This window comes from Bidens hawaiensis, unplaced genomic scaffold, assembly GCF_021521415.1.
Source record: "Bidens hawaiensis isolate Kalapana, Puna unplaced genomic scaffold, B.hawaiensis_p1.1 tig00027752_1, whole genome shotgun sequence".
Classification (NCBI taxonomy): Eukaryota; Viridiplantae; Streptophyta; class Magnoliopsida; order Asterales; family Asteraceae; genus Bidens; species Bidens hawaiensis.
This window is the reverse complement of record NW_027494493.1, coordinates 79,601-151,689: the sequence shown is the minus strand read 5'-3', so window position 1 is coordinate 151,689 and position 72,089 is coordinate 79,601. Positions and strand designations below refer to the sequence as shown.

General features: G+C 36.2%; 3 protein-coding genes across 3 annotated transcripts; 1 reads left to right on the top strand and 2 right to left on the bottom strand.

The window, feature by feature from the left end:
* Positions 1–34,651: 34,651 nt before the first annotated feature.
* Positions 34,652–37,715, bottom strand: LOC143575804 (anaphase-promoting complex subunit 8-like). Its single transcript, XM_077060078.1, has 4 exons — positions 37,598–37,715; positions 37,190–37,505; positions 34,934–36,184; positions 34,652–34,720 (listed from the first exon to the last, which is right to left on the bottom strand). The coding sequence occupies exons 1-4, from the start codon at positions 37,684–37,686 to the stop codon at positions 34,652–34,654; spliced, it is 1,725 nt and encodes a 574-aa protein (XP_076916193.1). The 5' UTR covers positions 37,687–37,715.
* A 14,336-nt stretch (positions 37,716–52,051) lies between these two features.
* Positions 52,052–55,128, top strand: LOC143575802 (E2F transcription factor-like E2FE; the record flags this gene model as incomplete). Its single annotated transcript, XM_077060077.1, has 10 exons — positions 52,052–52,131; positions 52,718–52,785; positions 52,862–52,914; positions 52,998–53,075; positions 53,169–53,219; positions 53,644–53,829; positions 53,911–53,983; positions 54,073–54,134; positions 54,220–54,601; positions 54,685–55,128. Coding segments are annotated over 10 exons (1,122 nt in total), but the record flags the coding sequence as incomplete, so codon positions are not given.
* A 10,603-nt stretch (positions 55,129–65,731) lies between these two features.
* Positions 65,732–69,877, bottom strand: LOC143575794 (betaine aldehyde dehydrogenase, chloroplastic-like). Its single transcript, XM_077060070.1, has 15 exons — positions 69,629–69,877; positions 68,319–68,461; positions 68,138–68,218; positions 67,910–68,058; positions 67,732–67,824; positions 67,517–67,640; positions 67,284–67,349; positions 67,031–67,097; positions 66,850–66,926; positions 66,672–66,785; positions 66,496–66,573; positions 66,268–66,419; positions 66,130–66,190; positions 65,928–66,034; positions 65,732–65,834 (listed from the first exon to the last, which is right to left on the bottom strand). The coding sequence occupies exons 1-15, from the start codon at positions 69,735–69,737 to the stop codon at positions 65,747–65,749; spliced, it is 1,509 nt and encodes a 502-aa protein (XP_076916185.1). The 5' UTR covers positions 69,738–69,877; the 3' UTR covers positions 65,732–65,746.
* Between the last annotated feature and the right edge of the window lie 2,212 nt (positions 69,878–72,089).

Sequence of the window (72,089 nt, the reverse complement as noted above, 5' to 3'; positions counted from 1 at the left end):
TTACAGACTTGAAAAATTATATCATCTCCCAAAAGAAAATTTTAGATTCTATCGCCCCGATCAAGTCAAAGTCATCAGGTAAACGGCTATCCTGAAGATCCAATGGATCAGCTGGACCGACCACATACGAATATGCGTCCTTTTAACTAAGTATGAACGACTACTTTTTAACGAAAGAATAAAAACACATCATAAACCGCCCCAGTCACTTTCAGTCATCTGGTTAATGGCTATCCTCATAATCTACTGGTAGAAGTGAGGACCAAACACATCCGAAGATATGTCCTTCAAACTGAAGCAACCGACATAATTCTAAGCGATAGTGACGTTTTTTTTTAAGTAAAAACGGAAAGAAAAAAAAACGGTTACTCGGGATTGATCATCCCATTAAACTCAACGAGATTTTGAAAATGAGTTCGGTCAAATGCTTTAGTAAAAAGATCAGCGAAATTATCTAACGAATCAACCTTTTCGAGCACTATTAATTTCTTCTCAGCACTATCCCGTATAAAATGATGACGAATGTCAATGTGTTTAGTTTTGCTATGTTTTACGGGATTGTTAGTTACTAGATTGCAGCAGTGTTATCAATGCAAATAGGAGTTTGAGTAAAATTCAGACCGTAATCGCGCAATTGCTGTTGTATCCAAAGAACCTGGGAGCAGCAGTTTGATGCTGCCATGTACTATGCTTCACAGGTGGAAATGGCTACTGAGGTCTGCTTCTTGCACTGCCATGACACCAATCTTCCTCCCAGAAACTGACATCCACCGGTTGTTGACTTCCTGTTCTGATTGCAACCTCCATAGTCAGAATCTGTGTAAGCGATCAAATCCAAGTCTCCCCCTTTCGTGTACCACAGTCCCAGCTTAGGCTTGCCTTTGAGATACCGCAGTATTCTCTTCACTCCCTTCATGTGAGATTCCTTTGGGCTTGCCTGAAATCGAGCACAGAGACAAACTGCAAACATAATATCAGGTCTAGATGCAGTTAAATACATTAAAGAACCTATGATTGCTCGATATTGGGTGGGGTCCACGTCTTCATCACTGTCCGAATCAGCACCCAGTTTGTGATTGACGCAAACCGGAGTATCAAATGGAGTGCTGTCCTCCATCTTGAAGCGTTTGAGAACGTCTTGGACATATTTAGTTTGATGGATGAACATCCCATCTTTCTTCTGATCAACCTGCAATCCTAAAAAGAAAGTTAATTCACCCATTGCACTCATTTCAAACCTCTTTTTCATGACTTCTTCAAACTCCTGACACATGACGACTTTTGATGCAGCAAATATGATGTCGTCCACGTAGACTTGAACTAGTAGAAAATCTCGCCATTTTCTCTTGACAAACAGCGTGTTGTCGATCTTTCCTCTTTCGAACCCATTATCAAGTAAGTAATCAGATAAGGTTGCGTACCAGGCACGAGGGGCCTGATGTAGTCCATATAGTGCCTTACTCAGCTTGTACACATGATCAGGAAAGTCAGGGTCAGGAAAACCCGGAGGCTGCTCAACGTATACTACCTCATCGACTTTACCATTAAGAAAAGCACTTTTCACGTCTAATTGGAACACCTTCATTTCATTGTGTGCAGCAAATGCCAAAAATATTCGAATCGCTTCCAATCTTGCCACAGGAGCAAACACTTCATTGTAGTCGATTCCTTCTTGCTGATTGAACTCTTTCATTACCAGCCTCGCCTTGTTCCTTATGATTATCCCTTTCTCATCTCTCTTACATTTGAAAACCCATTTGGTGCCAATAGCATGCATATTCTTCGGTTTTGCAACTAATTTCCACACTTCCATCTTTTCGAACTGGGCTAACTATTCTTGTATGGCTTCAACCCACGAGCTGTCCTTTAGAGCCATTTGATAGTTCTTTGGTTCAATCTGGCTGATGAAGCAGGTGTATAAGCATTCATTAATGATACTCGTTTCTTTAATGCTTGCGTAAACACAAGTGTGCTCATTCAAGCTTCGTCTAGTTTGTACACCGTCAGACAGATCACCTATCACGTTCTCCAAAGGATGATTTTTGTGAACTCCAGTAGTTGGAACCGTACTGACTTCCAGATTGTTTTCCAAGTTCGAAGAGAGTTCATCAATGGGTGATTGTTGTTGAGAATGAAATGGGTTGTAAAATTCTTCCTCGGTAGTGGCAGCAGGAGTATCAACAGCTCTTGACGAGGAAAGTTGACATTCATCGTTTCTCGGATGTTGCACAATATTTTCTTCCTCATCATACAGAATCTGTGTAGCAATTTTCTCATCAACTTCTGCAAAATCCAAATAAGGCATATTAAAAGATTTGAACAGTTTATCGTAGTTGAAAGCCTCATCGGGTCCTGTGCTAGGCTTTGGGGGTTTGTAACTTGTAATATCAGTGTTACATACCACCTCAACCTTGCTGTTCGATAGATTAAAGACTCGTCTATTGGGTGTCCCAACAACATATCCGACTAAAATACATTCGTCGGCTTTCTCACCAAATTTTGAGTTCGTCTTTAATATCGTACATGGGGACCCGAATGGTTCGAGACCATTTAAGTTAGGCTTTCTACCATGAATAAGTTCATAACAAGTTTTATTCAATCTTTTAACAGTTAAAACACGATTAAGGATATAACAGGCTGTGGCAACAGCTTCAGGCCATAACACCACGGGAAGTTTAGCATCAGCCAGCATGGTTCTGGCTCCTTCAATTAGTGTCCTGTTCTTCCTCTCAGTCACTCCATTTTGTTGCGGAGTGTACGGGGCGCTGTACTGGTGGTCTATCCTTTTCTGTAAGCTGAACATCTCCATCTGGTAGTTCTTGAATTCTGTCCCATTATCACTCCTGATGTACTTAACCTTTCTCCCCACAATATTTTCAACCTTGGTAATCAGGTTAATTACTAGCTGAACCGTCTCATCTTTTGCCTTCAGAAAGTATACCCAAGAGTATCGAGAGTAATCATCAGTTATTACCAAGCAATATGATGTTCCACCTAGACTTTTTACATTCACATGACCGAAGAGATCCATGTGAAGTAGGTCTAGGGTACTGACTACTGAATTAACCTTCTTGGAGAGATGAGGTTTCTTGTGTTGCTTTCCCTTCTTGCACGATAAGCATTGGTCTTCAAAGTTAAAATTTTTCAAGGGAACACCAAGCACCAGCCCATTCTTGACAATGTAGTTCATTTTTCGAAGATGTATATGTCCCATTCTTCGATGCCATAACTCGGACTCAGATTCAGTTGCCTTTGACAGAAGACATGACTCTTCTGTTGCCATCTCGGTTGACCTCATATCCATTACATATGTGTTCTTTTCTCTTGGAGCTTTCATCACCACCCATGCCTCTGGTATCTTGAAACCAGGAGACAGAACAATTGCTTCATTTTTAGTAAAGTGCATTGTGTACTCTTTGTCACAAATCTGAGACACGCTCAACAAATTATGCTTCAACTCCTCAACAAAATTCACCTTCTCTAACTTCATTTTACCATTTGTCACAGTTCCAATAACAGTAATTCTGCCACCACTCTCTCCAGCAAAACTTACCCTACCTCCTTGAACAGGTTTCCATTCGTGTAACAAATTCTTGTTACCAGTCATGTGCCGGGAACAGCCACTATCCACAACCCACAGATTGTTTACAGTCCTGTTCAACTGTTCCTGCACAGTTAAAGAAAAGATTAAAATCTGAGGACCCAAGACCTATTGGTCTTGGGTCGACTAAATCTGATAAACGGCATCCCATACTTTGGTTGTCCAAAGTCAGTTTGAGAATGATTTCTGTAAGTCCTAAAAGGAAACCTTCTTGAGGATTGACTATGAGGCCTTCCAAACCTTAGTGAATTAACCGAATTATGATGGTAGGTTTGGTTGTTCACTGGGAAAAACTGAGATTGATATCTTTGAAATCTTGGTTTAGTCCAATGTCTGAACTTTGGTGAGTTAGCATTCTTACCATTATAGTAATTTCTATTCGTTTTATTCTCAGTTTTCTGAGGCCTCATACTTCTGAATCTCTTATTTAGAGGACAATCAGCAATCAGGTGTCCTATTTGATTGCATCTGAAACAACTCCTGTGTTCAACTTTCGTCTCAACAGTTGTTTCAGATGTTGAGGTTGCATTACTATTCGTTTGTCTAACATATGGTGGGACAAACGGGTTTAGGGGAGAGTTCTTTTCAGTTGGCTTATATTCCTCCCCACATTTTAGTAACACTACCTCTTCTTTTATCTCACTAGATTCGGATGTCTTGTCCGAATTTGATGAGACAGAGCTAGAAACAGAAATCTTAACATTCAAAACAGGCTTACTCGTTTCGTTTTTACTAACTTCAGGTTCTTTAATCGAAACTTTGACAGGAACTGTCTGACTAATCTCAACATCAACAGATTTCTGATTACTAGGATCATACTTACAGTTATGGTTATACGGTGGTGGAACTTCAGAAAATCCAATTCCCCCTTTGTTAACTGGGGAACGTTGAACACTTACGATGTGATCAAGCATTGATGAGGAATTTCTAAATTGTTCAATTTTTCTGTTTAATTCCACCACTTTTACCTGGTAATCAGCTATCTGTTTATCCCTTTCAGCAATTAGTTTGGTTTTTTCCTCTAACACTTCATAACTAAGATCAATTACTTGTATTTTATCAGCTAGACTGGCTTTAAGACTTCTGATATCTTTTTCACTAGGCTTTATTTTTACTGAGTAACTGTTTTCTCTAGTTTTAGTGTAGTGATGATCTTCTTTTAACGTTTTAAATTGAGCATCCAAACTAACAAACTGATCAGTTACAGTTTTCAATTGTTCAGATAGATTTTCACATTGCATACAATGAAGTTCAGAACTTACCACAGAGAGCTGATCGTTCACTTCTGCCATATAAGCTTGATTTTCTCCCGTCTCTCTCTCGTTTCCTCTAGTTTTGATGTTCACCAAGTTTGCCTGTTCGAATACTTCCTCAACCTGTAGATTCCAGTTGTATCCACCATTTTGTCTAGATACCATAGCCCTGTTCTCACTACCTCCCCCATTCTGTTGTGCAGGCCTGTTCTGACTACGTTCGACTCTCTCATTTGTACATTCCTTGGCAAAGTGACTATATTGTTGACAGTTGTAACATCTAACATTTGATTTGTCAAAACCTGGTCTTTCGCCAACGAACTTTCTACCCGTTTTCTTCATGAATCTTTTAACTCGTCTTACTATCATAGCCATCTGCCACTGTAGGTCCATCTCTTCTAGATCATCAGCATCAATTTGATCATTGTCTTCATCCAAAGTTGCGGGATCGACTATTTTACCCTTGATGTAATTCTCATAAGATGCAATGAAAGATGCAAAGAGAGCAAACTGCTGTTCAGCTGATTTAACACTCATGGGCATCTGTGAGTAATTGTAGGTTGAAACATTTGATGAAAAGTTACCAGTTGTGGCTTGAGGTTTTGAAGAATTACTTCCTGCAGCTACGAAACATACATCACCATCCATGTTGAGAGTCACATGACCATCATGAGTTGAATTTGAGTTTGAGTCTCCTTTTGAGTAATAAGCAGAGGATTCTGACTTTGAACTTGAACTTGAAGTAACTTTCGCACCATACATTCCCGGATCCTGAACCTGATCAGTTGGTGTCTCTTTTCGAACCATGTTAAGTTCAAAAGTTCGTAATTTATTGACTGCTGTTTCCAAATCAATATTGGCAAACTCTTTATCTTCTCTCATCAAAACCGTGTACATTTCCCATTTCGGTGGAAGAGCATCAAGAAGTTTTTCTACGATCTCTTCTTCTTTATAGTCAATTGAGTAATTTCTAAGTTCGGTCATCAGGTGATAATATCTTGTGATGATATCATCAAGTGATTCATTTTTTAAATATTTGAACACCGAGAATTGGGTTTTTAGTAGCTTAATTTTGGATGCCCGTATCCCCACATTACCTTCATATCGATTTTCTAGCGCTTCCCATAGCTCTCTAGCGGTTTTGTATTTCCTGAAGGTGTGAAGAATCTCTTGTGGAAGAGCCATGGTGATTGCCGCATGAGCTTTACTTTCTGCCTCATACATCTTCTTTTCTTCCTCTTCCATCTTATTGTACTTCTTAATCTGTTCACGACCCTCAAAAAAGGCCGTTGGTGGAATGTATCCATCTTGAATGCACACCCACATCTTAGCATCTTGATATTTAACATACTGTTCAAACCGATCTTTCCAAGCAACGAAGTCGGTACCCTTAAGCATTTTTGGAGCCTTGGTTGCTGAACCGGCTTCAACTTCCATTTTTACCGTTCCGTAATATTTATCGAAGTCATCGTTGAAAGAAACACGGCTTGAAAACACAAAGTTTTTTTTTTAATTTGAACAGTAACCAATAAGCGAAGTTATGCTTAACTTCGCTTGATTCCTTAACTTCGCTTAAGCTTAACTTCGCTTGCTATTCAATTTCGCTTGATGACAACTTCGCCTGAGATCAACTTCGCTTGGTTGATAACTTCGCTTAAACTTCTAACTTCGCCTAAACCCTACAAACAGTGACGGCAACTTCGCCTGATGAACACAAGGTTTTTGCAGGTTTTAATTTGACGTATTGCGAGGAATGCGAATGTGTAATGGGTTATATTTGATAGTGGGAGATGGGTAGGACACAAAAACTCGGTATTTCAACGTAAACATGTCCCGCGAATAGTCGAATGGAACGATTTCTACACTCGTGTGATAATCCCGAACCACACAATCACGAGCAAATGCTCTGATACCAATTGTAGGTTCCCAGCCGGATCTACACGAAAGTATCTCGTACTACGTAGGTGCGGAATCCCTACGTAAGACGATACGAGCGTAGGATGTAAACTATGTTAATACCGAACACGAACACACGTTACAATACTCAAAAGACACGTTGTATTGCAACCCTTCAACACGTGATCTTCAATCACAATTACACGTACTGGAATAACTACTCAATACAACCCGTAACATATGTATATATATGTTACGACAACTTCGCCTAACAGACTAGGCGAAGTTGTCAATAACTTCGCTTGTCCACAAGTTCGCTTATATCAGGCGAACTTGTGAGACAACCTATCTAAATCAAACCAAAAACAAACTAACACGATTACAAACACAAACATAACACTAGATACTGAACTACTGACATCATGTACCAACAATAATTCTAAAAAGATAGGTTATATATATATATATATATATATATATAGATATAAGATAAAGATGATAATAATAACAATTATTAATAATAATAATACTAATAATAATAGTTAAAGAATAAAGATCTTAGTATTAATTAAAATGTTGTTGATAAAAATGATAATAATAATAATAATAAATAATACCATACATGATGTTGGTTCGATTTCTAAACGAGTTCACAAAATAAATATAATAGTATTATTGTTAATAATTAATAATAACAATATGATTTTAATGGATAATAATAATGTGATCTTTTGATGATAATAAAAACAACTTTAATATATATTATAATAATTTTTATATTTATAATAATAATAAAAATATTAAAAATAAATAAATATAATAGTAAGTTATACATAATAATACTAATAATAATCTTTATATATTGATTTTAATACTAATAGTAACAATAAATTTGTTAAGTAAAAAAAGTTATATCAAAACCGGTCTAGGATGAGACGCGAACCCGAGACCTCTAGTTTATTAACTAACGTACAACCCGAAACGAAACCAAGATAACAATTGGTAATTAAACCCACAAGAACTTAATATATCTATTACCCGACTGCTCATCTTTTACCCCAAACCAAACCAACTCCATACCCCTCTCAACCCGTTTCAAGAATATAACCGATAACCAAAACTATTATTAACAATTTAGATCTGAAAAAAAAATGATAAGCGAAAACCAATAACACCAAAGCCCAAAATTTATTTACCTATTAGTCGTACATGAGGTCGTGGCTCTACACCGAGAAGGAATCTGGCCAAACTCGTTGGAGACTAAAAAACAACAGGTCGCCGGAGCCAATTCCGGCCGCCGGAGGCGCGCCGGAAAACGAAGACAGAGAGAGAGAGCAGCGAGAGAGAGACATAACACGCAGAGAGTGAGGAAGCCATAGAGAGCATATATATATATATATATATATATATATATATATATATATATATATATCGCCGAGAGAGATAGAGAGGTAGAGGCATGGTTTTCCGGTCGCCGGAAAAGCGACCGGAGAGGGAAAGAGAGAGCGGCTGTGTTGTGTGTGTGTGTTAGGGCTCGCCGGAGGTGGCCGGGATCTCGAATGACGGCGGTGGTGCCCGGAAAGAGAGAAGGAAGAAGATGGTGTGGGTGGGAGGTGGTGGCCGGAGGTGGAGGTGGCGTCGGAGGTGGGTGATGTCGGAGGTCGGTGGTGTCGTCGGTCGCCGGAAACAGCGCCGGAAATCGGGTAAGGAGGGAGGTGGCGGCTGGTTTGTTATAAAGATAGGGTTAGGGTTTGGTGATATATATGTGTATTACATATTTACAAAACAACCCCCTCAAGTTACAATCAAAGTTTAAAATGCGATTAAAGGTTTCCATAGCTTATAACAACTTTACAAAACTCAGTTTGAACCCTTTATGTTTTTTTCTTAACGACACTATAATATGACAAACATCGATTTATTTATGATCGAGGTCTATTATAATATTATATAACAAATAAATAAGGTTCTAAAATGTTGAGTTGGGTTTACATATTAAAAGTTTACAAAAACTAATATAATTCGAGATCTGAATTTGACGAATGTCACAGTATCCGCAACTTTTTGAAAATTTCGTCCCGAAATTAAAATAAAATTAAAGAAAAGTAATTATTAACGAATGTTGTCTTTAGTAAGATAATTGCAAGAAAATTTTTTTGACAAAAGAATAACGTCAAATTCTTGGATGACTCGAAAAACGCTACAAATGAAGCACTTATATATAGGATGTACCAGGGGCGTATCCACCATGCCCTTATCATGATTTCGCATTTTTATCGTTTTTCTGCCATCATCCTCGGGTCTGAGTTATCGCACACAATCGTACTTACCATGGCTTCCATACGTGGATTTCGATAATTAAGTGCGCACGCATAATTATTTAGATCGTCGTATGGTCCACATGGTTCGTCCTATTGTGTGGTTTATAAAGACATATTTATTTAGAAATCTTTTAATAATAAATGTGTAAATAATTTTATTGAAATTTTACTAATGTAGACAAGCCAATACTAGTGGTTAAAAGAAAAAAAATATTTTGGATTGACTTTTAAATAAGTAGAAAAATGGGAGGCATAAATGAAACAGTTAAAATCTTAAAGTATAACCAAGGTGAAAATAACTATTTTGGTTGAAATAAGTAAAGACGCTTAAATAAATAAAATCCATGGTAGACAATTACGAGACGAGGATTGAAGTCAAATGTCATCAATGTAAAAAGAATAAACAAATCCTTAAGCTCCATGGTTGTACGTCGGGACACTAAAATTTAGTATAAAATTCGATGAGTGAAAAATGAGAAAAATCCAATAAGTGAAACGATGATCCAAAGAGTGAAAATGAGAAACCCGAAAGGTGAGTACATGAGGTAGGGGTAAACTACGTCACAATTTCAATAATGCCGTGCAATGAGTTTCATACGTGTACAAACTTGAGGTTATAAGTAATTGAGATTACGATTGCGTGTAATCACGAGAATGAGGTGAGTGTCTTTGGGGTGACGCATACGTGCATCAATTTAAATAAAATAGTATTGATTAACAACCAAAACAATCAATAAAATGTGATAAAACGTGAATAAGGCCACTATTGTGAAACCATTTATATAATCGTCAATATAATAACGTTTTCTAATAGCGCCAAAACTTGTAGACAGTCACACATAGGCCGTTAATAGATTAGATGAACTGATATAAATAACATAGTCATGAAAATATCGTTTAAAAGATAAACGAGATTTTTGGCGAAGTAAAAGTTTTGAAAGTATTACACAAATTGTTATTGAATAGTTTGTATTCGGTCGCGAAAATAAAAACACAAAAATGAAATCTCATGTTCATAATATTGTCATCGAAGCATCTCATCAAATAAAAGAAATTCGCAAAAATTATGAGACTCGAATTTAATGTCGAAATATGTAAATCGCATAGCGTATAATAGGCTAAAACTGAAAATGAGGTCTTAAGTAAAGCCGTTTATTGTTTCTAAGAAAATGAATATAATAATATCAGTATATCGCGGTATCGCGTAGCTAGAGAAACTTTGTGATCATTATCAAGTGTAAATCTTGTAAGTCCAATTTGTTAAAGGAATTTGTGTACATAAAGCGGTTGTGATAAAAAAAATATTTATGAAGTAATGCTTGCGACAATAAGAAGTAATAATTTGCGTAAATCGTTATTGAGCAAAAATTTGTGTAACAATATAAAATATTTATAAACACGTCCCAAAAGATTTGCAAAGCCATGGTCATTGCGTTTATGTAATATGGTAAGAGTTGTAATTTATTACTAAATAAATCTCGCATTCAACATTCAAAATGAAACCTCGAATTTATAAAGTCATTATGAGATTTATCACTTTTGGTGACAATATTTATGATCCTTGAAATCACCCATATAATCGTTTAATAATCTTTGAAGCAAATCCTCAAAATCAAATTTTGTTGTCATGACAATACCATATATATATATTGTAAGTCCCCCCGGGGCGTCGCCGATCGATACGAGATCCGCACGAGGTCTAGGAGTGCGGAATCCTTCTAGACTCGTTTATTGGTGTAGAAGACGAAGAACACGATTACACATAAACACATACACGAACAAACACACGAATGGGATAAACACATCTGCAGATCATTTATATAATAATCAAAACACTTACATACCAAACATGAAAACAAATGACGGCCGACCCGAGGTGAGCTCTACCTCGGGTCGTCCCACACGACTCTCACTCTCGGTTTCTCTCTAGACAAATGAACTGTAACACAAAACTCTCTAACTTTCTGGATAACTAACCCTAAACACGACACACACATATATATATATATATAAACTTCGCGGGCTTGGGCCTGTAGGCGAAGTTGTTATAACTTCGCCTATGGCGAAGTTGCTCTAACTTCGTACTTCCACAACGCTGAACAGAATTGCATAGCGACGGTCACAAAACATGCACCAACAGACTCCCCTTTGACCGTTGCTCTCAATTCTAACAAACACAAAAGATCATCTATTACAAAACATGCACCAACAGACTCCCTTTTAACTGATGATCTTTTGTTTGTTCTTCAACCAGCCGTGTCTGAAACTGTCTTGTAGCTTCACAAATCTACCAATCACCCAGCATCTTCCATATCAGATCTCCCCTTCGGTGTAAGCTTCTCCGACTAAATAGATTGAGGTCTTTGAAATGCATGCATCCCCGTGCCTAATTAATCATCTCAACCAATCACGTGAGTCCTTCTGACTTCACCAACACGTGAAGTTCATCTAACTTCACCAACACGTGAAGTTGGGCTCTCTCCACAACTTCACCAACACGTCGGCATACGATAAGGTTTAATCTTCAACTACTCAACATCAAGTGATCAATTTCATCACAAAACCACCTTGACAGAATCTAACACACATGACCATTAATTAATCCGAAGCATCTTCAATCACCAGGGATAACAATCAAGAACATAAACACGTTAATTCCCGATTAAATCCAACTTGTTCCAGAATTTTCACTTTAATAAATAAGCATCACGTTTCAGGATCCAATTCTCGAACACCTTGAAAATAACATAAATAATATGCTCTGACCGCAATCCAGTAATGACGAAAACCTTCAGTTCAATTTGACTTTCTTCAGTTGGTCAACCTCGAACAACAACAATTTCATTGCCCACAAACACCCAAATATGTGTCAATATCCAGTATCAATCAATATCCCATTCACAACCTCAACTCCATATCCAGAGTTGACACGTATTTGTTCACACGTAAGACCAAGAGATAACAAGTTTCACTCGTTGACGGAACAACGTTTTCGGTCTCACAATAATCGTGTACACCTAGCCATACAGACGAAAAGTCAAAACACTTTTTTTTTTTTTTATCTTCGCCTGAAGTCAACTTCGCCTAAAAGTCAACTTCGCTCCTCCTTAACTTCGCATGTCCATAACTTCGCCTGGCAGATAACTTCGCCTGTGATAAGCGAACTTGTGAGGTAGGCGAAGTTGTGAATAACTTCGCTTAACCTTATATCTTCGCCTAAACCCTAAAATTTAAGCGACAACTTCGCCTGAACCCAATAACTTCGCCTGCGGCGCTGATCGGCCAGAAACGCATCAGAAACGTGCCAGAAACACCAAAACGCATATCTCGAATCATAGCATAAGAGCCTAAGGCTCTGATACCACTTGTAAGTCCCCACGGGGCGTCGCCGATCGATACGAGATCCGTACGAGGTCTAGGAGTGCGGAATCCTTCTAGACTCGTTTATTGGTGTAGAAGACGAAGAACACGATTACACATAAACACATACACGAACAAACACACGAATGAGATAAACACATCTGCAGAACATTTATATAATAATCAAAACACTTACATACCAAACATGAAAACAAATGACGGCCGACCCGAGGTGAGCTCTACCTCGGGTCGTCCCACACGACTCTCACTCTCGGTTTCTCTCTAGACAAATGAACTGTAACACAAAACTCTCTAACTTTCTGGATAACTAACCCTAAACACGACACACATATATATATATAAACTTCGCGGGCTTGGGCCTGTAGGCGAAGTTGTTATAACTTCGCCTATGGCGAAGTTATTCTAACTTCGCCTATGGCGAAGTTGTTACATAGGCGAAGTTGCTCTAACTTCGTACTTCCACAACGCTGAACAGAATTGCATAGCGACGGTCACAAAACATGCACCAACAGACTCCCCTTTGACCGTTGCTCTCAATTCTACCAAACACAAAAGATCATATATTACAAAACATGCACCAACAGACTCCCTTTTAACTGATGATCTTTTGTTTGTTCTTCAACCAGCCGTGTCTGAAACTGTCTTGTAGCTTCACAAATCTACCAATCACCCAGCATCTTCCATATCAGATCTCCCCTTCGGTCTAAGCTTCTCCGACTAAATAGATTGAGGTCTTTGAAATGCATGCATCCCCGTGCCTAATTAATCATCTCAACCAATCACGTGAGTCCTTCTGACTTCACCAACACGTGAAGTTCATCTAACTTCACCAACACGTGAAGTTGGGCTCTCTCCACAACTTCACCAACACGTCGGCATACGATAAGGTTTAATCTTCAACTACTCAACATCAAGTGATCAATTTCATCACAAAACCACCTTGACAGAATCTAACACACATGACCATTAATTAATCCGAAGCATCTTCAATCACCGGGGATAACAATCAAGAACATAAACACGTTAATTCCCGATTAAATCCAACTTGTTCCAGAATTTTCACTTTAATAAATAAGCATCACGTTTCAGGATCCAATTCTCGAACGCCTTGAAAATAACATAAATAATATGCTCTGACCGCAATCCAGTAATGACGAAAACCTTCAGTTCAATTTGACTTTCTTCAGTTGGTCAACCTCGAACAACAACAATTTCATTGCCCACAAACACCCAAATATGTGTCAATATCCAGTATCAATCAATATCCCATTCACAACCTCAACTCCATATCCAGAGTTGACACGTATTTGTTCACACGTAAGACCAAGAGATAACAAGTTTCACTCGTTGACGGAACAACGTCTTCGGTCTCACAATAATCGTGTACACCTAGCCATACAGATGAAAACTCCAAACACTTTTTTTTTTTTTTATCTTCACCTGAAGTCAACTTCGCCTAAAAGTCAACTTCGCTCCTCCTTAACTTCGCATGTCCATAACTTCGCCTGGCAGATAACTTCGCCTGTAATAAGCGAACTTGTGAGGTAGGCGAAGTTGTGAATAACTTCGCTTAACCTTATATCTTCGCCTAAACCCTAAAATTTAAGCGACAACTTCGCCTGAACCCAATAACTTCGCCTGCGGCGCTGATCGGCCAGAAACGCATCAGAAACGTGCCAGAAACACCAAAACGCATATCTCGAACCATAGCATAAGAGCCTAAGGCTCTGATACCACTTGTAAGTCCCCACGGGGCGTCGCCGATCGATACGAGATCCGTACGAGGTCTAGGAGTGCGGAATCCTTCTAGACTCGTTTATTGGTGTAGAAGACGAAGAACACGATTACACATAAACACATACACGAACAAACACACGAATGGGATAAACACATCTGCAGATCATTTATATAATAATCAAAACACTTACATACCAAACATGAAAACAAATGACGGCCGACCCGAGGTGAGCTCTACCTCGGGTCGTCCCACACGACTCTCACTCTCGGTTTCTCTCTAGACAAATGAACTGTAACACAAAACTCTCTAACTTTCTGGATAACTAACCCTAAACACGACACACACATATATATATAGATATATATATATATAAACTTCGCGGGCTTGGGCCTGTAGGCGAAGTTGTTATAACTTCGCCTATGGCGAAGTTATTCTAACTTCGCCTATGGCAGAAGTTGTTACAACTTCGCCTATGGCGAAGTTGTTACAACTTCGCCTATGGCGAAGTTGCTCTAACTTCGTACTTCCACAACGCTGAACAGAATTGCATAGCGACGGTCACAAAACATGCACCAACAGACTCCCCTTTGACCGTTGCTCTCAATTCTACCAAACACAAAAGATCATCTATTACAAAACATGCACCAACAGACTCCCTTTTAACTGATGATCTTTTGTTTGTTCTTCAACCAGCCGTGTCTGAAACTGTCTTGTAGCTTCACAAATCTACCAATCACCCAGCATCTTCCATATCAGATCTCCCCTTCGGTGTAAGCTTCTCCGACTAAATAGATTGAGGTCTTTGAAATGCATGCATCCCCGTGCCTAATTAATCATCTCAACCAATCACGTGAGTCCTTCTGACTTCACCAACACGTGAAGTTCATCTAACTTCACCAACACGTGAAGTTGGGCTCTCTCCACAACTTCACCAACACGTCGGCATACGATAAGGTTTAATCTTCAACTACTCAACATCAAGTGATCAATTTCATCACAAAACCACCTTGACAGAATCTAACACACATGACCATTAATTAATCCGAAGCATCTTCAATCACCAGGGATAACAATCAAGAACATAAACACGTTAATTCCCGATTAAATCCAACTTGTTCCAGAATTTTCACTTTAATAAATAAGAATCACGTTTCAGGATCCAATTCTCGAACGCCTTGAAAATAACATAAATGATATGCTCTGACCGCAATCCAGTAATGACGAAAACCTTCAGTTCAATTTGACTTTCTTCAGTTGGTCAACCTCGAACAACAACAATTTCATTGCCCACAAACACCCAAATATGTGTCAATATCCAGTATCAATCAATATCCCATTCACAACCTCAACTCCATATCCAGAGTTGACACGTATTTGTTCACACGTAAGACCAAGAGATAACAAGTTTCACTCGTTGACGGAACAACGTCTTCGGTCTCACAATAATCGTGTACACCTAGCCATACAGAAGAAAACTCCAAACACTTTTTTTTTTTATCTTCGCCTGAAGTCAACTTCGCCTAAAAGTCAACTTCGCTCCTCCTTAACTTCGCATGTCCATAACTTCGCTTGGCAGATAACTTCGCCTGTGATAAGCGAACTTGTGAGGTAGGCGAAGTTGTGAATAACTTCGCTTAACCTTATATCTTCGCCTAAACCCTAAAATTTAAGCGACAACTTCGCCTGAACCCAATAACTTCGCCTGCGGCGCTGATCGGCCAGAAACGCATCAGAAACGTGCCAGAAACACCAAAACGCATATCTCGAACCATAGCAAAAGAGCCTAAGGCTCTGATACCACTTGTAAGTCCCCCCGGGGCGTCGCCGATCGATACGAGATCCGTACGAGGTCTAGGAGTGCGGAATCCTTCTAGACTCGTTTATTGGTGTAGAAGACGAAGAACACGATTACACATAAACACATACACGAACAAACACACGAATGGGATAAACACATCTGCAGATCATTTATATAATAATCAAAACACTTACATACCAAACATGAAAACAAATGACGGCCGACCCGAGGTGAGCTCTACCTCGGGTCGTCCCACACGACTCTCACTCTCGGTTTCACTCTAGACAAGTGAACTGTAACACAAAACTCTCTAACTTTCTGGATAACTAACCCTAAACACGACACACACACACATATATATATATATATATATATATAAACTTCGCGGGCTTGGGCCTGTAGGCGAAGTTGTTCTAACTTCGCCTATGGCGAAGTTATTCTAACTTCGCCTATGGCAGAAGTTGTTACAACTTCGCCTATGGCGAAGTTGTTACAACTTCGCCTATGGCGAAGTTGCTCTAACTTCGTACTTCCACAACGCTGAACAGAATTGCATAGCGACGGTCACAAAACATGTACCAACAGGCTTAGTCAACGCTTCTAGAAGAAGTCAACAGCGATACGCGATCGCTGTTAACTTACGTCATCGCGATACGCGATGACATGGTCTCACACGTCTGGCACCAGTTTCGCCACGTGTCCACACGTGGCACACCGTCTGCCACGTGTCTCGACACGTGGCCACACGTGGCATGTCACCCGCCATGTGTTCACACGTGGCACACCGTCTGCCACGTGGCGACACGTGGCAGGCCTACGTTGTGACTGCGCAAGCCTACGTCGCGATACGCGACGGGTGCCCAGGAGGCCGTCGCGTACCGCGATGGGTTCCAAAATTTTGTCTATAAATAGCAGGTCCGGGATCTCATTTCATGCACACCGAAATCAATTTTTCTTTCTCTCTCTAACATCTCTCTAGAATATCCCAACCATATTAACGATCCACCTCGATAAGCGTGCCTCGATTCCCCGATTTTCATGCCAACGTTACCTCGAAGTTCGTGCCACCCTCCACCCACGTACAACCAAGAAGGCGTTTGTTATCATGACGATGAGCCTTGAGAAGCGTGCCAACGAGTGATAAAGATTGGTGGTTTCGTTTGGCGTACAAAAGGAAGTGTTGATCAAGGAGGCAAAAGAAATCAAGCAGCTTGGGAGTGCTGCTCGAATCCTTAGGGTTTCCAAAACTCCAACAAGGTTAGGCGTAATGTCAAATGAATATAATAAAATATTATATTAAAGGCTGAAGCCTTAAGTCGAGGTTTTACTCGATACCTCGATAAAAGAAAAGAAAACATAACAAAGAAAAGAATAAAGATAGAATATGAATATTATATATATGTGTGTAATATATATTCTTTGTTATAAAAATATTATTTAAGTAATAATGATTATTCTTAAATAATAAAAAGAAAAAGAATACGTTTCTTGGAGAAGAAGAAACGTCGGGTTTTATAAATAAACTAAAGGTTTATAAATTTACTTTTAAACTAAAGGTTTTCAAGTAAAAAGAGATTTATGAACTAAAGGTTCATCGAGGTAAAGTTTATAAAATAAGACTAAAGGTCTTAAGCCGGATTGTATATCCGACTAACAAATGGTTATACTCGTACTATAGGTGCGAGATAGAAAGGGAAAGACCCTCAGACAGTGTTGAAGCCGATCCCAAAGCGATAAGGTGAATACGCCCCACTTTTACAAACTTGTTTTCAAACAAATAAACGTGTTATGTGTAAAACTTTACATGAGATTGAGTATCTCTAAAAACATTGTAAATAAGAGTATAAGCCTAGCCCTCAGGCTGTAGTATACGTTTGTCTGGATCCTTACATATGTGGTTAAATACGATGGGCACATCGCACCACGCTTGGTCACGACCTCCAGCCACGATAAGCCGGACCTACGTACGTTCGAGTGAGACTGACCATGTGTATATTTATGGTACCTAAGTACGTCGAAACGCTGCGGTGTTTTGCTGGGTGACCTAGTGTAGAGTCTCGAATTTATAATGATATTTTTTTAACTTGATTATTCCTAAGCCAAGATGGGCCGAGACTTACGCGGCCTCGAGGGGTGATTAAGTAAAGAAAATATTTTAGCGTCAGCATATTCACCAGCATTCGTTGCTGACGTATTTTCTAATATTTTGCAGGTAACCAAGATTAGAGCTTGAAGGACGAAGGGCTCAAGAATCCGATGGCTCGGATATTTTTATTTGAATATTAAATGATGTTTTTGTTAAACTTATAAACAAGTAAATCTAAACGAGACTTTTTGTCTCGTCTTTTGTAATGTAAATAATTTAACTTTAAATCCACATGTTTTATAAAGTCTTTCGCTAATAACCCGAAACTCTGATTTAAATACAAATGTGGTACCAACTGTTGGTTCGCACTCCTAGGCCTAAGATGGGTGTGTGACATAAATCGAGAAATCACGAGTAAACGAATTTTGGTCTTTAAAGTAAAATTTCGATGAAGTTTTGCATGAGAGTTTCAAAAAGATTACAAGCTATAAGTTTGTGAATTTCTTGTAAAATCATGGCAAAACTATCACAAGAATTTAAAAATGCGGAAAATCATATGATGTAAATCTTTATTTGCGAAAATTTATAACGAACCAAAGATTACATGATGAAAGTTGTTATGAAAATAAATTTGGGTAGTGAAAATTTTACCACGTGTATTGTATAATGTGGTGTAAAAAATATCGTGAGAGTTTTAAATAATTAAAATTTTGAATTGATCGTCCAAACAACGGAATTGTTATAAGAATTAAAATTTTTTTATAAAATTTTTGTACAAGGACCTTAAAGACAATTTAAAGTTTATACAATAGGAAATTTACTTGAAAAGTTGAGGTGAAATTTATCATAAAACCTTCTTAATATGATTATATATATATATATTTTATATTTAACTTATATCGAAGAGATAATAATGAACAAAATTTATAATAAGAATCATCGTGAAATCAAAATGAGAAAATTGGTGTAAAACTTTACCATATAAAATCAAGATATAAAATAATTATTAACAATATAAAAATATAACATTTATAAATGAAGACTTGTGATAAGAATTTATAACAAAATAAAGGGAATTTGGTTTAAATTCTTGAAATGTAATAATAATGTTTTAAGATTTTAAGGCGGAAAAATCGTGCATGAACCACCATGACTTGATATTCCGACACTAAAAACCTTTATTACAAAAAAATACCATATTGGGGTCTAAACATTTGCACGTACCACCGCATCTTTTTCATGTCTTCGACTCAAATAACGATTGTAACAAAAATAATAAATCAGGATACAACGTCATGTCAAAACGCTAGTCCACGTACCACCGCAGTTCTATTGCTTTGACACCGAAAATTAAGATGGCGAGCGGAACGCTCGCATTCGACTACTTAAAGTGGTCATCTCATATGAGACAATTTTTAAGGTGATTTGAAACAACGGGATCCAAGTTAAGCTCGTGATCCATGAAACACAATAAAACTATTGTTTTTGTATTTTAAGGTAAGGATACCTTGGAGTACTATGAAAGTGTGTGTATGTGTATATTTATGATTTGATAAAACAAATAAGTATATAAATAAACAAGTGTACTGCCCAATCAAGTAGGGTAAACACGTATAGGCAACACGTATAAGGACCCTAAAGTAAAGACTATACTAGGTCGTCACGTCTAACCACCTAAGTCTTGTGGCTCTGATACCAATCTGTCACACCCCGACCAAAGGCGGCGGAACATGTCGGGGTGCAACCGATTGCCCAAATACACAAGACACTATTTAAAGTGGCAATATTTAATCAGCTCATTTATTTCATAAATCAATAATCAACACATCTCGTTCACACAAACAATTTGAATACAAGTAACAATTATATTATTCGTTTTACTAATATCCTAATGGTCTTGGTAACGTTTTCATCAAGTCCTCGAGTCAACAAAAGTCAAACCTGTAACATTTCATAAAATAAAGTTTGTCAACACAAAGGTTGGTGAGCAATTCATAAGTTTGAGTATATAAGTATATAGTAATAAAAGGCCACAAAACTTGTATACAAAACAATAAATAATAGCAACAATTTAGATAAGCAAAAGATAAATAAATCGGACCCTTTCTAAATGGTAACAACCAAGTATACTCGGATCATAGTGTCCATGAGGCTACCCGCCTCATGCTAAATAGTTATCGTTAATAAGAATACATTAACAACACCCTCCATAAGGGAATACCAAATGGATTCGGGATTTCGATTCGGATCGTGATACCGTCTATAAGGGGATACAAAATAGATCGGATTTTGTGAGGCCAACCTACCTTAGCATTCAAGTGTGGCTACCCGCCAAAGCAATAAACATTTAAGCATGTAAGCATATAACTCCAAATCGAGCATTTATTTAAGTAAAGTATACAATCACGTTTGTGAGTTTAAAGATTCAAGTAAATAAAACATTTAGTTTGATAAGTATGAAATGTCACCCCAAAACAGAAGATGGAAAACGAGGTATGAAAGTACTCACCTCGATTGACGAATCGGAAATAATGAACGATCGACATATAAAAAACTTGTGAACGAAACGAACGAATCCGACTTGAAAGCTAATTGAAAACGAATAAATAATATATGAATGAACTTGAACTTTAGTTGAAACTACATTTGAAACATTGGACAAGAATGTTCGGTTGTTAATCGGATTATCGGTTAATTTGTTAATGATTAGGGACTCGTACTTAATTGGTAATTAAAATAAAAATAATATTATTTTATTGGGGCTTTTAAATAACTAAACCAATATTAAATATAAACAAGACGGGTTTTAAATCAAGAGTTCAGTTTTTATAAAATGAATTGATAATAAAGTTTATAATAATATTATTAATGATAAATGATAGTAATGATAATAATAATTCTAAAAAGATAGGTTATATATATATAGATATAAGATAAAGATGATAATAATAACAATAATTATTAATAATAATAATACTAATAATAATAGTTAAAGAATAAAGATCTTAGTATTAATTAAAATGTTGTTGATAAAAATGATAATAATAATAATAATAATAATAAATAATACCATACATGATGTTGGTTCGATTTCTAAATGAGTTCACAAAATAAATATAATAGTATTATTGTTAATAATTAATAATAACAATATGATTTTAATGGATAATAATAATGTGATCTTTTGATGATAATAAAAACAACTTTAATATTTATTATAATAATTTTAATATTTATAATAATAATGATAATAATAATAATATTAATAATAAATAAATATAATAGTAAGTTATACATAATAATACTAATAATAATCTTTATATATTGATATTAATATTAATAGTAACAATAAATTTGTTAAGTATAAAAAGTTATATCAAAACCGGTCTAGGATGAGACGCGAACCCGAGACCTCTAGTTTATTAACTAACTTACAACCCAAAACGAAACCAAGATAACAATTGGTAATTAAACCCATAAGAACTTAATATATCTATTACCCGACTGCTCATCTTTTCCCCCAAACCAAACCAACTCCATACCCCTCTCAACCCGTTTCAAGAATATAACCGATAACCAAACTATTATTAACAATTTAGATCTGAAAAAAATGATAAGCGAAAACCAATATCACCAACGCCCAAAATTTATTTACCTATTAGTCGTACATGAGGTCGTGGCTCTACACCGAGAAGGAATCAAGCCAAACCCGTTGGAGACGAAGAAACAGCAGGTCGCCGGAGCCAATTCCAGCTGCCGGAGGCGCGCCGAAAAACGAAGACAGAGGGAGAGAGAGAGCGGCGAGAGAGAGATAACACGGAGAGAGTGAGGGAGCCGTAGAGAGCAGAGAGAGATATATATAGAGAGAGAGAGCCGAGAGAGATAGAGAGGTAGAGTGAGCCGAGAGAGATAGAGAAGTAGAGGCACGGTTTTCCGATCGCCGAAAAGCGACCGGAGAGGGAAAGAGAGAGCGGCTGTGTTGTGTGTGTGTGTGTGTGTTAGGGCTCGCCGGAGGTGGTCGGGATCTCGAATGACGGCGGTGGCGCCCGGAAAGAGAGAAGGAAGAAGATGGTGTGGGTGGGAGGTGGTGGCCGGAGGTGGCGTTGGAGGTGGGTGTTATCGGAGGTTGGCGGGGTCGTCGGTGGCCGGAAACGGCGCCGGAAATCGGGTAAGGAGGGAGGTGGCGGCTGGTTTATTATAAAGATAGGGTTAGGGTTTGGTGATATATATGTGTATTACATATTTACAAAACAACCCCCTCAAGTTACAATCAAAGTTTAAAATGCGATTAAAGGTTTCCATAGCTTATAACAACTTTACAAAACTAAGTTTGAACCCTTTATGTTTTTTTCTTAACGACACTATAATATGACAAACATCGATTTATTTATGATCGAGGTCTATTATAATATTATATAACAAATAAATAAGGTTCTAAAATGTTGAGTTGGGTTTACGTATTAAAAGTTTACAAAAACGAATATAATTCGAGATCTGAATTTGACGAATGTCACATAAGAGTTGTCGGTTTTCGCCGGAGGTGGAGTATCGTCGATGTGTTGAAGGACCTTGTATCCTTTAGCATGAAGGGTAAATAACTTAACCCATGATGAGTAGGTGACCGTTGTTCCATCGAGCGTGCGGATTTTGTTTTGTATATTTGTGACAGAGTAAACTGGATGTAGAGTTTTATTTTCGACCGTAGCCGATGAGGAAGTATTGTCACCAGCCATGGGAAAGAATAAAAACGAATGGAGAAGGTTGTTTTAAGGAACGGTTTAAAAACTATTTAGGTTTAGGCTGTGATATCATAAAAGCATTTGATATAATTCCATGAACTTCTCATTAAACAAACCCCCTTTATATAGGATGACTATTACATAACCGACAAGGAAACCCAACACAAATCCAATATTAAACTATCTAGAATTATAACTCAAATACAATTCTAATATAATAAATATATTAAATAATATTTGCTAATAAAAATCTCATTCTTTTTGTTATATAAAAAACACACACTAATTATACTTTGTTTTATGATAATTTTGTTGCAAACTAATTATTGTACAAAAACGGATTGAAATAAACGCTATGCATTTGTTATTTACGTAAATAACCCTCTAGTATGGACTAAGTGATCGCATTAATCGAGTGATCTACGTTAATTCCGTGTGTTCTTAACGCTTTAGTTACTTTTGTATTGATACATAAGTATCGTTTGGGTGTGATCATTTCATAACATAAATTGTATAATTTTTTTTCGAACGGTAACTTTCACAGTTAAGTTATTTCACTGAGCGAACATGTCGCGCCCCATCACCCCACTCAGGCCAACTATGTTGACATGATCGGGATCCACGCTGGCATCCGAGTTTGGCTTGGCGTTCCCGGTAAAACCCAGTTGGCTCACCCCGCCGGAAGGCACGACAGGTTTTAATACTCTGGTAAAATCCGGTCGGAATCAGGATTCGAACTCGGGACATCCGGGTCATCCATCATGTTCTGGCAACTGAAGCAAGCCCCAGCCCCTCTGGTTAACATAAATTGTATAATAAAATGGGATATATAAGCGTTCAATTTCATTCAAGAATAAAATTAGGGATGGATGTGCATGCATGTATCAACGATAAATGATGATGATGATGATGATGATGATGATGTGGTTCTCCTGACGTTTATATGTTCGTGATTTTAGCGTCATCAATATTTACGTTAATCAATATTTACGTTAGGATAAGTTGATTTACATAAGAATAAATGATGAATCATAACACAGACATATGAGGCAGAATATGTAAAGCAGAAGCTCATTCAAAAACTACCTATGAACGTTTAAGGATCTAAGAGCAAAACCTCTAAGCATGAGGGTTTCAGGGGGGCCCGCCCTTTTCACAGTGTTAAGGCTGAAGGCAACGCCTGATAAGGTCTAAGCAGGGCCTAATGGCCCATGGCTTATAGAAACTCTATTAGAAATGCTTTAAATTTACGTAATTAATGAAAAGTTGCCTAAAATGGTGACCAGTGAGAATCTATCGCCAGTGGACCGAAAGAATTCGAGCCACACTGAGCCAAGAATGCCCGGTTTGTAGATGAGCGAAGCTCGAGCTATACCTTTCAGCTCGGTTTAGATCCAAGCCGAGCTCTAGTTGGCTCGGTTGTGATTTAGAGACCCATTTTTTTTACTCGCTCATTTTTGAAATTCTTAGAGATTCTTAGGGACGACCCTCTCTATTAAGTTATCTGTTGTATTCACAGTCACCACGCACTCAACCTACATTATATTCAACATTCACTTTTTTATAACTTTTTTAATACAATTAATATTTAACCTTTTGTCTTGAAAAAGTTATGTTAGAAATTTAAACCATCCCAGATTTAATTTATAGGTCCGTATGGTCACGTAAACTATTTAAGTGTACATTCTAGAATGCTACAAATATTCAATATAAACGTGTACATATTTCTGCTTGCTTCAAAACGACAAAACCACTTTATTAGCGAGCCGAGTGGTGACCAAGTCTTTGCACTTTGTAATGACACTTAACACGCAAAGTTTTGTCTATATATATGTCACATATTTCAATCCAAAAACACAATACACAATATCTCATTTTTTTATTATATAAAAAACACACGTTTATATATATATATATATGGGTGACCTGGGAAAGCAACCGATCCGCACCCGAGGCAACTGTCGGAAGGCTTCTGGTGCCAGACCTTCTTTTGGCAAGCTTCCAGTGAACAGATGGAAGATTAAGAAAAAGATTCTCAAAGAACTGATATGTGGAGGAGGCAGGAAACAAGCAACCGGAGTCGGAGTTACCAAACCAGTGGCAGATCAAGAAGCAAGTTAACTGCTTAAAGAACTTGGGTTAACTAAATGATATCTTGTTAGCATGTATATATAAAAAATAAATTAATACTGGCCTGTGGGTACGTTACACTTTGTATTTTGATTTGTTGCAAACTAATTATTGTACATAAACGAATTGAAATAAAACTATAATTTGTGATTTATGTAAATAACCGTTCTTTTAGCCTTAATTAGTTACTTTCGTGTTGATGCATAAGTATGTATTGTTTGGGTGTGATTTCCTAACATGAAATTGTATAATAAAATGGGATTTATAAAATTATAAGCATTCAATTTCATATAAGAAAAAGGGTTGGATGTGCATGAATGCCTATAAATTGTAACATGTCACTACAAATAAGAAAAAGGGTTGGATGTCAACGGTAAATAAAGATAATCATGTCATTTCCATTTTAGTAGGATGATAAGGTGTAAAATAGGAGGTCTATCATTTAATCTCTATAAATTGTAACATGTCACTATAAATAAAAAGCCATTTAATGGCACACAAAAAGTGTCACAAGAAACCCAAAAAGTGTCACTAATTACCCTTGTTGGAATGAGTGACACACAAAAAAAGTGTCACTAGAAGCGCTAACATAAAGCCTTTTAGTGGCACTTTTTATGTTTGCCACTACAAACTTTTTGGGCTTTTAGTGACACTTTTTTCGTCTGCATAAAAACTAGACTTTTATTGACTTTTTTAGCCTGCCACTACAACCTTTAGACTTTTAGAGGCACTTTTAGTCGTCTGCCACTACCAACTTTTTGGCTTTTAGTGGCACTTTTTCCATATGCCACTAAAATATATGGGTTTTAGTAGTACTTATTTTCATCTGCAACCACTTTCAAAAGTTCGATCACATTCTAAACACAAAACTATCCATGCCAACCACATACCAAACATCTAATAACTCTCAAATCAAGTCAAAATGTCACACATACAAAATGAAAAGTAACAAATATTTGAATAAAAACTGAAAACTTCATCACGCTCATTAACCCCTTTTACCATCTTCAATCTTCATGTGAGGTACCTAACAAAAAAAATAAAGACTATTCAATATGTAACCAATATGGACACTAACTTGTGTGACCAACTTAATTATTAACCTAAAACCGATAATAACCTATTGAAATCAACTATATCGACACTTGCCTTGTTTAGGGATGAAACGAGCCGAGCTACTCAAGATTGTCTCGTTAAAAAGCTCGATCGAGCTGAGCATAAACGAGCCCGAGCTTCAGTTTTTGAGCTCGAGTCGGCTCGGGAGCCTCAAGTTCGAAATATCGTAAGTTAAACAAGCCAACCTCGAGCTCTTTTAAGTTAAACTGGGGCACTCGTAAGTTAGATGAGCCTAAATATCTAATTAAATAAAATCCAGCAAAAATATAACTTTTTTGGAGAAAGTTCAAACCTTTAGTGCCACATCCAATTGCCTCTCGACAAGTTCCTTTATTTCAAGCGTTCTTAGAATCGAAATTCATGTAAAGACTGAAGAACCACTGTGTAATATGTAGCAGTAGGGAAGAGTTCAAAGTTAATGCCTCCTAAGCTAATTAAATAAAGTTAAAAGCATCATATTGAAAGCAAACTTCATACTAAACCAAAGTTAAAAATAAAATTACTATTGCTTACATGTTATCAGGTGTCGAGCCTTGAACTCGAAACAATGCAATCACTCATAAACGAATAAACATACTTGTATATGTGAAAACCAAAACACCTTTAGCAAACGAGTTCCGAAACCAGTAACAAAAACCGCTAATCCACCACCCAGCCTGCCTCATGGCTGCCACAAAAAAAAAGCCATCTAATTAACATACTGACAACAAAACCAAAAAAATTTTAAGGTCTCGCAGAAAAACTAACCACCAACTATATCCTAGTCTTTAGAAAAAATAGAAATTAAGATACTAGTAGTTACAATGCAGAGAGTATTAACTAAAAATCATAAATAATTAAATTGATAAAACTAGAAGTCTACAACATGGGGTAACTTGGGCATGGCTTCATGACCAATTTGGAGATTTAATATTTCATCTTTTGTTGTTTGGCTGAATCTCTAACGGTTAGTATGTTATCTTACAAAAATGATTACCTATGGTAAAAATGATCACCTATGGTATGGATGGTGTGACCAGCTTGCATTGAGACTAACCATCAATATGCAAATCTCTTTCCTGACAATAGGCTAAAGATCATGGTAAAAGTTAGCCTACAATCAACAACACTAACGGTGTGAGATCTAAAACAATTTCCAGAATGTAATTTAATCTATCACATTGTTATACTTTTTAATTACATTATTTCAAGCTAGTTTTAGTGAAAAGAATCTTTTAAAATTCACTAATTTGATGATAAAACAATCTTGCATTTCAAATGAGGAGAATTAAGTGCCATGATTATTTCATTAGCCTTTAATATTTAACAACTTAAAATCACTGCATCTAAAAAGATAAGTAAACATTTTGTAAGTTTAATGCATATAAATTGGTGTTAGAAATATGCATGTTTGAGTGAAGTGTAATTACCTCCTCATTTTTGCAGGGTCTGACCGAAAGGCTTCGAATGCACACTTTTGACATAAGATTCATGCCATGTCAATAAACCTAGAAGTTAAATATTTAACAACTTCAAATCAAAATGCAACATAAGATGTATACAACTTATCAAAGACTATTTTGAAAATGGATTGAGTGAACTTAATTCATAATGAATACGATGATTCAAAAAAATTTTGTTGCTCATTTCCACCATAGTATCTAGTGCTAGGCTACCCTTCATTTTATTTGTTGGTTACCACTGATCTAACTGCTTGCATCACTGATCCAATCAGAATCAAATAATGAAACTTTGAATCCATTATCACTGTTTTCTGAATTTTGAAAATAAAAATCAATCTTACTACTACTTGATTATGAAGAAAAAAACAGAATAAGAATATTTGATTTCTAATATTAGTTAATATTCATACAAAGTTTATATAAGCATAATTTATCCATACTTAAATTTTGAAAGGAAACTTCAATTTAAACCTAAATTAGTTGTGTCCTCTCTATTCATCCCTTAATCTGTGCAATGAAATCCTTATTCACATTTTAAGTAATAGTATAAGTGATGACCTTCCATTGACGAGCCTTTTCAAGCTCAATAACATCTGCAATTTCTGGATACACGACCTTAAGTGGAGTATTCAACTGCTTCGGCCACTGCATTTCAAAATCCTCCACCGCTGAAAGCCAATTCACACACAAAATCAAGGAACGAGCACTAAAATAACCTAAACTATGAAATTCAACTCACAGTGATGCAAGGTAAAGACGGTTGTGAAACAAATCACGCCACAAGAATTCATACAAATTGACCGCCATTGAAGATACGTTGCAACAGCACTGAAGACGGGGAGAGGAGATTGATTTTGAATCGCTTGATGTAAGAGAACAAATTGCTTCAAATCACTAACGTTTCTTCAATCGATGGAGGACCTAGGGTTACATCTAAAATCATAAATTAGTGGCATTAAAACTAAGTGTCACTAAATATGTGTTATAAGCAAATATGACATACGTAAAGTGTCATTAAAAACATAAATTAGTGACATAAAAGCTAAATGTCATTAAAAATGTGTGCCACTAAATGTCATTTTTCTTGTAGTGTGTAGCTAAGAAAAAAAAGTATAATTGTAATTAAAAAGAACTTGTGACGGTGAGCCTAAGTGGCGGTGTCGCCTTAATGCTAGCTAGAGAGGTGCATGAGGCCATGGAGATGTAGGAACTTGTCCTAGGATGTGTATGCATACACTCAAATCACTCGTCAATGCATGCGCTTGCCTCTCAAAGAGCCTGTGCATAGTATGATTAAAATTTGGCTTTAATGAGTACATCCTTATGATACTATTATTTGTTATTTTTCTTGAGTTTTGTTTATCCTTACTAGGCATTCCTCTCATTCCGTAAATCCTTGTTCACATCAAATTCATAAATTATATCTATTGCTATTTTTAGTTGATCCTAAATTTTTATCTTTACTTAGACATGTGCCTCATTACATAAATGGTTGATAAAAATTAAAACTAACTATACCCAGTTTTAGGGGTTGTTTGTTTATCTCCGAATGGAACCGTTAAAAGGTGAACACGTGATTCGGTCAGAGTTCACACCATTGGGTTCTAAAAGAAAAACATCTAAATAGGTAAGATTGAGTCTAAGTCAGTCAGAATGTGATTGATGTTGAATGGAAAAGAGGTTGATGTATGATTCGATCAAATCTTACCGATTCAGATATGATTAAACCAAACATCTGCTGATCTGCTTAATTGTTTTGTCCGTATGGTCACGGTAGTGTCCATTCTAGAATATATGCTACCAAAATTCACTATATATAAACGTGTACATATTTTCTGCTCCCTTCTAAACGACAAAACCATCTTATTAATTAGTGACCTAAGTGGTGACTAAGTCTTTGCAGTTATACTTAACATTTGCCAACGACATCGTCAACTTATCAATTTATCAACACGTAATTAATTAACACTAAGTCACCAACTTCCTTCTATATGTACATATATGTCACATATTTTAATCCAAAAGCACATACAGATAGTTATACACAAAATCTCATTCTTTCTAATTATATCCAAAACACACATTTTCACACTCTCAAAGTAGGAGATGGGTGACTTGGGAAAGCAACCGATTCGCACAGGAGGCGAATGTCGAAAGGTTGTCGGACCTTTCGACAACCTTCCAGCAAACAGACAGAAGATTAAGAAAATAATTCTCAATGAACTCGTATTTGGAGATTGGAAACAAGCAACCGAAGGCGGAGACACCAAACTTCCACCTAGTAGGTGCAAGATCAAGAAGCAAGTGTTTAAAGAACTGTTTTCGATCACACTAGTGTTGAGTTTGAAGAATATCTTGTTAGCGTTTACAAAGAAATAAATTCTTGGTACGTTTGTACTTGTTTTTTGATTTGTTATTACTAACTGATTATTGTTCTTGACAAAAAGTTATCAATAAACATTATATTTTGTTTCGGTGTGATTCCTAACACGAAATTGTATAATTTTTTTTAACGATAATGTTACTCCTATTCTATTTTGAATATTTCCTAACATGAAATTGTAATTTTGTTTTTTTAAACGATAATGTTACTCCTATTCTATTTATTATGAAAACCAATAAATCTGAATTACACTCATACTAGGGACCTTTTCAATTAAGAGGCAATAGTGTCTCTATCAAGTGAGCTAGCTCTACATTGACATGAAATTGTATTATAATAATATTGGATTTATAGTGTTTAGTTTCATTCAAGAAAAAAGGATGGATTTCAGAATTTGCATGCATCATGCATGGATCAATAGTATATAAAATAATAATTACAAGAACTTGTGATATGAATCCTCTTAGCACTCACCTACTAATTAAACTTTTGAGTTCTCGATCCCTACACGAAACTCATTTGGAATGAATTGCAGAATCGAGAAAAGGATCACAGATTTAGGCATTTAGCGACCGAAAGGCTAAGAGAACAGTTTCCTCTAACAACCCTATGTTGGTGATTTTAGCATCCTCAATAACTCAATATTGACATTAGTATAATTGAATTTACTTAAGACTGCATGATAAATCATAAGGTTATTTGTTGCCTTCGTTAGTCAGTATTCTTCATTTTCTTATTAGCGTTATATCACCATCTCTTCATCATCACCGTCACCACTTTACTTGTATATATACTCATCATTTAATATTCACCTTTTTAAATTTTAAGGTTGTTTTAATACAATTAATATTTAAATGATCTTTTCAAACTAACTAATAAATAATGAAATTATAATACATTACACTTGGCCTAACAATATGCAGCAAGTGCTAACGTCGGACGCGTTGTATATCTTCTTGTGATAAAAGTCGTTGGTTATATAGTAATAAAGGCGTCTAATAACTGACAAGTTGACCTCCTGTCGTGCAGCTGAATTGATCAAGCCGTAAAAGAGTAAAACCGAGATTCCAATACTTTTAAAATGTTACATGACAATTGACGAATAATAAATTATTATATAGCTTTTGCAATTAATTAATTAAATTTTCAATTAATCAATCCAAAGTCCAAACACCTCCTACATGTGTAACATATCTCAATAATCCAAACCAGATAGAGTACCCAGTGAGTTACGTCGGGCTGATGGTATTGACACTCATATAGCTTATAATAAAGAAAAAAAAACATATTTGAAACTACATATAGTTGGTTGGTAAAGCATGTTGCGGCTACAAGTCAACATTAATTCGATCAATATTGGGTTATGACTCTGAAACAAAACCCATAACCTAAATTCGTTAATGATCAAATACAACAAATTAACATATTTAAAAAAGAAAAAAAATAACAATACAAAACAAAAAACACAAAATAACATGCGAGTTGCAGCGGCAAATTGACATGAATTTATGTGGAATCGACTATATTAGCACTATAAAAAACAAAATGTTCTAACTAAGAAAGCTGTTTAAAATAGAAAAATAAAAACACAATACAAATAAAAACTATTTATAAAACAAAAAAAACATAGACCAACCACGTGTCGTCAAGTAGACCAATCTAGTCACTCGTGGCACCAACTTTCATCTTTAATCCATAGTATAATTAAATTACATTGTATTCTTGAGTTTATTATTTAATGGTTTGGAAATGAAAAGATAAGAAAATTTTTCTTTTTTAATTCTTGAGTTTTTTCATTAAAAAAAATGAAAAGAAAACTTAGACCTTTTTTTCTTAAAAATTTTCCTGCCAAATATGCATAATTGTGAATGAAAGTTCATAGCCCATTACAATATTATTAATTTATCTTTTCTCAATTTTATTTTCCATGTTGCTATGAGAACATAATTGTAAAGTTACAATTTCTTTCTCTATCTTTTTCTTCCGATCTAACTCAAGAATGTAATTAACACTTTGTTTTCTTTTCTTTTATTTTAACTCGAGAATTCATTTTAAGTATATAATTTATTTTCCTTTCTTCTCATATCCAATCTTATCATTTTTTTTTCTTGTATTTTAAACCCCGAGAATACAGTGTTAACGTCGTTGGGTTGCTCACGACGGCGGTGACGGGCAGGGTGGCATCCGTGGGGGGCAAATTAATATTATTGTTCCCTTCTATAAAACATAACCATGCATTCATTTTGCTAGTGGGTGACCAAGTCTTTGAAGTCATTTCTTGTAATTAGAATTAAGGTGACATGACACACAACAAAGAAGCCGTCAATGATTCATTGTTAACGCGTAATCAATACAAAAAGTCACTAGCCCCACTTCTACATATAAACTTGATATATATACAAGTCACATATTCCAATCTAAAATCACATACTAACTATACACAAACTCACATTCTTTTTTATTATATCACAAAAAACACACATTTCACACAAGGTAGGAGATGGGAGAATTGGGAAAGCAACCGATGAGCACCGGAGGAGGCTGCTGGAAGCGGAAGGCTTCCGGACCTTCTTTTGACAAGCTTCCGGCGAAGAGAGGGAAGATTAAGAAAAGGATTCTAAAAGAACTGATATTTGGAAGCGGGAAGCAGGAGACTGGAGGCGGAATAACTGAGCTTCCACCAAGTAGGTGGAAGATCAAGAAGCAACTGTTTAAAGATCTGTTTTGGACCAATACTAGTGCTTAGTTTAATTATACTTGTGGATTTGGAGAAAGTGAAGGTATATGCATAGTAGTTGTTGTAATATTTTTATTGTTGCATTTGTTGAAGGATAACTCGAAGGATATTAAGGGTGGTACGGTTGATCTCAATGGTGCAGATCTAAAGTTAGGGTCCAAATGAATAAGTTGGTGTAAAGTGTAAACGAATAACTTGGTGTGTAAGTTATTTTTTTCATTTATGTTATTTAATTCAGATTCGTAATATGAATATGTTTCCTAATTTAATGTGTCTTGTTCTTTAAGTTTTGTGTCTATAAGAGTCGATCGGTTGTGATCAATATCCATGTTCTTGATATCTCTTATCAGTATAAAATGGAATGTGTGTTTAATTAATGCATTTATATCTTTATGACTTTATGTTATAGGAATATAAGAATATAGTAGTAAGTGTATGGTTTACTAACGAAATATTGTATTAGAAAATGGGATCAAGCATTAGAATCTATTCAAGAGAAACAGGAGTTAAGTATCTATTAAAAACAAAAACAAAAAAACACAATATGTAATGTGGATGAAGCCATCATATGTTGGTACTATATAACTTTTATCGTCACTTCTGTCGGGAATACTAAGTGGATTTGCACTCGTGGAGGTCAAATGTACGAACATATATAAGTCGTCTAGAATCTTCTTGTGCTAGCTGACTTGTCAATGGCTTATTTAAATAAAGTCTATGACTACTTCAAAGTTTAAATGGAACAAGTTCAAACAAGCATTTTTCAAGTGATTATTGCAAATGCCAAATTAACACTAATCACTTTATCATAATTGATGAATGATGATAGTAATAGTTATAGATAAATAATTATACATATGTCATGAACATGGATTTAAACTCGAAATACTCAAACCAAATTTATTTAATCTCAAATTGTTTATCCAGATACAACAATTCTCTCATCAAAATGACGGAGTATAATAAAAACATACAAATTACACTTAAGATCAGAAAATGCAACTTGATCTTAACTCTTAAGACTTGATCTATCTGTATAAACAACTAAAGCCAACCCTGATTTAACCAGATAATATATAGAAGAGACGAACAGACAAATTAAACTTTAGTCCTCCAAGAATCCAGTAGCTCTTCTTAGCAACCTCCCACTTTCCAAGACTTCACATAATAAGCCCCTCAACTTTATATTCATATACAGCCAATCAACAAAAAACCAACAATTAGTATTTAGCACTAGTTAATTAGTTATCTCCTTAGTAGTTAATATTTAGTATTGTTTGATATTGAATTGAAGTTTGACATTTTTCAACATCACAATATTTTATCTAAAAAATCAAAATTAAAACAAATTCTCTTTACACTGAAACCATGTTGGGTTAATCGGGTTTGTTCACACAGGTCAGCGGGTAAACAGGTCACGGGTCGAAGTTGTTGATCAGTTTTTTATGTAGTAGTGTTGTTTTACTAGTTTGTAAGGTAAGTTTGTTTAGTTTATGCTCACAGTAGGTGGGTTTTTTAACAGGTGCAACCCGTTGCCGGATAGATTACAAAAGACTTACCACCCGCATTCGCATACAACCGACCTTAACAAAGTTCGACACTAACTGAAGTTAAAATCCATGTTATTTAAGTATACCCTCTCTCAGGTAGTCATCTCTCCACCATCGACCACCATATCCATCCATTCTCATCAAACTGAATAAACAGTACCTAAATACGACACGACTTAAGAAAGCAACCAATCACCACGCAATCCAAGATTGCCAAAAAGCCGCCGACAGTCATTTAACAAACTTCCAGCAAACAAATGACCGATAGAAAAAAACTATTATCAAACAGTGATATTCAAAGATTACAGACGACGGCTAACTATTAACTAGTAACTACTTTGAACAAAATGAATCAAAGTATTTCCCAAACCAAGTTCTCAAAACAGCATAATGGTTAGATCTTAATAACTATGTGTGCTTCATATTAATGCACAAATATAGAAAACAAGTTGATTCATACTTCATAGCCCACCACAACATTTACGACGAAAAATGTTGAGATTGTGCAAACTTAATTTCTTGAAGCAAATCTTTTGCCATTTCCTTCTCCTGCAATCACAATTAAAATCCAATCAAATAACTTCATAAAAGATAGTGTCAAATAAGATAACAAAAATCAAAACATGTCAAAATGGACTCGTCACATAGATTAACGGGTTGAAACACGTTATGTCCAAAAAGATTTAATTTTAAACTCACCCATTTGACCCGAAAGAGAGAAAGTCATAAAACATAATCTATATCAACAAACATGCAACTTACCGGGCCATTGTAATCAAGAAGACGAATGCAATACACCTCAGCATCTTCAAATCTTCCATGCTCTCTACAATAACTTGAAAGAAACGATAAAGCTTCAACTATATTCGGCCCGTCTCGTTCTTCGTCTTCCATTCTTTCTAAATCTTTCTTATAATAATAATAAGCCTCATCATTTTGCCCTAATTCTTTATGCAAACTAGCCAACTTATGAATCGCAATAGCTTCCCGATCATTACAATCAGTAGCCCGTTTGTAACACTTAATCGCTTTATCAATCAAACCGATTTCATTCCGTTCATAACACTGACCCATAGCAATCCACAACCGTGAATCACCCGGCTGCAAATGAACCGCCTTTTTAAAATAATGAAGAGCGTAAAACGGCATTGCCATCATTTCATAAGCCTGTCCGAGCCCATACCATGCCCGATAATCACACGGGCTTATATCCACGGCCCGTCTGTAAGCATCAACCGCAGCAGGAGTGTTTTTCATCTCAACATATTCATGGCCCATTAACGTCCACGCAGATAAATACTTTTTATCCAACTTTAACGCGCGTTGAAAGTACATAACCGACTTCTCGTGAAGACCCTTTAAACTATAGTAGTTACCGATTATACAACACGATTCGGGTCGGTATTTATCGGTCAAGAAAACTCGGTGAGCGAGGTAACTTAGTCCCGAGGCGCATTCTTTAGCATACAACACATTGGAATACATGTCCATGTCATCAATACGATACGGGTCGGTTCTAAGAAGCTCTTCAAATATAACTTCCACGTGTTCAAAATCGCGTAGGCTGTATTCGGCTTTCGCGATTTGGGCTTTGATGTAATTACTTGAACCAAAAGTTAATTGCAACTGATCGTATTTGGTTAAAGACTCGTTATGCATGCGTAACTCATGATATGTGCTTGCAAGGAAGAAGTCTTTCATCCAATGGTTGTTGAGTTTGAGCCCATTTAGTGTGTCGATTGTGGTGCATAGGGATCGGAGTTCTGACCATGCGGTCCAGTTCCATGGGTAGGTGTTCACTGACTCGACTAGTAAGGTTCGGGCTAGGTTTTCGTTGCCTTTTGCTTTGAGGACAAGACCGTATAAGTAGAGCCCAAACGAGTCGATTGAACCGTTGTTGCGAGCCGCGGCTAGGTCTCGTTCTATGGACACGAGTTCAGCGTTCACAGAATCGGGTTTACCTAAAGGTCCCTCGAGTTCAATTGTTTCTTCTTCTTTTCTCTTTTCGCCAGCCTGGAATAACCAAATGAGAGTCACTGGTTCAGCATATGTTATTTCAGTTAACAATCTAACTTTTTAAATATAACGATTCAACAGGTTTTAATGTTTTATGCAAATATGAATACATTTAGGGCCACTTTTGACCTTCCCCTGTCAAGCTACCTTTAAACTCGGTAATATAAAAATTGATATCCAGCTACAATTAGGTTCAAAAGGCAACACAAAAATATTCTATTTAACATATAAGAATATAAGTTCAGTAATATCTTATGTAGAATTTACAGCAAACCAAGAAAACCAAAACAAATTGATATTCCAGCTATATATCGTAGTAGAGTAAATACAGAAAATATTTAACAAACACGTACAGAAACCAAAAAATATCTGTTTTTCGGTACTTTCCAAGAAAAATTATATCGCTTGTGTTCAGAGTCATGAAATGGTTAATGTTAACGAAGTAACAGTATGGCCAAGAAACATAAGACCATGTTCTTCAACGTATACACCACCAAAACTAATACAGTCACAGGGATATTCATCATCAATGGTGTTATCAAATTCTGAAATAGTAAACAATAAATGTTGTAAAAAACATCATGTTGATTTACATCATTAGCATTTAATCGAACACTTGGCGGGCACGAAAACAAAATCCTCAAACAGTAAATCAAACAACTAACAATTTCCCAAGTAATCCCCCAACAACAACTCGTACATAACCCATAAACGAAATCATATATAACAACCGTATCACGTAACATCATGTCAATTTACGCCATTAGCATTTAATCGAACACCTGGCGGGCATGTAAACAAAAGGCTTAAACGGTATAAAACAACTAACAATGCCCCTAGTAATCCCGCCAACAACAACTCGAACATAACCCATAAACTAAATCATATATAACAACTGCATCACGTAACATCATGTCAATTTACGCCATTAACATTTAATCGAACACCTGGCAGGCATACTGTAGCCGTAAACAAAATCATTAAAGGAACACGAAAACAAACCAAATAAAGAGCATAACACTTCAAGAACAAAGCTTTATTCCCGGTCTGATCCGACAACACATGGGCAGCTCTCCTATACTCCCTACAATTAAAATACGAAATCGCAAGAAGATACAAATCGGTATCCACCGCCTCATCTTCCTCCTCGGGCACCGGTGTCGAAACATACGAAGTACCCGCAATGGGAGTGCACGTAATCGTCTCATCGGTAGCCCGAAACCGACGGAGAATACTGGACGAACCGCGCTGTAACCGGGTGTGCGAAGGCGGGTTCTTTGTCGGGTCGTGTTCGATACCCACCAATTGTTCTGCAGCCCTGTGAATTGTTCAATTTTTTGAATTCAAGATTAAGTTTTTTTAAGGGTTTTGAAATTGGGTGAAATTGGAACAAGGGTTTTGTTTGGTTACCATTTGGATGCAGAGTGGAGGCAACGATCGGTGAGGTGTTGGATTGCGATTCGGAGCTCCGTCCGGCAGGTTTGCTTGTCGATTACCATTGGAGTTGACTGTGTGTGAGTTGAAGTTGAGTGAGATTTTGAAATTGAAATGTGGTGGGTGAGTTTGATATGGCGGTATTTGTGAATTTTATGTAGTTGAAAAAATTCCGAAAATGTCAATTTCTAGAATAAAGTTTTGAGTTTTGTTCTCGTTTGATAACATATTCTTAAAATGTTCATCACAACCTGTTTGCACGGCCTAGACTAGATTGTTAAAGTTAACGAGTTTTTTTTTTCAAAATTTATCAGAATGAATATTTAGGAGTTAAAATTTTGTCGAGGACGAAAATTTTATAAAACAAAATATAAGATGCGAGTTTTTTGTATATCAATTTTGTTGGGGTGAGTAAATTGTCAAAAAATTTGTTTTTTTAATATTTTATTATTATAATTAATTTTACTCATGATTAGTTTTTCTTTTATAACTTTTAAAATATAATCTTTTATAAAATTTTGAATATACCTTAAACGTGTTTTTTTTATCACCCCCGCATAAGTTTTATTCAAAACCGAGTAGGTAAAAATAATTAATATAAATTTGACCCACTCGGTTTTAAATAAAATTTATGTCGAAACGTTGATAAATAAACACGTTTCAATCAATGGTATATTTGGAAATTTATAAAACTTTATATTTTAAAAGTTATAAAATAAAAACTAATTATGAGTAAAATTAATTAAAATTTTATTATGGCACGATTATAGGAGACGTCATTGAAGTGCTTAGATGATGACACGTTTATAGGAGACGTCATTTGAAGTGGCTAAAGCCTTGAATATTATTTAAATCCAAGGGGCTAAGTTTGGGGCTGAGCTTAATACTAAAAAGACCGAAGTATTTTGGTTGTCGTGTAATGGGGTAAAGGCAAAAGTAGGTTTATTTCCTATCGGGGTTGAGACCGGATTTAGGGGTAAAACTCCTTGGAGGTGGGGTTAGCCGGGACGTTGGTTTTATTATTAGTTTGGCCATTACCATAGCTTCAAAAGCAGTGGGCCTAATGAGATGTCTTACTCGCCTGTGTGACCCTCAATGTGAGTTTCCCTTGCTTCGCTCCTGTATGGAGGTGGCTAAGTTGATGTTCAGACTCCCAACATGTCAGCCTATGTTTGTTAAGGAAGTGACGATTGTATGGAGGTCTCTATTTTTGGCAAATGGATTCGGGCGGCGATTGATGATATTGTGGTATGTGGGAGTCTGTTTGTTGGGGATTTCAATGGGGACTAGCCTCTCTTCCTATTCGTTTTGGTGGTTTAGGGTTATATTTAGCTAAGGATGTTTCCATTTATGCTTTCGTAGCCTCGAGAGCACAGTCTTGGAAGTTACAGGACCACATTTTGCGTGATTGTGGTGTTGATGGATTAGATTCCGATTTTGCGTGTGCGTTGGATTGTTTGCACAACTCTATTCCCGATCTTGATCTTAGCGGGTTCGCTAATAAGGACACCGCCCCTCTAAAGCCCAAAATGCTTTAGCGAGTTCCCTTTTATGGTAAAACCTTCCAAAGTTTGGGAGAAAAGATTTGCATGTCCTGTCGTCGAAGAGTGGTATTAGAATGTTTTCAGGCTCCTCATGCTCAAGACTTTTTGACTGTCATCCCCATCGAAGGGTTAGGCCAGCTCATGTCTGCAGTGGAGTACCAGACCACTCTTAACTATCGTTTAATGATCCCCTGGTTTTCAGTTGATGAGCCATGCCTTGTCTATCGTAAAGTTTGTTTAGATAATTTTGGTGAACGTGCGGTTCATTGCTAAGAACTCTCAGGGTTTAAATACATACATGATTTTGTCATGGATGTCCTTGTGATGTGTTAAAACGGGTGGGAATCTCGACAAATAAAAGAGGCTCATGTGAATTTATTGTCGGATCCTCGTGAATGAAGGTCTACTCTCCGATCAACATACATTATTGTGTTTGGATGGGGCGGGGTTGTATGCTTGTATGGACCTTATTGGGGGTCCCCTCTTGTCTAGCTTAGGGACACCATGTTTGTTGCTAGGCAGCCAATGCTTAAAGCAAAAGCAGAAAAAATTACCAAGCACGAGAAGACGTGTGTTGAGAATCAACATGCCTTCATTCGTTCTGCTTTCGATACATTTAGGTCTCTTACCCTCGATGTTACTACGTTTCTGAAAAGAGTGTAGTGAGTTGTGCACACTAACTCAACGATGCCGAAGAACGATAGTTTTGTTTTCAGTAGGATCGGTTTTGTCATTCAAAGGGGGTGGCGGCGCAGCTTGTTGCCGACTTACCTGTTTAACCATTGTAATTAGATCTTTTTATTTGTTGTATATGAAATCTACTAGTCGTGATTCTTCAAAAATTATAAAATATTCAAAAATACAAATTTTTTTGACAATTTACTCACCCCGACAAAACTGTTTTTTCAAAAAACTCGCCCCGTACATTTTATTTTATAAAATACTTGTCCCGACAAATTTTTAACTCCTAAATACTCGTCCCTAACAATTTTGTAAAAACTCATTAACTTTAACATATTGCGATGAACATTTTGGGAATATGTCGTAAAATATGGACAAAACTCGAAACTTCCGTCTAAAAATGAATAGTTTTGGAATTTTTCCTATGGCAGTTTGGGAACTAAAGTGTGATAAAGTTGTTTTGGGCACTTTAACACTGAAACTATAAATTTGGCTATAAAATAGCTTGAGTCAATGTCACTTTCCTCATATCTTCAAATTGTATCCCTTTTGCATTCGAAAATAGAAGAAATATTTTTCTGGTGGTCCCTAATGTGTTAGTGAACCAATTGGTGTCTAGCTGGGTTGGATAAGGCTTGAGCTTTTTTATGGGAGGTCTCAAGTATTCGGGCGGCCTTGAGGTACCCGTCACCAATGAAGTTCTACTAAGACAGGGAAGCCGTAGTGGCGCGGGTTCGATCCTGAGGGTCAGCCCAGATCTGTCGCGGACTGAATGGAGGTGTTTTACCGGCGTCATACCTCTTGCGGGGTGGGGTGATGGGTATCCAAATGGGTACCAGGGTAAGGGGTCCCTCCTCCAACCCTTTTTAATGTGTTAGTGAGGGTTAGGAAAAGGACGGGCATTGTGTCCGCACTACATTATTGCAATTTGTGTATGTCGAGGGAAAACGATATGAGAAAAATAACAAGATGCATAAATTCAATTTTCCAACCGTTGTTGGAGTTACTAATCGTTACCGAACATTCAAGTAATATCTCACATGAAAAAAAACATCTATGTAACTAACTTATCAACCTAATCTTTTGTGTTCGGGTATTAATAGTGTTTATGAGCTCATGGCATCTTTTATATTATAACCGCTACATATAATGTTATATTGGTATACACATGTTTATAGTGTTTATTTTGGGTTTGAACTAAGTAAAGAGATTGCATATTAGGGTTTGGGTGGAATTAAGGAAGACATTTATAGTTAAAAATCATAACTTTTCATAAATACGTCACGTTCTGCGAAAACTTACTAAACTTAGCCTTATATTTGATTGAGGTGTTCTTTTAATTGTTAGAAAAGTATGCGCGTGAAATTTGTTAATATACAAGGTTGTTCTTTTAATTGTTAGAACAACTTTGGACTCCAGATGGGTAAAAGATGCTAAATAGTAAATATATAAGGTTGTACTTTTTGTATGACAAAAGAATATGGCTCGTGGAATTTGTATAAGAAAAAGGTTTTGTAGATAAAACACATGACTCGCCGTGTTTTGCACACAAGGTGACAATTTAGGTTGTTTGTGAAAGGGTATAAACAGGCTTACTCGTTTCGTTTTTACTAACTTCAGGTTCTTTAATCGAAACTTTGACAGGAACTGTCTGACTAATCTCAACATCAACAGATTTCTGATTACTAGGATCATACGTACAGTTATGGTTATACGGTGGTGGAACTTCAGAAAATCCAATTCCCCCTTTGTTAACTGGGGAACGTTGAACACTTACGATGTGATCAAGCATTGATGAGGAATTTCTAAATTGTTCAATTTTTCTGTTTAATTCCACCACTTTTACCTGGTAATCAGCTATCTGTTTATCCCTTTCAGCAATTAGTTTGGTTTTTTCCTCTAACACTTCATAACTAAGATCAATTACTTGTATTTTATCAGCTAGACTGGCTTTAAGACTTCTGATATCTTTTTCACTAGCTTTTATTTTTACTGAGTAACTGTTTTCTCTAGTTTTAGTGTAGTGATGATCTTCTTTTAACGTTTTAAATTGAGCATCCAAACTAACAAACTGATCAGTTACAGTTTTCAATTGTTCAGATAGATTTTCACATTGCATACAATGAAGTTCAGAACTTACCACAGAGAGCTGATCGTTCACTTCTGCCATATAAGCTTGATTTTCTCCCGTCTCTCTCTCGTTTCCTCTAGTTTCGATGTTCACCAAGTTTGCCTGTTCGAATACTTCCTCAACCTGTAGATTCCAGTTGTATCCACTATTTTGTCTAGATACCATAGCCCTGTTCTCACTACCTCCCCCATTCTGTTGTGCAGGCCTGTTCTGACTACGTTCGACTCTCTCATTTGTACATTCCTTGGCAAAGTGACTATATTGTTGACAGTTGTAACATCTAACATTTGATTTGTCAAAACCTGGTCTTTCGCCAACGAACTTTCTACCCGTTTTCTTCATGAATCTTTTAACCCGTCTTACTATCATAGCCATCTACCACTGTAGGTCCATCTCTTCTAGATCATCAGCATCAATTTGATCATAGTCTTCATCCAAAGTTGTGGGATCGACTATTTTACCCTTGATGTAATTCTCATAAGATACAATGAAAGATGCAAAGAGAGCAAACTGCTGTTCAGCTGATTTAACACTCATGGGCATCTGTGAGTAATTGTAGGTTGAAACATTTGATGAAAAGTTACCAGTTTTGGCTTGAGGTTTTGAAGAATTACTTCCTGCAGCTACGAAACATACATCACCATCCATGTTGAGAGTCACATGACCATCATGAGTTGAATTTGAGTTTGAGTCTCCTTTTGAGTAATAAGCAGAGGATTTTGACTTTGAACTTGAACTTGAAGTAACTTTCGCACCATACATTCCCGGATCCTGAACCTGATCAGTTGGTGTCTCTTTTCGAACCATGTTAAGTTCAAAAGTTCGTAATTTATTGACTGCTGTTTCCAAATCAATATTGGCAAACTCTTTATCTTCTCTCATCAAAACCGTGTACATTTCCCATTTCGGTGGAAGAGCATCAAGAAGTTTTTCTACGATCTCTTCTTGTGTGACCCTCAATGTGAGTTTCCCTTGCTTCGCTCCTGTATGGAGGTGGCTAAGTTGATGTTCAGACTCCCAACATGTCAGCCTATGTTTGTTAAGGAAGTGACGATTGTATGGAGGTCTCTATTTTTGGCAAATGGATTCGAGCGGCGATTGATGATATTGTGGTATGTGGGAGTCTGTTTGTTGGGGATTTCAATGGAGACTAGCCTCTCTTCCTATCCGTTTTGGTGGTTTAGGGTTATATTTAGCTAAGGATGTTTCCATTTATGCTTTCGTAGCCTCGAGAGCACAGTCTTGGAAGTTACAGGACCACATTTTGCGTGATTGTGGTGTTGATGGATTAGATTCCGATTTTGCGTGTGCGTTGGATTGTTTGCACAACTCTATTCCCGATCTTGATCTTAGCGGGTTCGCTAATAAGGACACCGCCCCTCTAAAGCCCAAAATGCTTTAGCGAGTTCCCTTTTATGGTAAAACCTTCCAAAGTTTGGGAGAAAAGATTTGCATGTCCTGTCGTCGGAGAGTGGTATTAGAATGTTTTCAGGCTCCTCATGCTCAAGACTTTTTGACTGTCATCCCCATCGAAGGGTTAGGCCAGCTCATGTCTGCAGTGGAGTACCAGACCACTCTTAAGTATCGTTTAATGATCCCCTGGTTTTCAGTTGATGAGCCATGCCTTGTCTATCGTAAAGCTTGTTTAGATAATTTTGGTGAACGTGCGGTTCATTGCTAAGAACTCTCGGGGTTTAAATACATACATGATTTTGTCATGGATGTCCTTGTGATGTGTTAAAACGGGTGGGAATCTCGACAAATAAAAGAGGCTCATGTGAATTTATTGTCGGATCCTCGTGAATGAAGGTCTACTCTCCGATCAACATACATTATTGTGTTTGGACGGGGCGGGGTTGTATGCTTGTGTGGACCTTATTGGGGGTCCCCTCTTGTCTAGCTTAGGGACACCATGTTTGTTGCTAGGCAGCCAATGCTTAAAGCAAAAGCAGAAAAAATTACCAAGCACGAGAAGACGTGTGTTGAGAATCAACATGCCTTCATTCGTTTTGCTTTCGATACATTTAGGTCTCTTACCCTCGATGTTACTACGTTTCTGAAAAGAGTGTAGTGAGTTGTGCACAGTAACTCAACGATGCCGAAGAACGATAGTTTTGTTTTCAGTAGGATCGGTTTTGTCATTCAAAGGGGGGTGGCGGCGCAGCTTGTTGCCGACTTACCTGTTTAACCATTGTAATTAGATCTTTTTATTTGTTGTATATGAAATCTACTACTCGTGATTCTTCAAAAATTATAAAATATTCAAAAATACAAATTTTTTTGACAATTTACTCACCCCGACAAAACTGTTTTTTCAAAAAACTCGCCCCGTACATTTTATTTTATAAAATACTTGTCCCGACAAATTTTTAACTCCTAAATACTCGTCCCTAACAATTTTGTAAAAACTCATTAACTTTAACATATTGCGATGAACATTTTGGGAATATGTTGTAAAATATGGACAAAACTCGAAACTTCCGTCTAAAAATGAATAGTTTTGGAATTTTTCCTATGGCAGTTTGGGAACTAAAGTGTGATAAAGTTGTTTTGGGCACTTTACCACTGAAACTATAAATTTGGCTATAAAATAGCTTGAGTCAATGTCACTTTCCTCATATCTTCAAATTGTATCCCTTTTGCATCCGAAAATAGAAGAAATATTTTTCTGGTGGTCCCTAATGTGTTAGTGAACCAATTGGTGTCTAGCTGGGTTGGATAAGGCTTGAGCTTTTTTATGGGAGGTCTCAAGTATTCGGGTGGCCTTGAGGTACCCGTCACCAATGAAGTTCTACTAAGACAGGGAAGCCGTAGTGGCGCGGGTTCGATCCTGAGGGTCAGCCCAGATCTGTCGCGGACTGAATGGAGGTGTTTTACCGGCGTCATACCTCTTGCGGGGTGGGGTGATGGGTATCCAAATGGGTACCGGGGTAAGGGTTCCCTCCTCCAACCCTTTTTAATGTGTTAGTGAGGGTTAGGAAAAGGACGGGCATTGTGTCCGCACTACATTATTGCAATTTGTGTATGTCGAGGGAAAACGATATGAGAAAAATAACAAGATGCATAAATTCAATTTTCCAACCGTTGTTGGAGTTACTAATCGTTACCGAACATTCAAGTAATATCTCACATGAAAAAAAAACATCTATGTAACTAACTTATCAACCTAATCTTTTGTGTTCGGGTATTAATAGTGTTTATGAGCTCATGGCATCTTTTATATTATAACCGCTACATATAATGTTATATTGGTATACACATGTTTATAGTGTTTATTTTGGGTTTGAACTAAGTAAAGAGATTGCATATTAGGGTTTGGGTGGAATTAAGGAAGACATTTATAGTTAAAAATCATAACTTTTCATAAATACGTCACGTTCTGCGAAAACTTACTAAACTTAGCCTTATATTTGATTGAGGTGTTCTTTTAATTGTTAGAAAAGTATGCGCGTGAAATTTGTTAATATACAAGGTTGTTCTTTTAATTGCTAGAACAACTTTGGACTCCAAATGGGTAAAAGATGCTAAATAGTAAATATATAAGGTTGTACTTTTTGTATGACAAAAGAATATGGCTCGTGGAATTTGTATAAGAAAAAGGTTTTGTAGATAAAACACATGACTCGCCGTGTTTTGCACACAAGGTGACAATTTAGGTTGTTTGTGAAAGGGTATAAACAGGCTTACTCGTTTCGTTTTTACTAACTTCAGGTTCTTTAATCGAAACTTTGACAGGAACTGTCTGACTAATCTCAACATCAACAGATTTCTGATTACTAGGATCATACGTACAGTTATGGTTATACGGTGGTGGAACTTCAGAAAATCCAATTCCCCCTTTGTTAACTGGGGAACGTTGAACACTTACGATGTGATCAAGCATTGATGAGGAATTTCTAAATTGTTCAATTTTTCTGTTTAATTCCACCACTTTTACCTGGTAATCAGCTATCTGTTTATCCCTTTCAGCAATTAGTTTGGTTTTTTTCCTCTAACACTTCATAACTAAGATCAATTACTTGTATTTTATCAGCTAGACTGGCTTTAAGACTTCTGATATCTTTTTCACTAGCTTTTATTTTTACTGAGTAACTGTTTTCTCTAGTTTTAGTGTAGTGATGATTTTCTTTTAACGTTTTAAATTGAGCATCCAAACTAACAAACTGATCAGTTACAGTTTTCAATTGTTCAGATAGATTTTCACATTGCATACAATGAAGTTCAGAACTTACCACAGAGAGCTGATCGTTCACTTCTGCCATATAAGCTTGATTTTCTCCCGTCTCTCTCTCGTTTCCTCTAGTTTCGATGTTCACCAAGTTTGCCTGTTCGAATACTTCCTCAACCTGTAGATTCCAGTTGTATCCACTATTTTGTCTAGATACCATAGCCCTGTTCTCACTACCTCCCCCATTCTGTTGTGCAGGCCTGTTCTGACTACGTTCGACTCTCTCATTTGTACATTCCTTGGCAAAGTGACTATATTGTTGACAGTTGTAACATCTAACATTTGATTTGTCAAAACCTGGTCTTTCGCCAACGAACTTTCTACCCGTTTTCTTCATGAATCTTTTAACCCGTCTTACTATCATAGCCATCTACCACTGTAGGTCCATCTCTTCTAGATCATCAGCATCAATTTGATCATAGTCTTCATCCAAAGTTGCGGGATCGACTATTTTACCCTTGATGTAATTCTCATAAGATACAATGAAAGATGCAAAGAGAGCAAACTGCTGTTCAGCTGATTTAACACTCATGGGCATCTGTGAGTAATTGTAGGTTGAAACATTTGATGAAAAGTTACCAGTTGTGGCTTGAGGTTTTGAAGAATTACTTCCTGCAGCTACGAAACATACATCACCATCCATGTTGAGAGTCACATGACCATCATGAGTTGAATTTGAGTTTGAGTCTCCTTTTGAGTAATAAGCAGAGGATTCTGACTTTGAACTTGAACTTGAAGTAACTTTCGCACCATACATTCCCGGATCCTGAACCTGATCAGTTGGTGTCTCTTTTCGAACCATGTTAAGTTCAAAAGTTCGTAATTTATTGACTGCTGTTTCCAAATCAATATTGGCAAACTCTTCATCTTCTCTCATCAAAACCGTGTACATTTCCCATTTCGGTGGAAGAGCATCAAGAAGTTTTTCTACGATCTCTTCTTGTGTGACCCTCAATGTGAGTTTCCCTTGCTTCGCTCCTGTATGGAGGTGGTTAAGTTGATGTTCAGACTCCCAACATGTCAGCCTATGTTTGTTAAGGAAGTGACGATTGTATGGAGGTCTCTATTTTTGGCAAATGGATTCGAGCGGCGATTGATGATATTGTGGTATGTGGGAGTCTGTTTGTTGGGGATTTCAATGGAGACTAGCCTCTCTTCCTATCCGTTTTGGTGGTTTAGGGTTATATTTAGCTAAGGATGTTTCCATTTATGCTTTCGTAGCCTCGAGAGCACAGTCTTGGAAGTTACAGGACCACATTTTGCGTGATTGTGGTGTTGATGGATTAGATTCCGATTTTGCGTGTGCGTTGGATTGTTTGCACAACTCTATTCCCGATCTTGATCTTAGCGGGTTCGCTAATAAGGACACCGCCCCTCTAAAGCCCAAAATGCTTTAGCGAGTTCCCTTTTATGGTAAAACCTTCCAAAGTTTGGGAGAAAAGATTTGCATGTCCTGTCGTCGGAGAGTGGTATTAGAATGTTTTCAGGCTCCTCATGCTCAAGACTTTTTGACTGTCATCCCCATCGAAGGGTTAGGCCAGCTCATGTCTGCAGTGGAGTACCAGACCACTCTTAAGTATCGTTTAATGATCCCCTGGTTTTCAGTTGATGAGCCATGCCTTGTCTATCGTAAAGCTTGTTTAGATAATTTTGGTGAACGTGCGGTTCATTGCTAAGAACTCTCGGGGTTTAAATACATACATGATTTTGTCATGGATGTCCTTGTGATGTGTTAAAACGGGTGGGAATCTCGACAAATAAAAGAGGCTCATGTGAATTTATTGTCGGATCCTCGTGAATGAAGGTCTACTCTCCGATCAACATACATTATTGTGTTTGGACGGGGCGGGGTTGTATGCTTGTGTGGACCTTATTGGGGGTCCCCTCTTGTCTAGCTTAGGGACACCATGTTTGTTGCTAGGCAGCCAATGCTTAAAGCAAAAGCAGAAAAAATTACCAAGCACGAGAAGACGTGTGTTGAGAATCAACATGCCTTCATTCGTTTTGCTTTCGATACATTTAGGTCTCTTACCCTCGATGTTACTACGTTTCTGAAAAGAGTGTAGTGAGTTGTGCACAGTAACTCAACGATGCCGAAGAACGATAGTTTTGTTTTCAGTAGGATCGGTTTTGTCATTCAAAGGGGGTGGCGGCGCAGCTTGTTGCCGACTTACCTGTTTAACCATTGTAATTAGATCTTTTTATTTGTTGTATATGAAATCTACTACTCGTGATTCTTCAAAAATTATAAAATATTCAAAAATACAAATTTTTTTGACAATTTACTCACCCCGACAAAACTGTTTTTTCAAAAAACTCGCCCCGTACATTTTATTTTATAAAATACTTGTCCCGACAAATTTTTAACTCCTAAATACTCGTCCCTAACAATTTTGTAAAAACTCATTAACTTTAACATATTGCGATGAACATTTTGGGAATATGTCGTAAAATATGGACAAAACTCGAAACTTCCGTCTAAAAATGAATAGTTTTGGAATTTTTCCTATGGCAGTTTGGGAACTAAAGTGTGATAAAGTTGTTTTGGGCACTTTACCACTGAAACTATAAATTTGGCTATAAAATAGCTTGAGTCAATGTCACTTTCCTCATATCTTCAAATTGTATCCCTTTTGCATCCGAAAATAGAAGAAATATTTTTCTGGTGGTCCCTAATGTGTTAGTGAACCAATTGGTGTCTAGCTGGGTTGGATAAGGCTTGAGCTTTTTTATGGGAGGTCTCAAGTATTCGGGTGGCCTTGAGGTACCCGTCACCAATGAAGTTCTACTAAGACAGGGAAGCCGTAGTGGCGCGGGTTCGATCCTGAGGGTCAGCCCAGATCTGTCGCGGACTGAATGGAGGTGTTTTACCGGCGTCATACCTCTTGCGGGGTGGGGTGATGGGTATCCAAATGGGTACCGGGGTAAGGGTTCCCTCCTCCAACCCTTTTTAATGTGTTAGTGAGGGTTAGGAAAAGGACGGGCATTGTGTCCGCACTACATTATTGCAATTTGTGTATGTCGAGGGAAAACGATATGAGAAAAAGAACAAGATGCATTAATTCAATTTTCCAACCGTTGTTGGAGTTACTAATCGTTATCGAACATTCAAGTAATATCTCACATGAAAAAAAAACATCTATGTAACTAACTTATCAACCTAATCTTTTGTGTTCGGGTATTAATAGTGTTTATGAGCTCATGGCATCTTTTATATTATAACCGCTACATATAATGTTATATTGGTATACACATGTTTATAGTGTTTATTTTGGGTTTGAACTAAGTAAAGAGATTGCATATTAGGGTTTGGGTGGAATTAAGGAAGACATTTATAGTTAAAAATCATAACTTTTCATAAATACGTCACGTTCTGCGAAAACTTACTAAACTTAGCCTTATATTTGATTGAGGTGTTCTTTTAATTGTTAGAAAAGTATGCGCGTGAAATTTGTTAATATACAAGGTTGTTCTTTTAATTGTTAGAACAACTTTGGACTCCAAATGGGTAAAAGATGCTAAATAGTAAATATATAAGGTTGTACTTTTTGTATGACAAAAGAATATGGCTCGTGGAATTTGTATAAGAAAAAGGTTTTGTAGATAAAACACATGACTCGCCGTGTTTTGCACACAAGGTGACAATTTAGGTTGTTTGTAAAAGGGTATAAACACATTTTTGCTATTGAATTGTAAACAAATGGATGTTTATTGTAAAAAATGAAGTTGGTCTAGTGACAAAGTAGATCAACTACTGCTAAGAGATTACACAAGATACGAACACCATGGCAATAGAAGGTTACATAAATATAGGACTCAAGTACCTCGAGTATCTATTTCACAATCCATCGTCTAAATCTCATAACTAGCCACATTTTCGACACCCCCTCCCCCACCCCCACTCCCACTCTAAGCGTATATTTATTATCGCGTGGAATGCTAATCGTAAGATATCATCTCATGTGGAATACTAACAATTCTTTTTTTATTAGTAGACTATGTCCGATCAGGAAAATAACTAGTTGTAAATAATTTTTTTATATATACCTTCAAAGGACAAACCATCCAACCTAAATTTCTATATTTTTGTTGGAACAGGTGGATTCCTTTTTTTCTTTCTTAAGAAAATCCAATATCAAAGTACTCTCAAAGTTGTTCAATAGTGTATTCACACGAGTTAATCGTTTAGTGAGATTAAGAGCCTATCTATATTAGCTTATAACTAAAGGCCTAAAATTTAAGCTAGGCAACAATCCTTCAATAGAGCCTTTTTGTTGAAGAGCCAAGCATTCCTTTGCTGGCAAATGAACCAAAATGTAGAGTAAATTATACATAGCAAAAGACGCATGCCCCAAAGGGAAATGCGACTCCTTCGCAATCTCCACCACTTGACCAAGAGTCTCCAAACTTAAAAATCAAAGACGAATTGATATAACTCACCAAGTAAAAAATGTAAAGAAAGCTATCTCAAAAAGTTAATTACAATTGTCCATACTCTAAACCTATACATGTTTAACAATAACTATGACTTAACTAATTAATTCCACAATATAATTATCTAACACATATCCTATCATAACTCAATTAAGATTCTAAGATAATTATCCACAAACTAATTAATCACTAATGTTTATTGTTTAACTTGCACACCAAGCAATCAAGTCTCCTAACCAGTCCATGCTTCTAGCCACAACCGACTAAGGAATTCCCAACAGTAAAATCTTAAAACGAAACAAATATAATTGCTTTACAAACCACTTTAACCCCTCAACATTCGAAAAAAGAAGCATGAACCACTAACTCTTCCTTCAACGGGTATACCAGACAAAATCCCGAGATGCGTGATAGTTATATATCATGAACAGAAATTTGTGTAGAATGCTAGGTATTACCAAAATGCTCATAACTAAAAAAATCACTAATTTTTTCAATTATAGAAAAACTTTTACAATTTTACAATTTTTAAACAAATCAGATATGTTTATTTAATATGTGATTTTTAACCTTAAAACTATAAATCATTAACAAAATTAAACTATTTATTCGAACAGATACCATTACTTGTGGCCTACTGATAGAAGGCTTGGATTCTTCAGTGAAGATTCAAGTTTGTTTCTCACTTTGTTCACTTTTAGGTGCATATAATAATGAAGAATTTGAGCTAGACATTGTGCAAAGGTTGTCAATTTGAACCCCGAGCCGATTCGGGTTTTCGTCCCACGTTGTGTTACGTTGTCAGCTCTTGTGGTGGAACAACGACGTCAAGTGACAACCGACAGTCTGGTTTCCTAGGGGAACGCCCAAGCCAAACTCTGAAACAAACACGGGCCTGGTTAAAACAACATAATCTGACCAGAGTAGAACAATAGGGCTTCTAAAGTTACGACAACCTAAATACAAAAAAGTCGTTATTTTAGAAAAGAATTTTTTTTATTCGAACAGATATGGAAAGTATATTTTTATTATTTCAAATGCTTTTTTATGAATCCGAATAAGTTCGCAAACAACACGTGACATGTTCCCCCAAACACGTGATCCCACGCCACCGCCAATCATCATAAGTTTAAACTCAAAACTCAAAAACAAAAGGCAAAGGGCAAAACAGTCAACCCTTAAAAAACAACAACAACCGAAAACAAAACAAGTTCCCGCCTGTAACCAGAAACCCAAAGCCCTCCATTGTTTTCTACTCAAATTTCAAATTTTCAAAACCTTCAAATTTATAAACACAAATCCAAATCCAAAATCAAATCCCCCCCAAAACAAAACAAAACACCCACTTCCTATTAATATTATTAAACCCCCGCCATTCTCAACGACCTCATAACCCTCTCTCTCTCCGAAACATATCGCTGCTGCCTATGCCGATGTCGTCGTCCACCGCTTATTGCCGGAAGCAGAAATCACTTGGTCTTTTATGCTCCAAGTATAAAACCTATTTCTTTTATGTTATTAACTATGTATAATTAGTTAATTACCAAAACCTGGTGTTGTTGAGCTTCTTGGCGTCTGGTTGGACGGTGTGGTAGAGACTGACGATTAATTGGATATATATATATATATATTTATATAATTATATGTAATTTTTCAAATATACATATATATGCCGTCTAGTCAGATGGTGTGGTAGAGACTAGTGGTTAATCGGGATTAACCAGATTGATATTTATATATAATTTTTCAAATATATATATGCCAAATTTTTATATAATTACTTTTTTAATAAATTAAAGATTTTTACAACCATGTTTAAACATTGCGTTTAATATCTAGACGGTTCGAGATTAATTGCTATTTGGTCAAACTTGAAAACTTATATTAAATTTTATATAAATATGAATATTTGAAAAAGTACATATAAAATTCCAATATGATTAATCTTGATTAATTGCTAGTTGGTAGTTGGTACCCCACTGCCTTGGGTAGCGTCTAGCGAGTTCTACAAAGTTGGCGGTTAATACATTGTTATTTATGTTTCTTAAAAGGTGATGTATATATATTTGTTTGTACAGTTTTTTGGGCTTGTATAATCGAGATGGAATAGACACCGTTGGATTGGACGATGCAGCGTCAAGATTAGGTAATTTATTGTTGTATTAATTTTGTAAGAATTGTTTGAAGATGTCCAAATTGAGGGTAAAGTTTTGGATTTTCAGGTGTTGAGAGACGGCGGATTTACGATATTGTCAATGTTTTGGAAAGTGTTGGTGTAAGATTTTGTGACTATTTTTAAAAACTTGTGTAATTTGAGGCATTTTCAGATCTGATGTTGTGAGGTTTTTGATTTTGCAGGTGCTTGTTAGAAAGGCGAAGAACACGTATCATTGGAATGGATTGGGCGCGATCCCGAAGGCTTTAGAGCAGCTTAAGGTGTGATTAATAATATTTCCTTTCAATACTAATATCATTGTGTGTTAATGTGTTTGGATCTATTTGCTTATTATTTGTCTAATGGTGTAACAGGAAGAAGGTTTTAGGAATAATGATGAGCAGATTGATGTTAAATCTGGAAAGGTAATTTTAATTTTATTAAGCATTTACAATATAGTTCATGTTATTTACATGGTTCAATTAGAAATATTTTTTTAATACCTGAAATTAGGCTTCTGGGCTTTCGGTTTCGTTCGATAAGAGGTTAAGGAGGGCGGTTTTGATTACTTAGTTAAAATTTCATGATATGTGTTTCGTTTGACTAAGCTATTAACCCTAGTTTCATCTTTGTTTATACCGTGCTATGTAATTTTAATCTTTGTACATTGAGCTAATAAATAAATAAACCTGCGGTGGACATATGTCACCTTGTCCGAACCATTTAAATTGCCGTGCTATTCAACTTTTTTTTTTCTGTTTATGTATGTTTAATTTGTTTGTACATTGTGTGGTTTTACGTTCCGCTACTTGATTCCTAACAAGGGTTTTTTATCTTAAATGTTATTAGGTTTCTGATGATGAAGAAGATGAAAAAATTTCCAGCCACAGCGCTTCATTGCAGGACAAATCATATCTGGACTCTATGCATAAAACTCCAGGGCTGTTGAAATCGGATACTTTAATTGATAACCGAAAGGAGAAATCTTTAGGGCTTCTTACCAAGAATTTCATCAAGCTCTTCCTATGCACCGATGTGAGTTAACTTTTCAGTGATTATCGCTTTCTCTGTATTCTATGCTACAAAATGTTTTATTATATGCATGATTTGTTTTAGTCGGATATGCATTCGCTTGATGATGCTGCAAAGACACTGCTTGGAGATGTTCATAATCCGTCATTAACAAGAAGTAAACTTCTCATGCCAATTGCTTCAATTTCTTGTTTTGAATAATATAATTACAGTATATGTGACGTGTTATTGGAATTATCGTTGCAGCTAAAGTGAGACGGCTATATGATATTGCTAATGTCTTGTCTTCCATGAACTTCATTGAGAAGGTTAATTAACTAGTAACAACATCGTTGCCTTGGTTTTCGACATCTAGATTCTTCTAACATTGAGTCTATTTTGTATGATGAGCAGACTCACCATCCAGAAACCCGAAAGCCCGCGTTTAGATGGTTAGGAATGACAAGTCAAATAAATAGTCAACCAGGACCAGCAACTGCTGTATTTCATCAAGAATCCAAAAAACGTGCATTTGGGACCGAGCTCACAAACATTTGCTTCAAAAGAAACAAGCTGGATAACCAGGAGGTGAAACTGTTCGGCGGCCTTCAAAGTCAACGCCAGCCCATCAAACCCAACGCTAACGTGTCCAATTCATATCCGGGTCCTGATCCGTTTGGTCACTTGGGTCCTGTGAGTCAGCCTAAATCTAGTGACGGAGAGAGTAACAAAGTTAACAAGACTCAAGATTTGGAAAATTTAGCTTCTAATTTTCGGCCACAGTATCAAAACCAAGGTATCATTTGAGTTTCATTAGAGTTTTTAATAATAATATTATTATGTGTGTTGACTTATAGTTGACCAACTACGGAATTGCAGCTTTGAGAGATCTTTTTGTTCATTACATGGATGCATGGAAAGCATGGTATTCGGAGGTTGCAGAAATGGATCCAATCGGAGTGATTTAATTCAAAACGCGGATTGAAGACTCGTTGAAATTGATTAGAAGTGATGGCTAGAAATGGCCATCCTTTAGAGTTTATAGTTTTAAGTCTTTATGACAATGTTGTCTGATTGATTTAGAGTAGTGCCAAGCATATATATTGTATGTCTGGTTAATCTTTAGAACAATGTTTATTGTAGATCTTTTATGGTCATTTTTTTAAAATTATTAGCTGAAAGCCTGAAAGTTTATTGAAGGGAACATATTTTTCAAAATGTTTGTTTTGACCTCAAAAAGGTTATTGTTTTTTCTTTTTTAGAAAATACGCATAAAAGTGTGAATTTATTAGTTACAACAATTTTTTATTACATAAATAGTCTCTGTCTACGTGACAAGTTTATATTAGAGTTTACGTATTTCTTTTTGGAAAACATGAAGTTGGTCCTCGTTATTTATCAAATCTGAAACTTTTGAAAAAAATAAAGAAGCTGATGATGATTCTTGTAATAACTCTATTAATGAGTTGATTACAAGAATGGTCATAAATTTTAGTATTTAAAAAATTTAGTGTTTTGGTTATTAGTCGAATTAGTATTTGGTCAAATAATCAAGGCATTGGAATTTCAGACACCCTTTTTGTTATCTAGAAACATTTTTTAAACGTACTTTCTTTTAAATACTCCCTCCAAACTTATAAACTTATATGGGTGTCTAAATAGTAGCTCCCATGATCAAAACTAGTTAAGCTATGTGTAGTGAAGGGCTACAAATGGGGGCGAATTGTGACATGTGGCGCCTAGTCAGCATGGAGTGAGAATTTGTTTTTGGGGCGGTGTAGGGGCTACAAATTGGGCCCTCAATACATTTTTTTATTATTTTCTTTTTATAATTAAATTAATCAAATAAAAATCAATTTCTTCAAATAATTAAATAAATATGCATTAAAATTAAAAAGAAATACAAAAAAAAAATTCATAACTAAAAATATAAAAAAACATATAGCTCGGTTGGCGTACATGTTTAGGTTCGGGTCGGGAAATTGAAACGGATAGCTCGGTTGGTTTAGGTTCATCGGGATCCATTGTAAGTTCACGTTCGGTTGGTTTTGCAAATCACGGTGTTGACCGAAAGGAGGGAATGAGTGGTTCGGTTGGTTCGGGTTGTTTCTAGGATTCATTTTGCATATACATATACACACACACAACATATATACATATACAAATACATATATATATATACACACACACAACACATACATATATATATATACCACACACACAATATATATACATACACATATACATATATATATACAATAGTAATATAATAATAATATATAATATAATAATAATATATAATATAATAATAATAATCTTCATCTCTTCCAGACGATAAAAGAACCCCGTGTTGGAATACCGTATGCCCGAGACACATAATTAGGTTAATGTGGCTAGTCATGTTTGATCCAAGTCGGGTCATACCCAATAACGAGTTAGACACACACCAATTATGTATTTGTTAAGATAAGATCTATAAGACAAATACAGAACACGATACATTCAGAAATTCGGGTTTCTGAATATTTACTTGAAAGTGTTAAATAAATTAATCGGTTAATTTATTTATTCAAATAATTATTATTGGAATGATTATTTAACTATGTATTCTTTTATAAAATGGTTTATAAAAGATGGGGTGTTTATATATTTTATAAAGTATAAAATAAATAAAATAAAAAAAAAAAAAAAAAAAATTATTATTATTGGGGCCGGTTTTAGGGTGGGCCCCACACCCCATATCTTGGTCAATTTCTTGTCACAAGGTTGAGTGTATTTTACTTAACCAAAACCTAACCAAAACCTAACACCATGTTAGTATGATGGTATGTGATGATGAGAAAAGATCATGATCAAAAATATATAAACACTTTCAAGTAACATAAAAAACACAACTTCTTCCTTTCTTTCTTTCTTGTTTACGGCCAAAAAGAAAAAGAAAGGCTCGGGTCTCGGGTTTTTCGTGTTCAAGCTTCCTAGCATAGCTCGGTGTGTGTTGGAGGCTCGGGGTATATTCAGTTTGAGGGTTTTCCTTTGAAAGTCTAACATTCACATCATCATCTTCTTCAACCATCTACTAAACTCTTAAAGGGTTAAGAATGTAAGTGTTTACTAGCTTGATAGTTTAGCTTTTCCGTATCATTTGATCCTTGCTTCGGGTTTCTAGTAAATAGATTATTGGTAATCTTATAACATGAATAAACTAGGTTATTCATGAACATATACATATATAAACACATGGATACATATGTTTAGTTTGTAAATATCACGCTTCCGCCTTAATTGTGACTAGTTAAATGGTTAACTAAGTTTATAAATTCTATGGAAACCCAACAAATGGCATCAAGAGCCGGGATACGGGAAACTAAGCTTCGGGTTCTCGGTTTTATATTTTTCCCCTTGAAAGATTTTATACAAAAAAATTAACATGCATGATATTTTTTTTTGTATTTAATCTTGTTATTGTTTTTGGCTTTGTTCAAAAAAAAAAAAAAAAAAAAAAAAAAAATATAAAACCGAGTATATGGGCCGAAGCCCAAATCGGGTGATTTTGGGCCGAAGCCCACTTGGATATGGTTATTGGGCTAACCGGACATAAAAGGGAAAAAGCTAAATGGGCCGAAGCCCATTTTTGGTTAAATGGGCCGAAGCCCATGAGTTTTTTAATTGGGCCGAAGCCCATGTGTTTTGCACATGTGGGCCGAAGCCCATAATCACGTTATTGGGTCAAGCCCAAATTGGGTTGGGCTAGGCCCGATAAAGTCAAGGGGTTTTTGGAACGGGTTCCTAAAACATAACGGGTTATGTTTGTTAATACTAGACCGAGCCGTAGACCAAGTGGATGTTTGTTTGTGGTTGATGTTGTGATTGTAATTAATTATTCAAGTTTCGGTTTGTAATAATTAATTAGGGGCAATTTTGTAATTTTGTAATTATTTATTCATATGGGTATGTAATAAATAGGTTATTTGTATTATCTTTATTTTATAGAAAAATGTATTAGGACATTTATTTTGTAAAATAAAGAAGATTGCAAAATTGGAAGTTTGGGCCTAATTGGGCCGGGTATGGTGATAATGGGTCTCACAAGCCCATTAAAGGGATTCAAACCCAAAAGGACCTAAGCCCACCAATTGAGCCCAAATGGAAGCTTATGGAAGCTAAGGCCCAAGTTCAAGCCCAATGGATCACAACGGGGTTGAAGAAGATGCTCGAAGCATTTGGATGCGGGATCGAGTGGGAGCTACAACATCCATGTGTCATGTGTCCCTTAGGATTGGACCTAAGACACACACTTGTTTCGGCTAACAAGTGTGGTCTAATTTAGTGGCTCGTGTCTAGTATAATTGTGTATGCTTGTTAATTGATTGTTTGATTGTGTGGTTGTTAGATATTAGGATATCAACTTCGTCACATAGAATTAATTAACAAAGCATAAAATGGGTTCTAATAATTATCGGTAATTACGTGACACATAGTTTAATAAAATGGATTTATTAACTAGCCGTCTCACGCCCATAATAAAATGGCTTTATTATAAATTAGAATTTTGAAAAATGGTTTCAAAATATCGTGTTACTAAATGCATGTTAGAACATGATTTAAAGTTTTACAACTAGAATTATTAAAACTAAAAATCCCTTTTAAAATTAAGGATAATAAGTTAAACACCATCCTTTTGTATAACGCTTAACATATTAGTAAGCTCTTAGTGGGAAAAAGGTCACCTAACCGCGTAAGAGTAAATTAATATGTTAAGGTAATATTGGCATATAAATGGGAAAAAGGTCACCTAACCGTTTGTATGTTAATATTACAAGTTGATACAAGTAGGACGACTTAAATTAGAACCATGTGAAGAGGGTCACCCAAACATGGGGTCTAATAGGTGTTGATGGGATAAACATGCCGACACGAAATATGATTTCGAACCGGTCCCATAAACTCTAGAAGTTGCAAAAGGGTTTGCAATTGTTATGAATAACTACCTTGATAAATCGACAATGGGAAAAAGGTCACCTAACCGGAGTCGGGTTTATCGTTGGATTCTAGATTTTAATTATTAATTATATTTGGTATATATATAAAAGGGTATTAATAATTAAAAAGGTAAAACACTAAAATGAACTTAATTAAAATTCTGCAGATGGCCGCACACGTCGACGACAACATAATCCCTAACGTCCAAAATGTCTCTCTCCGATCTATTCTCGCTAAAGACCGTCTTAACCACAATAACTTTTCGGATTGGTTCCGAAATTTAAGGATAGTTCTAAAACAAGAAAAATTATATCATGTTTTGGAAACACCTATCCCCGAAGAACCGGAAGAGGGTAGTGAGGTCGAATATATGAATTGGGTCAAACTCACGGAAGATTCCATTCAAGTGTCATGCCTCATGTTGGCGACTATGGTTCCCGAAATCCAAAAGGATTTCGAAAACCATAATGCGTACGACATGATTACTCAACTTAAGAAAATGTTCCTTAAGCAATCGAGGGTTGAAAGGTTCGAAACGGTTCGAGCCTTGCATGCATGTAGAATGGATGATAATCAACCAGTTTCAACTTATGTACTTAAGATGAAAAGTTACATTGATCGCCTCGCCAAGCTCAATTGTCCCATCTCAAAAGAGTTAGCAACGGATTTGATCCTTAACTCTTTGTCGAAAAGGTTCGACACATTCGTGTTAAATTATAACATGAACGGATGGGACAAAACCATTGGAGAACTTCACTCAATGCTTAAAACAGCCGAGGCGAGCATGGGCAAAAGGGTTTTACCCATGTTTGCGATCAATGAAGGTAGATCCAAGAATCGATCTCAACCCAATCTTAAGGCTAAAGTAGCCAAAAGAAAGGGTCCTCCTATGCATCTTAAGGGTAAGGGCAAATCACCGGTTATGGCAAAGAAACAAAAGGTTATGGAACCGAGGGGTCATAAGGATGATCCTTGTTTTGGTTGTGGGGAGACCGGACACTGGAAACGCAATTGCCCGGTCTACCTAAAAGAGCTAAAAGACAAGAGGAATGCGGCGCATACCTCGGGTAATGTCTTTATGATTAATGTTGAGCTAAATCTTATTTCTTCTAACACATGGGTATTGGATACCGGATGTGGAACTCATATTTGCAATTGGTTGCAGGGGTTCAAAAAGAATGAAGACTTAAAGAAGGGCGAAGTGAATCTTTTCATGGGCAACGGTGCAAGGGTGCACGTGGTCGCTAGAGGAGACTTCACTTTATCGCTTCCAAGTGGTTTGGAAGTTGTTTTGAGAAATGTTTTGTATGCTCCTAGTTTGACTAGGAACATTATTTCTGTGCACCTTCTTAGACAATGTAATTTTGATTTTAAATTTGTAAGATCAGAAATGCATGTATCATCTAATGGTATCTTTTATTTTAAAGCTGTACCAAACAACGGTATTTATGAATTGGTTCATGATAATACCTTAAATAGCTCATTATATCAAACTTCTACTAAAAGACTCAAAAAGGATTTGAGTGATTCCTACATTTGGCATTGTCGCCTTGGACACATAAACAAGAATCGTATAAATACTCTCCAAAAGAAAGGTCTTTTGAAAACAAACGAGTTAGGTTCGTTTGATGAGTGTGAATCTTGTATTCAAGGCAAGATGACCAAAGAGCCTTTCAAAGGTACAAATGAAAGGGCTAAGGATTTGTTAGGTATAATACATACGGATGTATGCGGACCTTTCAAGCCAACTAGTAGGAATAGTGAAAGGTACTTCATTACCTTTACCGACGATTTTAGTCGATATGGGTATGTTTATCTAATGAAACACAAACATGAAGCCTTTGAAATGTTCAAAGAATTTCAAAATGAAGTACAAAATCAGCTCGACCGAACAATCAAGGTACTCCGCTCCGATAGAGGAGGCGAATACCTAAGTGAAGCTTTTCAAAGTCATCTTAGAGATTGTGGAATTATTTCACAGCTCACTCCTCCTGGAACTCCTCAACATAACGGAGTATCCGAGAGGAGGAATCGAACACTGTTGGACATGGTTCGATCAATGATGGCACGAAGCTCACTACCGCCATCATTTTGGGGATATGCGTTACTTACAGCGGCTCGTATTTTGAATATGGCCCCGACCAAAAAGGTGGATCGAATACCCTATGAAGTGTGGCATGGAAAGGTTCCATCCTTTTCATATTTAAGGGTATGGGGATGCATAGTTTATGTTAAACGTGACACCCCAAATAAGCTTGAGGCTCGATCCATCAGGTGTATCTTCATAGGATACCCAAAGGATGATATAGGATATATATTCTATGATCCTAGTGAACAAAAGGTGTTTGTTTCACGCAAAGGATACTTCTTAGAAACTAGGTTCCTTATGGAAGGACCTAGTGAAAGGAGAGTGGAACTTGAAGAGGTTCAAGAATCACTGGATGATACACAATTGGTCGATACTAGCTTTCAACACGAGGATGTTGAAGATGATCAAATGGTTGATCATACACACGTTGCTCGCAGATCTAATAGGATTAGTCGACCTCCCAAGAAATATGGATTTCTTGTGGATGATTGCTACTTGGTCGATTCGGATGAACCGATCTCCTACAAAGATGCTATGTCACAACCTGATTGTGAAAAATGGCTTGAAGCCATGAGCGCCGAGATGCAATCCATGCACGATAACCAAGTTTGGGAATTGGTTAATCGTCCACTTAACTCCAAACTGGTTGGATGTAAGTGGGTCTTCAAAAGGAAAACTGATATGCATGGAAATTTAGATACTTACAAAGCACGACTTGTAGCAAAAGGTTTCACGCAAACTCAAGGGATTGATTATGATGAAACCTTCTCGCCGGTCGCGATGCTTAAGTCGATCAGGATATTATTTGCCATTGCAGCTCATTTTGATTATGAGATATGGCAAATGGATGTCAAGACCGCTTTTCTAAATGGATATCTTGAGGAAGATGTCCATATGGTTCAGCCTGAAGGTTTTGTCGATCCATCTAATCCTGATAAAGTTTGTAAGTTAAAGAAATCAATCTACGGGTTGAAACAAGCATCACGGATGTGGAATCATCGTTTTAATGAAGAAATCAAAGCGTTTGGTTTCGTCCAAAACGGTGATGAGGCGTGTGTGTATAAATGGGCTAGTGGGAGTATAATCATTTTCCTTATTTTGTATGTCGATGATATACTTTTATTTGGAAATGATATACCAAGTATGGAAAACGTTAAAGCGTGGTTAAGTAGTCGTTTCTCAATTAAGGATCTTGGAGAAGCGACATATATCTTGGGAATAAAGGTCTATAGGGATAGACAAAGGAAATTGATCGGACTCAATCAAAGTGCGTACATTGATAAAATCCTGAAAAGGTTCAGGATGGAAAACTCTAAGAAAGGTTTGGTACCTATTCCTAGAGGAACCGTGTTAAGCTCATCCCAAAGTCCTAGCTCTAAGGAAGAGCAGGATAGGATGAAGCATGTTCCTTATGCTTCGGCAATAGGATCTATTATGTATGCAATGATATGCACCAGACCGGACGTCTCGTATGCTTTAAGCATAACGAGTAGATACCAGCACAACCCAGGTGACAGTCATTGGATGGCTGTCAAGAATATATTAAAATACCTTAGAAGGACTAAGGATATGTTTTTAATATATGGGTCTGGTGAGGAGGAACTCGTCGTAAAGGGTTACGTGGATGCGAGTTTCCAAACTGACCGAGATGATTCTCGATCACAGTCGGGATATGTCTTCATTTTGAATGGAGGCGCTGTCTCTTGGAAGAGTTCGAAGCAGGATGTTGTCGCGTTATCCACTACAGAATCTGAGTACATCGCCGCTTCAATGGCAGCCCAAGAGGCTGCATGGATGAAAAAGTTCATCATGGATCTAGGGATTATCTCTTCCATTCAGGAGCCCCTAGAGATATTCTGTGACAATGAGGGTGCTATTGCACAGATCAAGGAGCCTCGTGCTCATCAGAAAACGAGGCACATTGAGCGCAGATTCAACTACATAAGGGATGAAGTTGAAAAAAGAAAGATATGTATTCATAAAGTTCATACCGATCAAAATATTGCGGACCCACTCACGAAGCTCCTCGATAGGCCAAAGCATGAGGGTCATGTTTGTGCATTAGGACTTCGGTATTCTAGTGAGTGGATTTGATCTGTGTTTAGTGTTTATATAAGAACGAATGTAATGGGTATCTCATGAAAATTAATTATGTTTTAATTATTCAATGATTTATGTTCTATATTTGCATGTTTAATCCATGAATGACTTATGTTGTTCTAAACGTCCGTAGTCGATTATGCTTGTGGGAACAAGTATGAAGGTAAGACTATTATGAACCCGGATTGGTTGATATTCATGTGATGAATATAGGGCATAGGTTTGCCACCAAGGTTCATAGATATTTGTGGGATACAAATATTGGACATGATCCGCTCTCAAGGATCACTGCATGGAGTTAGTGCAACTGATCATAAGTAATCCTTGAGTAAAGGCGAGTATCATTGTGTCCTTTGACCTGAGATGCATATTGGATCTGGTTTCTCATCAAGTCTGATAACTTGACTCTCTTCTTTGTTTTTCGGTAACACGATGACGTAAAAGAAAGAGCTCAGATATCATACGAGATGTCAACAAGGATGTATGCAGTCAAGATGGGATTTGTTCCTCTTATGTGTTGAGAGTTTAGATGTCTAAGGCCTGTTAAGTTAAATCATTGAGAGAATGATCACTCTGTGTCTCTTCGATTTGACAGGACATCTAGTAACAAAGAGATGTAATGATAAGACTTACCTATATCATATCAAGTATGGACTTGAAGGGGATGATGTTATTGAATGGCACTTAGTCAAACACACTAGGGGTGGTGACCTGTTGTTAGGCGGTATTCACCATTAGCATTAACTTCTTATGAGTCACGTGCAAGTGGGAGATTGTTGGAATACCGTATGCCCGAGACACATAATTAGGTTAATGTGGCTAGTCATGTTTGATCCAAGTCGGGTCATACCCAATAACGAGTTAGACACACACCAATTATGTATTTGTTAAGATAAGATCTATAAGACAAATACAGAACACGATACATTCAGAAATTCGGGTTTCTGAATATTTACTTGAAAGTGTTAAATAAATTAATCGGTTAATTTATTTATTCAAATAATTATTATTGGAATGATTATTTAACTATGTATTCTTTTATAAAATGGTTTATAAAAGATGGGGTGTTTATATATTTTATAAAGTATAAAATAAATAAAATAAAAAAAAAAAAAAAAAAAAATTATTATTATTGGGGCCGGTTTTAGGGTGGGCCCCACACCCCATATCTTGGTCAATTTCTTGTCACAAGGTTGAGTGTATTTTACTTAACCAAAACCTAACCAAAACCTAACACCATGTTAGTATGATGGTATGTGATGATGAGAAAAGATCATGATCAAAAATATATAAACACTTTCAAGTAACATAAAAAACACAACTTCTTCCTTTCTTTCTTTCTTGTTTACGGCCAAAAAGAAAAAGAAAGGCTCGGGTCTCGGGTTTTTCGTGTTCAAGCTTCCTAGCATAGCTCGGTGTGTGTTGGAGGCTCGGGGTATATTCCGTTTGAGGGTTTTCCTTTGAAAGTCTAACATTCACATCATCATCTTCTTCAACCATCTACTAAACTCTTAAAGGGTTAAGAATGTAAGTGTTTACTAGCTTGATAGTTTAGCTTTTCCGTATCATTTGATCCTTGCTTCGGGTTTCTAGTAAATAGATTATTGGTAATCTTATAACATGAATAAACTAGGTTATTCATGAACATATACATATATAAACACATGGATACATATGTTTAGTTTGTAAATATCACGCTTCCGCCTTAATTGTGACTAGTTAAATGGTTAACTAAGTTTATAAATTCTATGGAAACCCAACACCCCGCCCCCGCCCCAATTCGCCCACATATCACCTAGGGGGCGGTGTTCTCGCCCCTTCGCGCCCACAATTTGCCCGAGCCCACGCCCACTACGCATAGCCTTATTACCAATACCTTGTCACCGCTCTTAACCAGTTAGGCTAATAACCAAGCTGGGCTAAAATAACCAGTTAAAAGACAAAAAAATGAAAAAAAAATTCGATTAAATACTAAATACATACAAAAACCAAATAAATACCTTTTTTTAATTTGTTTTTGAAACTTTAGATTCAAAAAAATAATCACCTTATGAAAAACATTAATAAACGCGAATTCATAAATTGTATTTGGCAAAAAGTTTAGGGTTCCTAGTTGGAACAGTTGGTTCACATGAGGTAGCACCACCAACAGAACGGTTTGCGGGTTTTTCTTCTCCCTCAGAGAGAGTGAGTTAGAAAAGCGGTGTAATCAAATCAATCCACCCAATAGCTATCTATACTAGGGGTCAAAAACCGGTTAACGGCTAGAAAACCGTAAATGGTGACTATTGTATCTAATGGTAATAGCCCGGCTACCGGCCATTAATCTACTCAAAATCCAGTTTTAGTTGACATGTTGTTAATCAGTTCTTGCTTGAAAATGCCTAACCGGTCCCTAACCTTTGGTTAATTTCGGTTACAAACCAGTTACTAGAACGCACTACGCCAGTTAACAACTTTTTTCAATTTTTGTAAAAAATATTTTTTTTTCGAGCATCTTTAACTGCATCACCTCTCTTCTCTTAAACCAACAACAAATATTTATCATAATAAACAAGGCAGAGAAAACCAGCACACCAAAAACTCATCCATTTAACATATCTTTTACAACACCATCGTCACAGGTCGAATACAATACATTTCGCATACAGCTTATACGGTTGTATCCAAATATCAGTTCACCTTCTCTCTCATTATTCTAGTAAACTAGCTTTGATTTATGGAATTATACCATTTCGCACGGTTTGTTACTAATAAACTAAACACTTACCCCTAATTAGATGGAGGTTTATACCAACCCCAAGCATCATCAGAAAGATACCGAGTCACCTGCTTCACATTCTGGTAGTTCTCTAGACCCCTGATATAAAAAAGTGAACGTGACGATTAGTCCCATCTTATGGTATTTAATTATTAAATTAGTAGATGGTTTTTTTGTTTTAAATTTTATCACCATTCTCCTAGTTCACGACCAAAACCGCTACGCTTCTTTCCTCCCCATGGAGCTTGAGAGAAGCATGGCTGTGAGCAGTTGACCCACACAATGCCTACATCCAAAGCCTGCAGAACGAAAACAATAAATATATAAAAAAAAATATGTCAATAAATTGGGTTTAAGCTATAGGAACAAATGGAAATTAATAACATTTCATTACCTTTGTTACACGGTCACACCTTTCCAGATCTTTTGATAACACCGCAGCAGCCAATCCATAACTGCAAAAAAAACGATGAAATAAAATTATAAAACCAAAACTAAAAATTACATGAAATATAAAATGAATTTAACTTACTGAGTATCATTAGCTAATTCAATAGCTTCTTCTTCAGATGCAAATGTTTTGACACAAAGCACGGGTCCAAAAACTTCTTCTTTCCAGATTTGCATAGATCTGTTAACATCAGTAATAATGGCTGGCTCCATATAATATCCTTTTTTAAAATGCTGCGATTAATAATTACCCTTTTAACTTTGTAATCTAAAGCTTGGAGAAAATAAATAATAAAGAATTGGTCCATACCGGAGGACGTTCACCTCCACATAGAACAGTCGCGCCTTCACTTTTGGCTGTTGATACAAATTTCAGCACCTTTTCATACTGAAAATATGTTAAAAATTAAAAGTTAAATATTAGAGGCTTGACAAAATTATGTTAGAATAATTGAAACTATATTTAAGTGATTCGTTTATTATTACCTGACCGCTGCTAACTATAGGGCCGAGCCTGCAACCATCCTCCAAGGGGTCTGAAATCTTGATGTTTTTAGCCCACTTAACAAGCTTGTCTACAAACTCATCAGCAATACTTTCCTGGAACATATAAACAATATTAATAATTTTTTTTATTACTTTTAACACGTTTTCATCAACTTACATGTACTAGAAGGCGAGATGTGGCACTGCATATTTGACCATTGGTCCAGAAGCAACCAAAGAGAGTCCACTCAACAGCTGTTCGAATAATAATCATGAACTTTGAAGTAATATTTTCATCATAAATGCAAGATTGAGACAATGTTTCATTTGTTCTATCTTAAAAAACAAACTTGACTAACCTTTATCAATGTCAACATCATTAAATACCACTATTGGACTTTTTCCACCAAGTTCAAGTGTAACCGGCTGCAATTGGAACAGAGTATGAAGATAATATAATAAGAACGAATCCAAGTTTAACAAAGACTTATTCACCGTATGATTTAAGCCAAAAATTGGATTCATGATTTTTTTTCATACAGCCAATGTTATTCTCTTCATTGTTTTTAACATTCTCACTAACTTTGAATTAAAACAGATATTGAGTGATACCTTAACATTCTGAGCGGCAGCAGTCATAACTTTGCTTCCAGTGACACTGCTTCCTGTAAATGCGATCTGTAAAATAATAATAACAATTTGGCCCGTTAATTAATTATAAAACAAGATAATACTCTTAGGCAAAAGTTGAGTCAGGCCAACCTGACCTGGCCCAATCTGTTTTAACCAGAACCCAATATGAAAAGTGACCCAACACGTAAAAGCAAAAGAAATGAGAACCAAACCTTATCAACATCAGGATGAGATGCCAATGATGCACCTGCTTCTGCACCTAATCCCGACAAAATATTGAGAACACCATTAGGAAGGCCCACCTCTTTGCATATATTACCTAATTCCAAGCAAGTTCTGAAATTGGATAATTAACATGTCATTAATACAAGCAAGATTACCTAATTTCAGAAACACAGATATCATTTGTCTATTAATAACAACTTACAGAGATGCTAATTCTGATGGTTTAAGTACAGCAGTACATCCAGCTGCCAGTGCAGGAGCAACTTTCCATGTAGCCATCAGCAGAGGATAATTCCTATATATCAATAATAGCAAACTTTAAACACAATACTAATTACTAAAACAATAATGAATCATAATATGGATGAGATAAGGTATACCATGGAGTAATCAACCCAACTACACCAATGGGTTCCCTAGTAAGATGACATTTAAATGTATCCATTGGAAGAGAAACAGGTGCATTTTGCTTTTTATCCAATGCTTCAGCAAGATCTGCATTGTACTCAAAGCATCCAGCTACATCATCCTAAATGGTAACAACATAAATATTAGGCAGTTAACTCATTAAAAACTTAGGGTTTTTAATTTGTTTGCAAGAAAAATACCATATCCCATGCTGCTTCTTCAAGTGGCTTTCCACAATCAATGGCTTCAAGTTTTGCCAGTTCAGATTTCTTCTCCAATATCTGCACAATGATCATTTTAGAAGATTTTTGATAGTTTTGAAAAAAATGATCATCTGTAAATTGAGATAACAGGATAACATCACTCAAGATTAACACACACCTTGGAAGCAATAGCACGCAAATACTTGGCACGATGGGCTCCTGAAGCTGATGCCCAATCTTTTCCTCCATTACGTTTTAGAGCTTTGCGAGCAGCTTCAACAGCAATATTGATATCTTCTGCTGTAGCAGCTGGAATATCACCTGAACACAATTTTCCGAACAGATACAAGTAAACACACCAAAATACTAACAAATTACACTATACAAAGCTATGAAATTGATAAAAGCGACTATGCAAAACAGCGATTTCTAATTTGTTAAGATAATTAAAGCCAGAATAAAATCTAACATAATCGAAATTGTTTAGATCCGAAGAACACGATAAACTGAAACGTATTATTATATTGATTAAAAGGAAAAAAAACTGACAAGTAAAGACATCAAACTCAAATAAATTACACAATACAAAGCCAGATATCAATAATGACAAATATGCACAATACTGATATCTAATATTTAAAATAATTGAAATCAGAAGAAATTTTTAGACATAATAGAACATGTTAGAATCCGAATAATGCGATAAACTGAAACTTATAATAATTACTTCAATCAATTAGTGAAAGACTGAAAACCGACAAGTAAACACATCAAAATAACCAAAACTCAAACAGATTACTCAATACAAGCACTGAAATCAATAACAACAAATACACAAAACAATTTCTATTTTGTTAGATAACTGAAATCAGAATAAACATCCCACCTAACTGAACATGTTTAGAACTGAATAATGTGATAAACTGAACCTTATAATAATAATTATTATTATTTCGATCAATAACATAAAACTGACAAATAAACATGTCAAAACAGTACAAAACTCAAACAGATTACTCAATAAAAAGCACTGAAATCAATAACAACAAATACACAAAACGATTTTTAAGTTTTTAGATAACTGAAATCAGAATAAACATCTGACCTAACAGAACATGTTTAGAATCGAATAATGCGATAAACTGAACCGGATTATTATATAATTATTTCTATTATATAATTATTTCGATCAAAAACAGAAAAGTGACAGATAAACACATCAAAACAGTACAAAACTCAAAACAGATTACTCAATACAAATCACTAATATCAATATCAATAACAAAATACCGATTCTAATTTGTTAGATAACTGAAGATGTTAAGATCTGAAGAAGGCAATAAACTAAATCTTATGATTATTACTATTATATTATTTCGATCAATTATAGTAAGCTCAAATACTTAATGCTTAATTACGAATGCTAAATTACGAATACAGATTCTACAATAATAATAATAATAATAATAATAATAATAATAATAATACCGATGACGTCCTCGGTGGCAGGATTCACGACTGATATGCGATTCTTCTTAACCGGCTCTCTCCACTCGCCGTCGATGAATAACTGCCGTGACGGTATCGTAATCGCCATCGCAACTGTGTAATTCAAGTAGTTGTAAACTGTTGATTACTGATTCAGTGATAATAAAAGGCTTTAAATAAATAATATTATCTCCGATAGCGATCGTTACTGGAGTCCACTAGTCAATGATATGTAAAATTAAATTAAAATAAAGTCTAGAGATGTGTGATGAATATGACTAGTTCAAAAAGCTCGATGCTTGAAGCTCGGGCTCGTGACTCGCTCGATAAAAGCTCGAATAAAACTAGCTAAAAAAACTTGATTTGAAACATTCTGAGTTGAGTTGACTCATTTTTGTAATCAAGCTCGGCTCGACCTAGGCTCGGCTCGATCATGGCTCGGCTCGTTGGCTCGATTTAAATCTCGTTTAGCTTCAAACTCAAGCTAGAGCCTTAGCTGAGACGCCTCGTTTAATTTCAAGCCCGAGCTCGAAACCACTCTGGCTCGACTCGGGCTCGACTCGTGAACAGCCCTAAATATGACTGATGACGGAGTTAACAAAATCAGTTGTGATTATGATCTTACGGCACATGTGCCTCCCACGTGCCACTGGTGGGGTCAACTCATATCATATCTTTCAAGATCAACGGACACACATGCGTAAATTTTCACTCGGATCATATCTTTGGGAAGACGTATACAAGCAGTAAACAGTAACGACTCCATATTGCTACTCGAAACTACTCGAAAGTCGAAATCAAGATGCTATATATGAATGGACTTGTCAAAAATTCCTACAATACTTGGTAGAGGTGAACAAATCGTTGAAACCGAGTTCGGGTTTGTATATTGTTTCTAAAAACCATAACCAATGCATTGTATCAAGTTTCTCGTCGGTCATTTTCCTTAAGGTGAAGAGAGAGAAAATGGAAAACACAAACAAACAGAACTTTTTATGGTAAAGAAAGTTGTCTTGTTTACTTGGGAAAAAAACAAGAAGATGAAAAGAGGATGACGTTTAAGATTAAAATAGTTCAAATAATGATAGCTAGGATGGTAATGAGTCAGGTATTGGTAATACCAACGCTGTCATGGTATTCACTCCTTCACCTTTGTAGAGATAAAGCTTTATAACCTTTTTTGGTTAATCGTCAGGTTGCACCAAACATTAACCTCTATTCTAATTTTTAGGTTTCATAATTATCGTATTTAATAACCTTTCATAATTACCATAAGGAGAGGAAATGGATGAGACGAAAAAGAAAGGAAAATGAAAAGAAAAGAAACTTTTCTTTCTTTTCTTTCTTTTCTTTAGTTGAGTGAACTTGGGAACACAGTAGACAAAATGGCGTCGCGTTGTATTGTAGTATGAAATTTGGGTTGTCTAATGATCCAATATTCAGGGCCGGCCCTGATGAAACTTTGAGTCTCGAACCATGTTAGTGGGTGGTGTAAAGATAGACTTTATTACTTTTTGGGTTAATTTTTAGATAGCACCAAACATAAATTTTAGGTTTCATAATTATCATGCTTAATGACTCATATTTAAGTGGGATCATGCAAAATAATATAAAAACTCATTTTTACAAGTACAAAACACGTTTTTACATAATTGTTTTTGAGGTTTTACATATAAACATATGTAGAATTGTTTTAAGAAAAGTTAAAAAAATCTATAAATAAAATCAGTTAAAAAAGGTAAAACAACTTGTTTTTTTTACAATTTTTTATTAAAATGTATTCCACATATATTTATATATTTATATGCATAAATCCAAAAAAAAAGCTATTGGAAGCAAAGTTATGACTACTATAGCTCAGAATATTAAGTTATCATTCAATACTGTTTCAATTCAATTTTAGTAAGAAAATTAAAAAGAATAAAGAAAATAACATTGGTTTATGAACAGAAATCATGAATCCATTTTTTTTTACTTAAATCATACGGTGAAAGCCACAAACACAGAAAACTACGTCACATCAAACTTATGTCAATTCGACCATTCTATAGTCTTGTATTTAGACCTATTTTTGTATCAAAAAAACCCAAATACTCTATTGCACCAACAATCTAACTTCTTTGTCCTCAAACACCATCTCATTATTCCTTGCTATTCGAATCCTCCTACAAAGTCACACTAATTACTGACCGCATATTAAGTAGATTATGGTCCATCTATTGATTATAAGCTATGACTCATCTATTGCAACTGCTTAAGAAATAAGAAATATATAATATATTAAATTTATGTAAATTTGTTCAAATCAAGGATAAACCTTGTTATATATAATACTAGTTTGAGGCCCGTGTACAACACGAGTAGTTCTTGAAAATACAATATTTAATAAATAATCAGTATACAAGAGACAATAAACCCGTTAAACACTATTAATACAGTTGTCGTACAATAGTCTTTAAAA

Excerpts from the sequence above, each read along its gene's own strand:
- LOC143575804 (XM_077060078.1), bottom strand. The coding sequence starts at position 37,686 with ATGGTAATCGACAAGCAAACCTGCCGGACGGAGCTCCGAATCGCAATC. Across the intron at positions 37,506-37,597 it reads CTCCACTCTGCATCCAAATG|GGCTGCAGAACAATTGGTGG; the intron begins GTAACCAAACAA and ends AACAATTCACAG. Across the intron at positions 34,721-34,933 it reads TTCTTGATTACAATGGCCCG|GAGAAGGAAATGGCAAAAGA; the intron begins GTAAGTTGCATG and ends TTGTGATTGCAG.
- LOC143575794 (XM_077060070.1), bottom strand. The coding sequence starts at position 69,737 with ATGGCGATTACGATACCGTCACGGCAGTTATTCATCGACGGCGAGTGG. Across the intron at positions 68,059-68,137 it reads AAGAAGCAGCATGGGATATG|GATGATGTAGCTGGATGCTT; the intron begins GTATTTTTCTTG and ends GTTACCATTTAG. Across the intron at positions 66,035-66,129 it reads GGTGTGACCGTGTAACAAAG|GCTTTGGATGTAGGCATTGT; the intron begins GTAATGAAATGT and ends TTCGTTCTGCAG.